Here is a 72,089-nt window from a genome sequence, read left to right as displayed (position 1 = left end):
TTTCCTCTAGGTCTTCATGATGATTATGTCAGCAGGTGCAGAGCTTCATCTGCTCACGGTGATGAGCCTTGACCATTATGCTGCCATCTGCCACCCCCTGCTCTATGAGGTCCTCATGAGCAGGGAGAGGTGTGTGCAGCTGACAGCTGTGTCCTGGCTTGGTGGGGGTCTCCATGCTGTGATACACACAGCTGGAACCTTCTCCTTGTCCTACTGCAGGTCCAACGTGGTCCACCAGTTCTTCTGTGACATCCCACAGTTACTGGCTATTTCCTGCTCAGGAAATCTAATGAATGAACTTGTCCCCATTCTCATTAGTTTGGTTTTGGGTATCTGTTCTTTTAATTTCATCGTCATTTCCTATGTCCACATCTTCTCTGCTGTCAGGAAGATCCCATCCACAGAAGGGAAGGACAAAGTCTACTCCACCTGCCTTCCCCACCTGCTGGTTGTGGTGCTGTTTGTCTCCACTGCATTTTTTGCTTATCTGAAGCCAACCTCAGGGACCCCATCTATGTCTGACCTGGTCATTTCTATATTCTACACGGTGGTGCCCGCCACCTTTAATCCCATCATATACAATCTGAGGAACCAAGCCATGAAGATGGCTTTGGGAAGACTGATGAAGGGGAGACTGACCAAAATGTAATAGAGAAGATGACTCCATGACTCCATTGCAAGACATTTATTTTAATTTTTTTCAACATGCTTTATATTCTTATATTTATGTTTAAATCCATTTTATAATTAAAAAAAATATATAAGCTTATTTGAAAATTATATTTAAGACAATTTTATATATTCCTATAGCTTATATTTTACTCTTTTGAGCACTGAATGTTCTCTGGTATTCTGTGTCTACTGGGGTGATTGGACCTCAGCATCTTTCTGCTGTTCTCCATTCTGTGCTCCCGGCCGAGGGAGGCAATGGTTGGGTTTCATCTCAGTCGTCAGCAGTTCTCTCTGGGACATCTGATAGGACAGGGGCTCCTTTACTTAGTGAGTGAGACCTTCACAGAATAAATAAGGCCTTGGGATATGTAGTAGAATCTGAGCAGTCATGACTTTCTCTCAATAAGGACCACATGTGATGTGGTGGAGACCCTTCTGGAAGCTTTGGGGTTGTTGTTGTCGGCATTTACGGTAAACACACTCAGCATACAGTGGACACCAGAAATAAGACAGTGAGTGAAAGCAGTTAATTTCATGTGCAGTATAATCACTAAACAATTACTAATCTATAATGGTTAGTGTTTTTCAAGAATCAATAAAGGAACTTAGGAATGGCACTTGCAATATCATGCTGCACTTTACACGTGTGTTTATCCACATTTATTTAATTATCAAAAACGCCTGGGAATTCGAGGGCAATATCTTTTTGGGCACATTATTATGGGGTGTCAGAGTGTATCAGTTTGTATATGGAGTTGTTCAAATGAGAAAACTCATCAGATTTACATATCATAAATAAAACTATCATTTAGTGTAGACATAAGGACATAAAGAATTTGAAGATTTAAAATTGGGAAGTGAAATGCCCTGCGGGTGTGGCTGCTGTCTGGCCTCAGCTCCTCTCCACTAGACTGCATCGACCTTTGCTGTCCCGTCTGTGACATGCCATGTCTGAAAATTTCACACTAAAATATTTCATGATAAAATGTAGCTCCCATTGGATATCAGACATTTAACTCATTCTCAAGCATTCACCCTCTGAGGGTGCTAATCAGGCTGATCAGGCATGTCCCATGTGGGCACAATATCAGTTTGGAGGCAGCCAGAAATAGTTAAAAGATTGCAAAATCTCAATATTCAAATTTCTAGGTTGACAACTTGCTACTGTTATTTAAATCATTGGCATTTATTGATTTACTGATAAATAACAGTCTTAATATTAATATTAATCCACACCCTGAATTTTGTGTCCCAGTTCTCAGTTTCGAAGCCCTCAGATACAGGCCGCGTGAGCAGGTGAAACTTTGCAGTTGGTGAAATAACAAGCACAACGACCTGGACGACACAGACTGGGACGGAGATGGAGCTGCTGTACCTCAGAGATTTGGCAATGGACTTGGGGACCGTGGTTGTGATGAGGCAGAGGTCCGTGAGGGACAGACTCCTCAGGAAGAAATACATGGGGGTGTGGAGGTGCCAGTCCAGGGAGGTGATGAGGATGATGAACCTGTTCCCCAGCAGGGCACACAGGTAGACCAGGGAGAAAAGCAGCGGGTGCAAGAAGCCCATGGTCCCCTGGGTGGGGAACCCCAGCAGGATGAATTCTGTCACAGCCGTGAGATTGGTCACCCCTGGAGCCGTCACTGCATGGAAGTCTAAAGGAATAAAACACAAGGACCATCCGCAATGCGTGTCCCAGGGTGTCTCTCTGCAGGTGACCAGCGCTGTCCTTCTCCACTGACCTCTCTCCTTGCCCTGACTAGCGACCCCTGGCAGGGATCTCAGCTCCTGCTCTGCTAGGCCTCTCAAGCTTCAGTGACCCGCAGGTGCCGCCACTGTCCACGCCTCCTGTGGGAGATGCTGAAGGGCAGAAAGTTCAACTGACCTCTCAGCCCCCTGAGCAGTCTCCTCCCGTTTCACCTCATCCTGTGCATGGGCACCCCTGAAACCCTGAGCCCGGTCCCTCCTCTGTCATCCCCAGGCCCCAGTACATGCACCTTTCAGGAGCAGGACCCCAAAGAACCCTCAGGAACACGAACTGTCAAGTATGCCCCAAATCTAGCCTGTGGGGTCTCAGCCCCCAGTCCCTACAAAACATTGGCCAGTTGCAGCTCCAGGTGCACATATTGGGACCAAGTGGACACTGATGGCCCTGATCGGTTCCTGGTCGGCACGCACGTCCTTCATCAGGGCAGTGGGTGGGGAGTCCCTGCCCCATGTTGCCATCGGATGACTTTCCGGCCCTCGCCCCTGCTCATATGCACTGAGAGGGTGACCTCCCGTCCTGTCCTCCTGGTCATTGTCCTGCCCCTCCCTCCCCCGAGGAGCTGAGGTGGTTTCTCCTGTAGCTACTTCTGCAGGGCTCAGGTGTGGCCGCGGTCAGGGCACGAGGGACGGTCCACCATATGGCAACAGCCACACGCTTGGGGCTCCCAAGCCTGGGACTCTCGCCTGGTCCCCCCGATGCCCCGATAGACAGACCCGCCACGGGGTCTGCAACTTCCCCTTCCCGTGCCCTGGCCTGACGCGTCCTCATGCACTGTTCAGTGGTCTCCGCGGGCCGCTGTCCTGAAACCCTGGGCTTCTCGGCAGCCCCGGTAATGAGCCCCCCGATCAGGCGTGTCAGGGGCCCGGGAGGCCACATAGGCAGGACCTGGTCCCCCCTCAGCCCCATTTCCCCCGACCCCACGGGGACCGGGTGGCCCCAGTGTCAGAGCCAGGACGAGTTCATCCAAAGGGAGTGGGAAAGCTGCCGCCACCCTGGGGGACCCCTGGTTCTGGCAGGGCGACGGGGTGTGGAGGCGGGAGGGGGAGGGAGGAAGCGGAACCAAGAAACCCCCAGGAGCGACCTGGTCTTCTGACACGGGAATTATTTTATTGGAAAAGGCCATTTACCTCAGCGCCTGGAAAGGGAACAACATGTGAAAGGGCGTGACTGACAGAGGCGGGTGGTGACCTTACAATGGGGGTCAGTCCCGCAGTGGCGCCGTCCTGCCTGTCCTCGCGGTGGGTGTGCCTCGGGCTCTTACACCGCAGAGTGGGGGGCCCTCTCCCGGGTGTGGTCTCCCTGAGTCCTCACAGTCCCCCCAAGTCAGGGTCACAGACAACAAACAAGCTCGTGGGCAGGCACGCTGGGACCCTCCCCTGCACGTGCAGGAGGGAAGGCAGAGGCCAGAGCTAGCGTGAGGGACCCGCCCTGACGAGCAGTCCCAGAAGCTGCAGCCCCAGAAACTGATGGTGATTCTGGAGTTTCTTGCACACAATGAGGGGAGGGCCTCTCCCCCACGGGCCTTTCAATGAAGTGGATGCCCCCGCCCCTCTGTTCCGGCAGGCGCATGGCCCCGCCAGGGATGTGGGTCCACTGGTCCCAGTCCTGTTCGGGCCCTGGTGTCCTGCACCTCAGGGATACAGGTGACGTCCCATCACATGGGCCCGTGGGCTGTGGCTGGCAACACCCAGGGGTCCACGGGCATGGGCAGAGGACAGGGAGGGGTCAGCACGGGGAAACCCAGGGATCAAGATCAAATCCGTATGTCCCAGGGAGGTAGCCTGCATGGGCAAAGCCCACAGCAATAGTCCGCAGACCAGGCTGGACAGCACCAGAAGCCGGGCCAGACATGGCTGGGCAATCGAGAGTTCTCAAAGAGGCCAGACACAGGCGCCAGCCCCCAGGGAGCAGGCAGGTGAGCACTCGGCCCCGTGGGAGATGCCAGCAACACCAGTGTTCCAGCTCTTGGGGTGTTGGCGCCCGCCACCTGCAAACAGCTAGCAGAGACCAGCCTGAGGCCCAAGCGCTCTTTGCAGGAGATGCCAGAGGCAGGGCCTGAGGCAGGTACAGCAGCGGGGCTTCTGCGGAGGTGTCCGGGCGTCTTCAAGTCTATGGAGGTACTGAAGCCGTGACGACTCTGTCTGGGGAGGGTGTGCAGCCATCAGCTCATACTTCTCTTCTGAGGCTGCCACATGCATCCTCTCCTGAATCCAATTTTTCTGTCTGGGCTGGCTCCTGCCTTCAAGCCTGATGGGTGGTTTCCAGTGCTCGCTGTTTGTTGTTGTCGGCGAAGCTCCCATTGGATGCTCCATGTTCAGAGCTCAGGGATTCCAGCCCTGCCTGCAGCTGGTGAGAGCTCAGCCCTGTCAGTTCTGGAGGGCAACGCCCGTGTGGTTCATTGACGACCCTGGCGCCTTGTTCCCAAGTGAAACAGCAGCACCTGCCCAGACCCAAACTGCCCTGAGCGCGGGGCAGGTTCTTGGGCTGTTTGCTCAGGGGAGGCGTGGCCAGAGCCGGCTCCGGTGGACCTGATGTTGCCTGCCCTGAGCACTTCAGGGTATCTGGGCCGGGATGCAGGCACCTCACTGCTGAGCTGAGACGTGGGTCCAGCAGCTGCATCTGGGCTCGCAGCCTCCATGATGACAGGGAGTGCCCTGGGCCTGCTCTCCTGTGGCTCATGCCAGGCTGGGTACACTTGGCACGTCAACCCAGGGCTCGTGCCCAACCAAGCTGCCATGCCCCGGGCTGCACCTGTGGGCAGGGCCCCTGGAACACCGAGACTGGGCAGAAGGACATGAGGACTCACGGAGGCTGAGAAGACTCCAGTCACTCAAGGCCAGCCCTGAGGTCAGTTGGTGGCGTGACCTCGGGGGATGCCCTCCAGCAGCAGGAGGCCCAGAGCTTTGCCCTTGGTCTCTGCCAGATCCGCTTCCTCCCGCTTCTGCCCATGGGGCTGACCTGAGGTGCAGGTCACTGTCCTGCCCGTGTCTGGGAGTCCACCTGCCCCCGCCAAGGTGTCGTCACTTTCTCTTCCTCGGCCCTCAGTGTGGAACGGGCAGTGTCCCCCTCGCTGGGCATCCCGGTGGGCACGGGTGCATCATTCTCCCTGCCTCCTCCGCAGAGGCCGCTTGTTTTGAGTCCTTTTCCTGAGGACACCACCCGCCACCCCCTCTGCCGCGACCTTGACCGGGCAACCGGCCCTGAGAGTGGGTGCCGTGGGGACTGCACTGGCGATCGGGGACGGCGCCCTCTGCGGCTCCTCTCCCTTCCCAGCTGAGGTTTGGTCTGAGGATGGTCACTGTGGCATCTCCCTCCTTCCGGGCTCCTGGTGTGTCTGTCTTCACTTTTCCCACGTGCTGCGTGCTCTGAGGCATGGGCATCAGCTGGCCCCGCCTGGGACAAGCACATGGACTCCTGGTGCGGTGCCGGGACACGTCCCTTCGCCCTGGCCAGCACACCTTGGGCTCCAGGTGCCGGATACCTGGCCCCAGGCTCAGCCCAGCTGCAGTCTCAGGCCCCGGGGCCAGGCCTGAGCCGGCAGCCATCCAGGGAGAGTGCCCGGGCCCTGTGAACTTGGGAGGAGGAGAATGTCAATGTTGTCTGTTTGCATGTGAGCAGGTTTCTCCCTGATGGACGAGAGTTTGAGGGAGATGCAGTTTAGTGTCCTGCATGTTCTTCCTTTGAAGTCATCTCCTTTTTCTTGTAAATACACCCCATGGTCTCTTTTCATCCACGATAAAGGAAACATCTTCCATTTTGTCTCATGTGTCCTTTGTGTGACAGAGGAACGATCCGCCAGCTGCTCTGAGGAGACAAGGGTCAGGACGAGCACCCCCGGGTCTATGCAGGCCGCGCTGCGGGGCTGTGGGTGGGGTCCCTCGCTTCCCAGACACACGTGGGTGCCGTGAGCTTGGTGTGGGGTGGGACCTGGGGCCAGGGGTCGGGGGCAGTGGGCGCACTGGCTAGCTGGCAGACCGTGCCAGCGCCTAGAGGCCGGCAGGGGCGTCGCCTCCGAGCTCGTAGAGTGGGTGGGCAGCCTGCAGCCCCCAAGGCTCTCCTGTGTCCCCCCGGGGCATCGCGGTTTTGAGCACCACGCAGTAAGCGGTTTCTCAAGTCACCTTTGATCAGTGACTGTCCACACTGACTGACGGTGGCCACGGACGCCTCCCGGAGCCGGGCCCCCTGCGAGAGGACACCCTCTTACATCCTGCTCAGCAGGCTGCACGGTCAGGAGGGCAGGTGGGGTGAGCGCCCGGGCGGGGTGTCCTTTAGGGGTTCAGGGAGAAGGTACAGGGTCAGGGTCTGAGGAGCTGCTCGTGAGGTTTACTGGGAACCTGCGTGGTCACCAAGACTGTTGTCGTGTCTTGGCCAATGAGGGAATGTCCGTCCTTCCTGCCCATCCTTGCTGAGCAGCGTCCAGCCCCGGCTGCCCACAAGTGAGCCGCAGAAAGCAGACTCAGGTGCTCTGTATCCTGGGAGGCCTCTGTGGGGAGACAGCGGGAAAGCGAGTGGACGGATGAAGAGGATCAATTTGCAACAGTCAGACGCCGCAGGAAATCACCCGACAGAACTAATTCAGGAGACTCAGATTCGATCCAATATTAAAATCTAAAGCAAGTATCAGGAATGCAGGAGACTTTATGCAGCACGAGCCGGACCCTGTGACTATCGAGGCACGTTCATGTCCTGCAGGTGTGAGGCAGTTGGACGCTCTCAGGAGCCGAGAAGTTTTCAACCTGAATAAAAGGTGTGAGAGACTGCGGGCTCCTGAACTCCCCCAGGAAAATATCTCTGGGGGTCTGAGGCCATGTTGGATTGGGGTGTCTCTTTCTGTTGCTGGGATTGTAGGTTTTGTGTACTTTGGACACTTGCCCTTGTCAGGTGTGTGATGTGCACACTTTTCTCCCAGTGCAGGGGCCTATTTTGGGGATGACTTTTCTGAGGCACAGAAGCTCTCTAGTGTGGGGAGGTCACTTGTTCCTACCTGTTCTTCTTCTCTGGTCCTTGGCGTGTGTCCCCAAGCTCATCAGTGGTGTGAGTGTGCAGTGGGCAGCCCCTGTGTGTTCCTTCTGTTATTTTAAGGGTTTGTCTAATGCAATTTTTTAACCCCTTCCTAATTGTTCTAATGATAAGGAAAATAGAAATTCAAACTGTTGTCATTTGTGAGAAGGGACCAATCCAGAGACTGGATAGAGCAAAAAGGTGAGGGAGGGGGAGAAAAGGCCTTTCACCTCTCCTGGGAATGGCGTGGAGATGTCTTCAGACACTGACAACAGGACACCCACAGGATGGAGCAACCTCATCCGGGTATTTGTCCCAGATTTGCAGACTCTACAGTGCAGACCACGCACACCTGTGTTCCCAGCAGCACTGTCCACTGTAGCCAGCTGTGGCCCCAACCCAAGTGCCGTGGACAGAGGAGAGAATATAAAATGTGCATGCACACTCCATGGAATACCTCACGGCTATTAAAGAGGTGAACTAGTGTCCTTCGGGACCAAAGTGGTGGTGGAGAGCGTATGCTAGTGAGATAAGTCAATAAGTGAAAGACATTGGCTGGTCTCACCCATCTGTGGAGTAAAATATAAAAGACAACAATTAAAAAATTATAGTGGCAAACAGCAAAAGGAAATGTTGAAGTGAGTGCAAAAATTTGCTCATTACCAGACAGAACCGGGGAGGAGAGTAGGAGTGTGGATGGAGGGGCCGGGCACTGAAGGGCGTTTAGTAGATTCTGAGTGGACACTGGTGCATGGGGTGGAGTAAAAAGTGACCCACGGTGAAAACAGTAAAAAGTGAAAATGAATGTCCTCCTTGATAAGAACAAATAACAAGTTAACATGATGTTGTGATGAAACACTCATGGAAAGATCCTCACAGACACTCACTGGATTTGTTCAAGGAATAACTGAAAATGCATCAACAGGAATCTGACCACATAATGATGTCATATACCAAGTGGATCAGACTGTGATCTCATGTGTACTTTTTAAGATTTATTTATTTATACAATAGTCAGAGGCGTGGGTGGGTGAGAGAATTCACCAGAGACAGAGTAGGGAGCAGAACAGGCAGATGGACTGAAGACACTGCTGAGGGGAGCAGTGGGAGACCTGAGAGGTCTGCAGCACCATGTGTGTTTCTCCCTGGCCGACCAGGAATCAAACCCGCACCTCAGAGGCTGCACACAGCTTCACAGGGCAGCACTCAACCAAATGCACCACCAGGGAGGCTGTGTGCTCTCATGCTATCACTGAAACAAATATTACTGTGAGTGATTTTCTAACTCAGGTTTCATTCTGAACTTTGAATGGACGAGTCATGTCTTGTGATTAACTACATTTTATTATCACAAATAGTTTCATGGACAAAATGTGCTCATCGGTCAGGAGAGTTTGGAGACACAGTGACTTGCTCTGAGAGGAGCAATGTCACCCCAGCTCACGTTCTCAGTGTTAGGGGAACAATATGAGAACCTCCGGCATGAAGTGCAGATGTGTAGTATTATAAAAAAAATTGCAACTATGCCATAATTTAGTTTGCATAAATTTTTACATAATAAAAAATAATATTGTTCCCAAGTGGAAAAAAAACGAACCTAAGTGTAATCTACAAGAAGGTGGAGAAGACCTGGTAGAGTATCAAGATACAATCTTGAAAAGTAAGGGAACCTAAAAATCAACACAATGACAAGTTACATGTTATAAACTTTTAAGTTGAAACGTAGCTCTTCAAAGATAATTCATATAAGTTTACTTTTGAAAACACCACATCGAGGGGTGCAGTCACGTTGGCATCCAAACAGGCATCACATAAATTAACATCCCATCCACTCCAGGTTTCACTCATAGATTCCTACTAACCAAGGAAGTGTCCATCCTTCCACCTCTGGCAGAGTCAGGTGTGATTTCCCTTTGTCCTTTGAACAGGAACAGGAACTTCTCCTAGAGGATGATGCCCCATGAGGAATCCTGAGGGATCGGGTTCTACTCAAACTCTCCCCTGCTATCACGAGGACAGGGCCCACGGTGGAGACACACACAAGCGGTGGGAACCGAGCCCCAGGACTGGGGTCCCGTGGCCATGTGGTCCTGAGGACAGACCCTTTTACCACTGCTCACATTATGTAAATGTTGGTGAATGTGAGTTCTAGAACATTCTTTCTATACCAAATACAAGTTTTTAACCATGAGCTGGATTCAGTTTATGAATATCACACAGGGAGGGCTTGGGGGAAGGATGCAGCAATTTAGGAAACTAGAATATAGTGAGGATTATGAGAATATGAATTTGTGACAAGGGAATAATCCTAATGCAAGAAATAAATGCTTATAAATGATGACATGTAAGAGTTAGGGGGGAAAGCTGAATTAATGAAGGTTTATAATTGTAGATTGTGATATCTCACATCTTGGAGTATAGGCCCTTCATCAGTCTCCCCACCGCCGACTTCATGGCTTGGTTCCTCAGACTGTATATGATGGGATTAAAGGTGGGGGGCACCACTGTGTAGAACATAGATATGACCAGGTCAGACATGGATGGGGTCCCTGAGGTCGGCTTCAGATAATCAAAGAATCCAGTGGAGAGAAACAGCAACACAACCAGCAGGTGGGGAAAGCAGGTGGAGTAGGCCTTTGCCTTACCTTCTGTGGATGGGATCTTCCTGACAGCAGAGAAGATGTGCACATAGGAAATGATGATGAAAATAAAACAGCAGATACACCAGACCACACTAATGAGAATGGGGACAAGTTTGCTCATTAAATCTCCTGAGCAGGAAATAGCCATTAACTGGGGGATGTCACAGAGGAACTGGTGGACCAGGTTGGACCCACAGTAGGACAAGGTGAAGGTTCCAGCTGTGTAAATCACAGCATTGAGACTCCCCAACCATCCAGGGCACAGCTGTCAGCTGCACACACCTATCCCTGCTCATGATGACTTCATAGTGCAGGGGGTGACAGATGGCAGCATAGCGGTCAAGACTCATAATTGTGAGTAGACACAGCTCTGTAGCTGCTGACATAACCATCATGAAGACCTGGAGGACACAGCCCGGGAAGGAGATGGAGCTGCTGTGCCTCAGAGAGTTGGCAATGGACTTGGGGACCGTGGCTGAGATGAGGCAGAAGTCCGTGAATGACAGACTCCTCAGGAAGAAGTACATGGGGCTGTGGAGGTGCCGGTCCAGGGTGGTGATGAGGACGATGAGCCCGTTCCCCAGCAGGGCACACAGGTAGACCAGGGAGAAGAGCAGCAGGTGCAGGAAGCCCATGTTCCCCTGGCTGGGGAACCCCAGGAGGACGAATTCTGTCACTGCCATGAGATTGATCACCCCTGGAGCCATCACTGCATGAAAGTCTAGAGGAATAAAACACCATGATTGTTCGCCAATGCTGGACCCGCAGTGTCTCTCTGCATAGGACCAGCGTTGTCCTTCCCCACTGACCTCTCTCCCTGTCCATTCCAGCATCAACCCACAGGGATCTCAGCTCCTGCTCTGCTAGCCTTGTCCAGCTTGTGACCCGCAGGTGCCGCCTCTGTCCTTGCCACCTGTGGGAGATGCCAAAGGGCAGAGAGTTCAACCGACCTCACCTCCCTGAGCAGTCTCCTCCCTTCTCAGCACATCCCGTGCATGGGCACCCCTGAAGCCCTGACCCTGACCCCTCCTCTACCATCCCCAAGCCCCAGTCAGCGCACCTCCCAAGAGCGGGAAAACCCCCCAACCAGCCTCAAGAATAGGAATGGTCAGGGATGCCCAAAATAGCCTGTGGGGGTGTCAGACACCAGTCCCTGAAATCATTGGCCAGTTGCAGCTACAGGGGCAATTTTAGGATCGTGCCCTGTGTTGCTCTCAGACCATGGAGTTCCCCTCGCCCCTGTGTCATATGTGCTGAGAGGGTGACCTCCTGCTCCTGCCCATCCCGGTTATTGTCCTTCCCCTTCCCTCACCCAAGGCCCGAAAGTGATTTCTCCTGTAGCCTCTTACCATGGTCACACCCACATGTCCCTTCTGCAGGATGGGCTCGTCCACCCCCGGGTCCCTCCCGGCCCCTCTGTCCCCCTCAGATTCATGCACATCTGTGCAGGAATGAGGCCGCTCCGGGGCTGAGCCGGATGGTCTGTGCATGTGGCTGTCCCTGCCGTTCCCAGGGCCCTGGGACCCTGGGTGCGGGTTTGTTCCTCCCCCCAGGCCCGTGTGTGAGAGGGGATGCCTGGACATGGGGCAGCCCTGCCCACTCCCCTCCCCCTCCCCAATCTCACCCTCTCCTTCTTCTGTGGGATGACGGATGGGAGGACCTGGGGAGGCAGGATTTTTATGAGAATATAGTAATATAAAACAATTGCAACACATTGGTGGGAATAAATCCGAAAATTTAATAAAAATCAAGGAAATACATTAGGGTACTTGGTTGTTAATAATGTTGACATCTGTTGAGTGATTTATATACAAAATTAAAATGATAAAACAACATTTGACATCTATCTCCTCCAGGCGCTGTTTAAATATTGTGACTTTATTTTACAATATTACCAACAATCCCAGAGTATGGAGTTGGGGAAAATCCCAAGTTCCTGTCTATAAATAGTCAGAGGTCCGTGCCATCCTCACGTTTGTGTCATAGCCATTAAGTGATCAACATGTTGCTATAAACTTTACTGAGTTTCTACTTGACTCATATCTGTCACGTTTAAGACAGAAATGCTTAACATTCTGAATTTAACAATAAGTATTAGTTTTAAATTTTTGTTAGAATTTCTTCCTTACAGTCTAATTCCATTAATTGTTGTGATTTTGTTTAGTATCCAAAATACATTCATTGTGCTGATGCTGAAATCCTAGGTATGAACATTAATCTTCACACATCCCATCATTCAAAATCTTCTAATATGATCAATGTATTAAAAGTCAATAACTTTGAACACATTAAATTAAATGAGAGTATGTTTTCTCTCATTGTGTCTCATCCCAGGCTGATATGGCAGTGAGACTCTGAGTGACTTGGGCACCTTCAGGAACTTTGTTGTCATGAATGACAAAATGAACAGTTTAACTACGGCACATTCTCAAGTCTAAAATTAAGCTTGACATCAGAAAACTTTCATTGTGAATAATTCTCCTCTGTAAACAGCTGGGGCAGATACCTTTAATCTCGGGAGAAAGATCCAGCTGTCCTTTGAGTCTCTCTCCTGAGGTTGTCCCCATGGAAAGACAGAGGGTGTCCCGGCCTCTCACTCCATGGTCGGAGCTTGGGGAGCATCTGAGCACTCACAGGATGTTTCACCCCATCCTACGCCGCCTCATGGGCAGAGAAGGGTCTCAGGGCTGGACTATTTGAGCTGTGGAGCTGGTGTCCGCGTGTTGGACACTGTCCAGATTCTAGCCTTCAGGGACCTTCCTCCAGAGGGAAAGTGTGTGTTTACCTGACTGTGTTAATTGGCGCGTCCTCCAATGTGTCTCAGCGAGTAATTATCACACTCAGTGTGTAGATGTGATTTTGTGTCTGGCTCAAGCCTGTATGGACGTGAATAGACAAATCCTCATGTCCAGGTTCCAATCCCCACCTGTCGTGTCTGCCATGGTGGGCACCATCAGTCATAACAGTGTCCTGAGTCCCTGTCTAGACAGCTGGACAGTCGCCCGTCACCCCCTGTGTGCCCTTCAGGGAGATGGACTTGAGGGGGATGTGGAAAGGCCTGAGGTGGGAGGGAAGGGACATGGAAAGAGGCAGGAGGGAGCCCAGGGAGGGGGAGTGGGGCGGAAAGACAATGGATGTCCAGCAGAAGTGAGTGACCACGGGGGTCACCAGCCCTGTGGGAAGAGAAACTTTACTTGTCTCTGAAGTTGGGTATCCTGTGGTTCTTTTCCACCCCAGCACCTGTCACTGCACTTACATTAGAATTGTCCTTTTATTGGGATAATTTTACTTTCAACCTTAACAAAATGGAGTAGAATATTAGGATTTCTGCTCATGGTGTCATATCCTTAGGTTTGCTGCCTGACGATGGTGATGTCACACATGGAAACAGGTGTTTATCTGCTTGAGTTTACTCTTCTGTAGGGGGTGGGGCAGGACCTGCTTCACTCTGCTGCGTGTGTCTGTCTGCTTCTCCCAGCACCATCTCCCCACTTTCCTGCTCCAGTGCCTGCTCTGGCACCTCTTTCATAGGGTCACTGTCCATCCTGATGAGGGTGGGTTCCTGGGCCCTCGTTATATTCCAGGGGCCTGTGTCTGTTTTTGTCCCAGTGCCATGCTGCCTTAAGTATTATAGCTTTATTGTATAGACTTAAGTATGGAAGAGTGCTATCTCCGTTCTTCCTCAGGGTTGTTTTGTGTTCTGGGTCTTTTGTGGTTCCATATATATTTCAGTAATATTTGTTTCACATCTTGGAAGAATACCATTGAATTATTCATTTGGTAATCGTTAAATGTGTAAATTGCTGTGGTTCTTATGGATATTTTGTAATGCTGATTCTTCAATTCATGAGGAGGGTTTATCTTTCGATTTTTGGACATTTCCTATTTGTTTTAACAATGTCTTACAATTTTCTATCTTTTAGGTTTACTCCTAGGTACTTAATTTTGTGATTATATAAAGGACTGTCTTCTCACCTTCTCTGCTTCATATTTTGCATATAGGAAGGGAATCAGTTTTCATGTGTTCATTTTGTAAACTTCCAAGTATACAGAAGTGGTTTATTTAATTTAATTTGGGTTTCTTTTGGAGTCTCTAGAGTTCTCCATGTATAATAACATGTTGTCCAACAATTTTAAATGTCTAAATTCCAACAAACTTGAGGTGTTTAATGTTTCATTCACTTACATATTTTAATTATGCTATGAAATGACTATGAATAGTCTCAGTGAATGTTTATAATGCTCTGATTCAGGTTCTTAATTCAATACATATATTGGGTTCTTATTGTATCCCAAAACTTTATACCTGTAAAGTATAACAGTACCAAGAATTAATATGAAGAAAGTCATTTATTGGCAGAAAAATAAAATTGCCTATCACTTAAAAGAAGAGTATGAAGTTGTCATCCCAGACTTTCAAAGATGGAGTTGTTGGCATTTTCTAACCATTCCTGGCTGCCTCCTTATTTACTTTGTGCCCACATGGGTCTCACCTGGGCTGGAGGAAAGGTAGGCCTGACTAGCGGCCTCACAAGGTGAAGTCTGTGAGAATGACTTAAATGTCTGACATCAAATTGGAACTACATTCTCATCATAAAATATTTTGGTGTGAAATTTTCAAATGTAGGACATCACAGATGGGAAAGCAAAGGTGGATGCAGTCAGCAGAGAGGACCTGAGGCCAGAGAGCAAGTAACAATCATGAGGGCATTCCGCTTCCCAAATTGAAATCTCCTTCAAATTCTTTGTTATCTTTATGTGTACACTGAATGATAACATTATTTTATTGTACGTCAATCTGATGAGTTTTTTCATTTCAACACGTTCATAAAAAAATGCAGACATTCTAGGTACAATTCCTCTTGATGACCTGCCCAGCCAGGGCATTGTCCTGCCATGCCCGCCCACTCTAGTGATTAAATAAATGGGGATAACACTCCTGTAAAGTGTGGGGTGAGGTCATGGATGGCATCCCTAACAGATTTCTGGAAATATTAGATATTAGGTTGGCTACTAGCTATCAATTTGTTAAGAGCATCATAACTTTTTTTTTTTTTTTTTTTTTTTTTTAGTAATTACAGTGCACATGAACTGAACTTTCTTATTTCTGGTGTCCACCATGTGCTGAGTGTGTTTATGATAAATGCCAGCAGCACCCACCCACACCAGATCTTCCAGGAGTGTCTCTACCACATCACATATGTGGGTCTTTATCCACAGAAGGTCATGACTACTCAGATACTAACTTGGACCAAATGCCTTATTTATGCTGTGAAGGCCCCACTCACCAAGTAAAGGGGCCTCTATCCTCCCCGAGGTCCCTGACCACGTGACTGAGAATGTCAGTGATTGAAAGGGGAAGCCGCCTTAGAGACTGGAGATGCTGCCCTGTGAGAGAACTTCTGCTGACCCATGAGATGAAACCCAACCACAGCCTCTCGCAGCCGGGAGCACAGAAATGGAGACCAGCAAAGTGTGTCTGGAAGTCCCCTCCAATATACACGGAATATCACAGTGCACCTAAGTGTTAAAAAGAGGAACAATCAATGCTAATAGAGTATATGAGCAGCAGACTGTATGAATCATCATAAATGTAATTTAAAAATGAACATATATTATTAAATTTTACAAAGAAATTATATGAACTTAGAAAAACATAAAGGCCAGTATTATGTGAAATTTTAAAATATGTGTCTCATAATGGAGTCATGAAGTCATCTTCCCGATTACATTCAGGTGCGTCTCCCCTTCATCAGTCTCCCAACAGCCAACTTTATGGCTTGGATCCTCAGAGTGTATATGACGGGGTTAAAGGTTGGGGGCACCACCGTATAGAACATAGAAATGACCAGGTCAGACATGGACGGGGTCTCTGAGGTAGGCTTCAGATAATCAAAGAATGCAGTGGAGAGAAACAGCACACCACAACCAGCAGGTGGGGAAGGCAGGCGGAGTAGGCTTTGGCCTTGCCTTCTGGGGAGCTGTTGCAGGGGTCTTGGTGGAACCTGTGTAGTCACCAAGACTATTGTCGTGTCTCAGCCAACAAGGGAATGTCCATCCTTCCCGCCTGTCCTGGCTGAGCAGCGTCCAGCCCCGGGTGCCCACGAGTGAGTTGCAGAAAACAGACTCAGGTGGTCTGTCTGCCCTGGATGCCTCTAAGTGGGGAAAGCGGTACAGCGAATGGGATGGATGAAAAGGATCAATTTGAAATAGTCAGATACCGCAGGAAATCACCTGACAATATTAATATTAATGTAGGTTACTTAGATTATATCAATAATGAAATCAAAAGGATGCATCAAGAATCCAGGAGATCTTATGCAACACGTGCCGGTATCTATGACTCTCTCAGGGATGTTCAAGTGGCTTCAGTTGTGAGGCAGGTGGATGGGCTCAGTCGCACGTATGGTTTCAACCTGAATAAAAAGTGTGAGAGGCTGCGGGATCCTCACCTACCTGAGGGAAATGTCTCTGGGGGTCTGAGGCCTTGTTGGATTGGGGTGTCTCTTTCTGTTGCTGGGTTTGTAGGTTTTGCGCACTATGGGCACTCCCCTTGTCAGATATGTCATGTGCACAATTTTCTCCCAGTGCAGGGGCCCATTTTGGGGATGGATTTTCTGAAGCACAGAAGCTATCTAGTGTGGGGGGGGCACTTGTTCCTACGTGCTCTCTGCCCTGGTCCTTGGCTTGTGTCCCCAAGCTCATCTGTGGGGTGAGTGTGCAATGGGCAGCACCTGTGTGTTCCTGCTGGTATTTTAAGGGTTTGTCTAATGCAAATTTTTAACACATTCCAAATTGTTCTAATAATAAGGAAAATAGAAATCCAAACTGTTGTCACCTGTGAGAAGGGACCAATCAAGAGACTGGACAGAGCAAAAAGGTGAGGGAGGGATAGAAAAGGCCTCTCACCTGTCCTGGGAATGGCGTGATGTCTTCAGACACTAACAATGGGACAACCACAGGATGGAGCAATCTCATTCGGGTATTTGTCCCAGATGCACAGACTCTACAGTGCAGACCACATATACCTGTGTTTACAGCAGCACCATCCACCGATGCCGGTCGTGGCCCCAACCAAAGTACCATGGACAGAATAGTGAATAAAGAATGTGGATCCACACTCGATGGAATACTATACAACTATTAAAAAGGTGAACTAGTGTCCTTAATGACCAAAAGTGCACCTTGTGGTGTGTGTGCTAGAGACATAAGTCAAAAAGTGAAAGATATTGGCTGGTCTCACCCATCTGTGGAATTTAATATAAAATTGAATAATTAAAAAATTATAGTGGCAAACAGCAAAAGGAATTGTTCGACTGAGTACAAAAATTTCTCTTTACCAGACAGAACAGGGGAGGAGAGTAGGAGTGTGGACGGAGGGGGCAAGAGCCACAGGGCATTTAGTAGATTCTGAGTGGACACAGGTGCATGTGGGGGAGTGAAAAGTGACCCACGGTGAAAACAGTAAAACGTCTAAATGAGTGTCCTCCTTGATGAGAACAAATAACAAATTAACGTGATGTTTGGATGAAACATTCATGGTAAAACCCCTTCTCAACACACACTCACTGGATTTATTCAAGGAAAAATAGAAAATACATCCACAGGAATCTGACCAGGGAATGACATCATATCCCGAGGGGATGGGGACTGTGACCTCATACTATCACTGAAATGAGTATTTGAGTGATTTTCTAGCTCAGGTTTCATTCTGAAATTTGAATGGACAAGTCATGTCTGGTGATTAACTACATTTTATTATCATAAATAGCTTCATGGACAAAATGTGGAGACACAGGAGACTTTGGAGAGTTTGGTCAGGAGAGTTTGGAGACACAGTGACCTGCTCCCAGAGAGGAGGCACATCACCCCTGCTCACGTTCTCAGTGTTAGGAAAACAAGAGTGATATCTTCCGAAGTGCAGTGCAGATGTGTAGAATTGCATTAAAATTGAAAATATGCCATGCTTTAGTTTGCATAACAAAATAATAACACAGTTCCCAAGTGGAAGGAAAGTGAACTTAAGTGTAATCTACAAGAAGGTGGAGAAGACCTGGTAGAGGATCAAGATACAATCTGGAAAATTAAGGGAACCTAAAAAGCAACACAGTGACAAGTTACAGATTATAAACTTTTAAGTAGAAACATAGCTCTTCAAAGATAATTCATATAACTTTACTTTCAAAAACACCATATCGATGGGTGCAGTCATGTTGGCATCCAAACAGGCATCACAGAAATTAACATTCCATCCATTCCAGATTTCACTCATAGATTCCTACTAACCAAGGAAGTGTCCATCCTTCCACTAGTGGCAGAGTCAGGTGTGGTTTCCCTTTGTCCTTTGAGCAGCAAGAGGAACTTCTCCTAGAGGAAGACACCCCGTGAGGAATCGTGAGCAACAGGGGGCCTCACTCTCTGTCTCCCCTGCCATCAACAAGGACAAGGCCCTTGGTGGAGACACACGCAGGCTGTGGGAACCAAGCCCTAGGACTGGGGTCCCGTGGCCATGTGGCCCTGAGGACAGACCCCTTTACCACTGCTCAATGTTGTGTAAATGTTGGTGAATGTGAGTTCTAGAACATTCTTTCTACACCAAATACAAGGTTTTAACCATGACCTGGATTCAGTTTATGAACATCACACAGGGAGTGCTTAGGGGAAGGATTACAGCAATTTAGGAAACAGGAGTATAGTGAGGATTATGAGAATATGAATTTGTGACAAGGGAATAACCCTAATGCAAGTAATTGATGCTTATAAATGATGACATTTAAGAGTTTGGGGAAAAAGCTGAATTAATGAGGGGCTATAATTGTAGATTTGTGATATCTCACATCTTGGAGTAATGGCCATTTATCAGTCTCCCCAAAGTTAACTTCATGGCTTGGTCCCTCCGACTATATATGATGGGATTAAAGATGGGGGGCACCACCGTGTAGAACATAGAAATGACCAGGTCAGACATGGATGGGGTCCCTGAGGTTGGCTTTATGTAAGCACAACATCCAGTGAAGAGATACAGCATGACAACCAGCAGGTGGGGAAGGAAGGTGGTGTAGGCCTTTGCCTTACCTTCTGTGGATGGGATCTTCCTGACAGCAGAGAAGATGTGGACATAGGAAATGATGACGAAAATAAAACAGCAGATACCCCAGACCACACTAATGAGAATGGGGACAAATTTGCTCATTACATTTTCTGAGCAGGAAATAGCCAATAACTGGGTGTCGTCACAGAAGAACTGGTGGACCACATTGGACCCGCAGTAGGACAAGGAGAAGGTTCCAGCTGTGCAGATCACAGCATAGAGACCCCCACCCAGCCAGGACACAGCTGTCAGCTGCACACACCTATACCTGATCATGATGCCCTCAGCATAGCTGTCAAGGCTCATCACTGTGAGCAGGTTCAGCTCTGCACCTGCTGAAAAAATCATCATGAAGACCTGGAGGACACAGCCCAGGAAGGAGATGGAACTGCTGTGCCTCAGAGAGTTGGCAATGGACTTGGGGACCATGGCTGAGATGAGGCAGAGGTCTGAGAAGGACAGACCCTTCAGGAATAAGTACATGGGGGTGTGGAGGTGCCAGTCCAGGGTGGTGATGAGGACGATGACCCCGTTCCCCAGCAGGGCGCACTGGTAGACCATGGAGAAGAGCAGTGGGTGCAGGAAGCTCATGGTCCCCTGGGTGGGGAACCCCAGGAGGACAAATTCTGTCACAGCCTTGAGATTGTCCACGGTCACCCCTGGAGTCATTTTCTGTATTGAAAAAAATATAAAGAACAATAAAATATTGTCATATTGTCAATATTGTCATACAATGAGTTATCAGCATAAGATAATGATTCAGTTTACTCACCGGGTAATCACTCCTTATTGGTCCTACAGAGTCTAGTACCCTCATGTGCGCATGCTGCTGTGTTCAACCTTTCATTTCCATCTCCTGTGAGGGGACATGATCACACTGTCCAAACAAGTCCTGAAAATTGTTGAAGGCTTGAAGATTTCCACTGACTCAGGAGAACTTTAAGAATTACAATTTCAAACCTCTCAACATACCTGACTGACTGTGCCTCCCAAGTGCCCCAGTCCTGCAGCTCCCCCTCCTGCCCAGGCCAAGGGTCTCCGCCCAGCACACCTCCCAGAGGTTGTCCAGGGCACAGCCCCAAAGGACATGTGACCATGACCAGCCCCTCCCCACCCTGAAGAGCCCATCCCAGCTCCTCCAGCACAGCCCTGGTCTGGGGAGGCCCCACAGGGACGGGTGTGCAAGGAGATGGTTTGTACTGGTCCCTGTTTTCCTGCTCCCCAGAACCCGACACTGTCCTGGAACTGAATGATCTGGGCTTTGCATCCCCTTGCAGCATGTCCTGACACCTCCTCTGTCAGATTCCTGTCCCTGTGGCCTCACTGCTGCCTCGTGGTCCATCCCCCTGTCTCCTCATCTCCCTGCCCCTGACTCCCCACATCTGAGGTCCCAGAGACCACATTTCCCGCAGACTCTCCTCCTGGGTCACACCCACACGTCCCTCCTGCAGGATGGGCTCATCTACCCTGGGTCCCTCCCGGCCCCTCTGTCCCCCTCAGACTCATGCACGTCTGTGCAGGGAGGAGGCCGCTCTGGGGCTGAGCCGGACGGTCTGTGCGTGTGGCTGTCCCTGCCGGCCCCTGGGCCCCGGGTCCCCCTGGTGCGGGTTTGTTCCTCTCCCCAGGCCCGTATGTGAGTGGGGACGTCTGGACACGTGGCAGCCCTGCCCTCTCTCCTCCTCCCCATTCTCACCCTCTCCCCGCTCTGTGGGTGACAGAGGGTCAGGCCCTGCAGAGGGAAATACAGTGGTGGACAGAAATTTAAAAATTCAGTAGAAACTAGAAGATAAATGAAAATACCAGGTGGTCATAGGTGGAGACATCTCTTGAGTGGTTTAGAATAATATTTGTAATGATGAAATCATTTTTTTCCAGTTAAGGTAGGATTTTTAGAAGAATGTGTTGATATGAATGTATAGTAAGATATTAGAGAAGCAATTCCATCTGTTTTAATGAAAACAACAATAAATAAGTTTTGAACCTGTTGTATCCTATGAAAAACTTATTCAGTGATTTATAATACATATTTATATTTATATTATATAAAATCAGATTTTCTGTTGCTGTGGAGTTAAAATAAAAACAATATCACGTCCACAATAGACCACTTTCCAGATGTTCTATCATTATATTGTGAAGGAAATAGAAAGATCAACATAGATCCCGGGAAAAGGTCATGAATTTCTGTCTGACTCACCTACTTTTCATAATAGTTTAGGGATGAATGTGTGTAGCTTTCCCTTTTTAAATAATCTGTATTATTTTAAATTTCCTCGGAGTCTCTACTACTTCTTAAATAATTCCACTGAATGTGATTTAAAAAAAATCAATTTATTTTTGCTTACAAGAGCTGGGGTGCAGGCTAGAGGTGTGTGGGTGTGATAGGACTCACCAGAGACAGAGCGGGGAGCAGAGCAGGCAGATTGACTGAAACCCAGTGCTGAGGGGAGCAGCGGGGAGACAGGAGAGGTCTGCTGCTCCCTGTGGGTAGCTCCCTGGCCAGGCATCGAACTCTTGCTGCAGAGGCTGCGGATAGTTTCACAGTGCTGAGACTTAACCCCTTGCACCACCAGGGAGGCCCCCATCAAATGTGATTTTATCAAACACTAAACACTTTCAACTCAGAGTTCTAAATGCTGAAATATCATAGCATTGATGCAACGATTCTCAAATATACCACCTGTAAATAAAAAATGTATTTTCTCTCTTAGAATCTCTCCCAGAACGACATGGCACTCTGGAATGGAACTCTCTGTACACCTTAGAATTTATTAATTATAATTTATAAGATGAACTCTTGCTGCAGAGGCTGCGGATAGTTTCACAGTGCTGAGACTTAACCCCTTGCACCACCAGGGAGGCCCCCATCAAATGTGATTTTATCAAACACTAAACACTTTCAACTCAGAGTTCTAAATGCTGAAATATCATAGCATTGATGCAACGATTCTCAAATATACCACCTGTAAATAAAAAATGTATTTTCTCTCTTAGAATCTCTCCCAGAACGACATGGCACTCTGGAATGGAACTCTCTGTACACCTTAGAATTTATTAATTATAATTTATAAGATGAATATTTCAACTGCTGTTATTCTGAAATACAGAATGCATTGGGAAGTGACACCGGGTTGTAAAACACGTTACCTCAAAAGAGAACAAATAACATTCCCTCTGGTAGGACAACAAGAATAAGGTCCGCTGTTCCCAGGCACAGGCTGATCCTGTGATAGGCAGCTCAGTGGGACAGACACTGACACTCAGCAGAGAACTTGGATCACCCGGGAGCGCCCCCGCCTGACCCGACCCGCACGTCCAGGCTGGCGGCGCCCTAGCCCAGCAGAGGAGCCCACGAAGCTCGCCCTCCGGAGCCGGGAGGAGACGCGAACCCCCGATGGCCGGTCCCGCTGCCCCAGAAGCGCTGCCTCCGCTGTCTGCTCCGGCCTAGGCTCCCGACCCGCAGCGGGCAGGGTGCTCAGTGTCCGTGGCCCCAGGGCCCTGACATGTCTGCGCCCTCCACGGGGGCCTCGCCGGGGCCCCGGAGTCCTCGTCCCCGTGGACTTCTCGGCGGTGCCCCGGTAGTGAGCCTCCCGGGAGAGCGGTGCCATCGGGGGTCCTTGGGGACCCCGCGAGCAGGACCCGCCCCCTCAGCCCCATCAGTGACCCATCACCGCCGTGGGGCCGGGTGTGGCCCCCCCAGAGCCACAGACGAGCCCTGTCCACAGGGGGCTGGAAAGTCACTGCCACCCCCCGTGCATCCCCCTGGGGTCCTGGGGCAGGAGGAGGGAACAGACAGGAGGAGGGAGCGCAGGAGGAGCGGGGAGAGACAGGAGGGCAGCAGGACCGCAGGGCAGCCGGCTGGAACCAGGCCAGATGGGGATGTTCCTGTCCCTGCAGAACCCCGCGTCCCCCCGGAGCCGAGCTGTGCCGGGGTGTGGCTCCCCTTGGCCAGGCGGCCTGTGTGCGCCCACGGGTGGCCTCGGCGGGGCTCTCTGCGGGCTGGTCAGGCATCTGGGCCGCAGGCATCTGGACAGGGCTTCCTTGTGGCCCCGCGGGAGGCACGCCCAGGAGTTGTCCGGACTCTGGAGACACTTGCTGGCCGAGTGGGGACAGGCCCCGGGTGGGGTCATGGCCATCGACACTGCATCCTGTGTGGTCGCTGAGGGATGGTGGACGTAAGAGAGGACCTTGTCGGGATGGCTCCTGAACCCCAGTGAGCCCTGAGCCGCAGTGACCCCTGCAGCCCCAAACTCTGAACCCCAGTGACCCCTGCACTCCAATGACCCCTGGATTCCAGTGACCCGTGGACCCCAGTGGCCCCAGACAGCCCAATCAGGCCCTCCTCTCCCCTCCCCCCATGTCCCCCTCCCACGGGCTCCTCACCAAGGTCCCCTTGCCAGGGTGAGGCGACAGGACCAAGGCGGGTCAACAGCAGAACCGGGCCCAGTGGTCTGAGCACAGAGCCTGCACCCCAGCCCTGCCCCATCACCTCCTTCTCCAGACTTGGCCTCCGGGATGCCCCTGGGGGGCGCCACCATGACACAGTTGAGGGTGGCCCCACAACCAGCAAACTGGTGGGAATTTTTTCTCGACATCCTAGCCAACATTTGTTGTTGCTAGTTTTTTAATATGTGCCATTCTCACTGTTGTAAGATGGTATCTCATGGTAGTTTTGATTTGCATTTCCCTGGTTACAAGTGATGTTGAACATTGTTTCATATGCCTGTTGGCCATTTGCATTTCCTCTTCGGAGAAGTTTCTTTTTAGCTATTCTGCCCATTTTTTTTTTTTATTTTTCTAGAGGCATGTTTTATTTATTTATTTATTTGTTTGTTTGTTTTGTTTATACATGCACTGGGTAGAGTCAGAAGCGCGGGAGGTTAAGAGAATTCACCAGAGCCAGAGCGGGGAGCAGAACAGGCAGAAGGACCAAAGTACACTGCTGAGGGGAGCAGCGGGTGGCAGAAGAGGTCTGCATGCCATGTGGGACCCTCCTCCAGTGGCTGGGGAGCAGCCGGGGATCGAACTGGAGCCACAGAGGCCGCAGGCAGCTTTGCAAAACAGCGCTCAACTGCTGTGCCACAGGGGAGGCCCTCTTCTGCCCATTTTTTGACTGCATTATTTTCTTTGTTTTTGTTGAGTCTCTTCAGCTCTTTGTAGAATTTTGTGATCAGTCCTTTATCATTAGTGTTTTGTGCAAAAATGGTCTCCCAGTGGGTGGGGTTTCTCTTTGTTTTGGTTATTGTCTCTTTTGCTGTGCAGAAGCTCTTTAATTTGATGTAGTCCCAGCTGTTGATCTTTGCCTTCACTATCGCTGCCTTGGGTGATGAGTCCTTAAAGATGTTGCTGAGGTGCATGTCATGCAGTGTTTCGCCTATATTTCCTTCTATGTATTTTATGGTTTCAGGTCTTATGTCTAGTTCTTTAATCCATTTTGAGTTGATTTTTGTGTATGATGTGAGGTGGTAGTTCAAGCTTCATTCTTTTGCATGTAGTGACCCAGTTTTCTCAGCACCATTTATTGAACAAACTTTCTTTGCTCCAATTCATAGTCTTTGGTCCTTTGTCAAAGATTAGTTGACCATAATTCTGTGGGTTTATTTCTGGATTTTCTTTTTGATTCCATTCGTCTGTGTGTCTGTTCTTCTTCCAATACCATGCAGTTTTGATGATTAGGGCTTTGTAGTATAGTTTGGAGTCTAGGAGTGCGATGCGTCCATTCTCTTCTTTTTCTTTTTTCTTTTTTTCAGGAGAGCTTTGGCTATTCGGGGTTTTGGGTGATTCCATATGAATTTCATCAATATTTTTTCTATTTCTTTGAAGAATGACACTGAGATTTTAATTGGAATTGCATTGAATCTGTAGATTGCTTTTGTAGGATGACCATTTTAATAATGTTTATTCTTCCAATCCATGAGCAGGGGATGTCTTTCCATTTCTTTGTGTCTTCTTCTATTTCTTTTAACAGTGCATTATAGTTTTATTTGTATAGGTCCTTTACCTCTTTTGTTAGATTTATTCCCAAGAATTTGACTTTTTTTTTGTTTTGATAATTAAAGGGATTTTTTTTTTATTTCTTCTTCAGATTTATTGTTTGTGTATAGGAAGGCTACTGACTTTTGCATGTTGATTTTGTATCCTGCCACTTTAATAAACTGATTGATTAGTTGAATTAGTTTTTCTGTGGAGTTTTTGGGGTTCTCTAGTATATTATCATATCATCTGTAAATGGTGATATTTTGACTTCTTCTTTTCCTATTTGGATTCCTTGTATGTCTTTCTCTTGTCTTATTGCTCTGGCTAGGACTTCCAGTATTATATTGAAAAGCAGTGGTGAGAGTGGACATCCTTGTCTTGTTCCAGGTCTTAATGGAAATGCTTTCAGCTTTTCACCATTGAGAATGATACTGGCTGTTGGCTTGTCATAGATGGCCTTTATGATGTTGAGTTTTGTTCCTTGTATCCCAAGAATTTCAATGGCTTTTATCATGAATGGGTGTTGCACTTTGTTGAAAGCTTTGTCAGCATCTATTGATATTATCATATGGTTTTTATATTGCTTTTTTGATGTGTTGGATAACTTTGATTGATTTTTGGATGCTGAACCATCTGTGTGTCCCTGGAATGAATCCTACTTGGTCGTGGTGAATTATCTTATGGATACATTGTTGGATTCTGATAGCTAAAATTTTATTGAGGATTTTTGCATCAGTGTTCATTAGGGAGATTGGCCTGTAGTTTTCCTTTTTTGTGTTGTACTTGCTCGGTTTTGGTATTAGTGTAATGTTGGCTTCATAGAACGTGTTTGGTATTATCCCTTCCTTCTCAATTTTTTGGAAGAGTTTGTGAAGGATAGGCACTAATTAATCTCTGAATGTTTGGTAGATGTTTGTAAATCCATCAGGTCCTGGGCTTTTGTTTTGGGAAGGATTTTGATTATCATTTCAATTTTGCTGCTTGTAATTGGTCTGTTTAGGTGTCTATTTCTTCTTTATCTGGCTTTGGGTGATTGTAGAGTTGTAGGAATCTGTCCATCTCCTCTAGATTGTTGAACTTGTTTCCATAAATTTGTTCATAGTAGTTACTGATTATTCTTTTGATTTCTGTGGTGTCCGTTGTGATTTCTCCTCTTTCGTTTATGATCCTGTTTATTTGTGCCTTCTCCCTTTTTTCCTTTGTGAGCCTAGCTAGGGATTTATCTATTTTATTTATTTTTCTGAAGAACCAGCTCTTGGTTTCATTGATCTTTTGGATTTTTTTTTTTTTGTGTGTGTGTGTGTGTGTGTGTGTGTGTGTTTGTTTGTTTCAATTTCATTTATTTCTGCTTTGTTTTTTATTCTTTTTTTTCTTCTACTTTTTTTTTTTTTGTTGTTGTTGTTGTTGTTCTTTTTCTAGATCTTTGAGCTTCGAGATTAGGTTGTTTCTTTGAGTTCTTTCTTGTTTCTTGATGTGAGCCTCTATTGCTATATATTTTCCTCTTATTACTGCTTTTGATGCATATAGCAAATTGGTGTCCTCCTTGTCATTCAATTCAAAGATTTTTTTTTTTAATTTCTTCTTTGATCTCCTTGTTTTTCCCTGATCTTCCAGTAATGTGGATTTCAATCTCCAAGAGGCAGGAGAGTTCCTTGTCTTCTTTTTATGGTTTATTTCTATTCTGATGCCTTCATGGTCAGAAAAGATGGTTGGTATGATTTCAATCTTGGTGTATCTTTTTTTTTTTTTAAAGATTTATTTTATTTATTTATACAAGCACTGGGTACAGTCAGAAGCACGGGAGGGTGAGAGAATTCACCAGAGCCAGAGCGGGGAGCAGAGCAGGCAGAAGGACCTAAGTACACTGCTGAGGGGAGCAGCGGGCGGCAGGAGAGGTCTGCGCGCCATGTGGGACCCTCCTCCGGTGGCCGGGGAGCAGCCGGGGATCGAACTGGCGCCGCAGAGGCAGCGGGCAGCTTCGCAACCCAGCGTTCAACCGCTGCGCCACCGGGGAGGCCCTTGGTGTATCTTTTGATGTTTGTCTTGTGCCCCAGTATGTGATCGATCCTGGAGAATGAAACGTGTGTGCTTGAGAAAAATGTGTACTCCGTTTTTTTTTTTTTTTTGGGGGGGGTTTACTGTTCTATAGATGTCTGTTAAGCCCAAGCACTCTAGATCCTTATTTAGAGCTTTAGTATCTTTACTTATTTTTTGTCTCGTTGATCTATCCATTTTTGACGGTGGTGTGTTGATGTCTCCCACTATGTATGTGTTTTCTCTGATGTCTGTTTTCAGAGATGACAATAGTTGTCTGATATATTTTGGTGCTCCTTTGTTGAATATATAGTTAATGAGTGTTATTTCTTCTTGAAGTATTGTCCCCTTGATCATAATGTAGTGACCGTTGGGGTCTCTTTTTATCTTTTTGAGTTTGAAATCTGTTTTATCTGATATAAATACAGATGTTCCTGCTTTCTTTTTTGGTCCATTTGCTTGTAGGATTGTTTTCCATCCTTTAACTTTGAGTCTATTTTTATCTTTTGTAGCTAAATGTGTTTCTTGGAGACAGCAAAAGGTTGGGTTTTGTTTCTTAATCCAGGCTGCAACTCTGTGTCTTTTTATTGAAAGTTTAGTCCATTAACATTTAGAGTTAATATTGATATGTTAGCAACTGTGTTTGTCATTGTTTGACTTTCCTTTGATTTTATTTATTTATTCTTTTGATAACTTTTTTTTGGCCTTCTTTCATTGTTATTCGTCCCTCTGAGGTTCTGGTTTTAGGACTCCTTGTAGTATTTTTTGGAGTGGGTGTTTAGTCGTAATGAAATTCCAGAGTTTCTGTTTGTCTGGGAAGGTCTTTATTCTTTCTTCATAGAGGAAGGAGAGCTTTGCGTGATAGAGTATTCTTGGTTGGCATCTGTTTTCTTGGAGTCTGTTGACTATGTCCCTCCACTCTCTCCTTGCCTGTAGTGTTTCTTCAGAGAAGTCTGATGTCAGCCTGATTGGTTTTCCTTTGAATGTTATCTGTTTCTTCTTTCTTGTCAGCTTCATTATTTTTTCCTTGTCCTGGATTCTTGGGAGCTTTACTATTATGTGTCTTGCTGTATTTTTCCTTTCGTCGTGGAAGTTTGGTGTTCTTCTTGCTTCTTGTATATCAATTTTCAGCTCCTTCTTCACGTTTGGGAAGTTCTCTTCTATTATCTCCTTGAGTATTTTTTCTGTTCCGAAATCTCTCTCTTCCCCTTCTGGTATTCTTATAACTCTCATATTTCCTTTCCTCATGGAGTCAGATAGTTCCCGAAGTCTTTCTTTGGTCTTTTTCCTTCATACTTCTCTTTCCTTTTCTGTTTTGGTTCTTTTTATTTCTGTGTCTTCAAGAGTACTTATTTGTTCTTCTATCTCATCTATTCTGCTTTCATTGCTTTTCACAGAGTTCTTTAGCACCTCAACTAATTCTTTGATCTCCTGCATTTCTTTTTCTTCCCTCTTTAGGGACTCCATTTCATCCTTCTGATCGTTGATTATTTTTCCCTTATCATTGTTTTCCTTTATGACTTCTGTCAGTTTTTAATCATGGCAATTTTAAATTCTCTTTCTGGAAGGCTCAGAAGTTCTTCCAAGTTACTGTTGTTGCAATCTGGGGGGTGGTTTTCTTTTTCTGGTGTGCTTTTTTCCTGAGGAGTTGCTAGGTTTTGTGTGGTTCTTCCACGCCCTACTGTCTGTTTTTTTAATTTGCCTTATGCATTGGGACACTGTGTTGCTGGGACTGACCGACATCTTGAGTGAACTTCTCCACACCCTTCTGGCTCCACCGGGAGCCATCTGTTGGTTTCAAGCAGTCTTTATTGAAGAAAGGTTCCTGTTCTAAAATGCCAATGTGGGGACACGCTCCCCTGCGTGCCTGGTCTGCCCCAGTGGTGGGTTCCCACTACCCCTCTGGGCTCGGATTACAGGCCAGAAGGGACCTGGCGTGGGTGAACTTCCAAGCTCACCTTTGGCTCCTCCGGGAGCCTTCTGCTGGTTTCAGTCAGTCTTTACTGAAGAAATGTCCCTGTTCTACAATGGTGATGCGGGATGCACTCCCTGAGTGTCCTGTCTGCCCTGGCGGTGGGTTCCCGCTCCCCCTCTGGACTGGGACTGCAGGCCAGAAGTGACCTGGCATGGGTGAACTTCCCAGTTCACCACTGGCTCCTCTGGGAGCCCTCTGCTTGTTTCAAGCAGTCTTTACTGAAGAAAGGTCCCAATTCTATGGGGTGTTGGTGATTATTTTTCTGTTCACTAAGTGGCACCAGAGATCTCTCCTAGTGTCCTTGGGGAGCTCTTTTTTTCGCTCCATGGGACGTGGAACAGAGTAGGAGTGGTGGGGAAAGCCTCAACGGGTTTTAAGGTGCTGTGTCTGCCTTGTGCCCCACCGTCATGGGGAACCCACACCCCGAATTTCATGCCCCGGGTCTCTGTTCCAAAGCCCTCAGGTCCAGGACACGGGCTGTAGCCAGGTTCAGTGTCCGCAGAAATGGCGCCTTTTGCACACCGCTCCTGTGTCTGGGCGCCTGGTTTGTGATTACTCAGTGAGGGAGGTTCACCTCTGTGAGGGCCCCTGCGTGTCTCCCCGCAAACCTAGGTCGCAGGCGTGGGGACCTGGGCAGCCGCGATCTGCGTTTGCTTTTCAAGCGCACCGCTTTTCGGCACTAGCTTACTGGCTGGCGTGGGGCTGTGTGTAGGTCTCCGGGCGTCTTTGTTTTTCTCTAATGGCGCCTGGAGCCATTCCCTTACCTCTGTGGCGAATACTGCAGGGTTCTCCATAGCTCCAGTTCCCAGGGTGTGGTGGCTGAAATAGTTTGTTTCCGCTCACAGTCCCACTTGATGCGTAGTTTGTTCTTGTTGGTTGTTTAGTTTTTTTCTTTTGCTTTTGTTTTTTCCTCCTTTCTGTTGGTTGGAGAGTGCCGACTTTGTGGGTGGGGGAGGGTAGCAGGGTTCTGAGTTTTCCTCCCTTCTAGTCCTCTTTTATGGCAACTTTGTTCTTCAGGTAGTTTGCTGGAGTTGTCCATTTATCTTCCGTGTCCCAGTTCTCCCTGGGACCTGCAGTTTTTCCTCCTTATTAACTTTTTTTTTTAACAGGAGATCTTACTCGCAGCGTTTCCTCGCTGCCATGTTGATCTGCCATCCCCCCCTTTTTTTTTGAAAGATTTATTTATTTATACAAGCATTGGGGTAGAGGCCAGAGGCACGGGAGGGTGAGAGAACCCACCAGAGACAGAGCAGGGAGCAGAACAGGCAGACTGACTGAAATACACTGTTGAGGGGAGCAGCGGGCAAGCCTGGAGAGGTCTGCTGTGCCATGTGGGTATCTCCCTGGCTGGCAGGGAATATAACTGCCACCGCCAAGGCTACAGAGAGATTCACAGTGCAGTGTTCAACCTGCTGCGCCACCTGGGAGACCCATCACATCTCTTAAAAATGAATTTATTATAGATTTACAACAATCCTCATGCCATCAGTCTTCAAATATTCTTTCAGGAAGGGAATTGACAGAGTAGAGAGGGTGCTGGCTTTGAACAGCGAACATCTTTCTTCCATAAAACGAACTGCTGACTCCACCCCAAAATTAGGAAATTGTACCTCATTGAGAATTACATGAAATGAGACCATCAGTTCTTATATGAGTTATTGTCTTCTTATGCAATGTTAGTGAACACGCCGGTTCCAGTCCAACTAAATAGCTTATCTGAGTCAACACACACAACATCTAAGTATTTTCTGCTGATGGGAACAGTGGGCAAATCAGGAAAGGTCTGCTCTGCCATGTGGGTTCCTCCCTCTGGCTGGGGGATCGAACTTGTGCTACAGTGGCTGCGTACAGCTTCATTGGTTGTGTCTTAACCCCTTGTGCCACTAGGGAGGCACCCCTGACCCATCTTTCACATCTTCTTATCCTCCATTCCTTCCAAATAATTGTATCACAATTCAGACTAGGTGAAGAGACATGAGTATTTATAACAAAGTAAACAGTATTCAGAGCTGATTGAAGAAGTAAGCCAAGGTGCTTCTCTTCAGTTGAAACTTTTCATTTTACTTCCCACACATCAGGAGCCCTGGTGTTACTGAGGTCTTCTGTCTCCTCAAACATGGTGGGATTGTGTGCAGGTTGGTTGCACCAGTCCCCACGTGCCATTCCTTTATTTCTCTTCTCAGGGCACACCTTCATCTCCCTTCCACATTGAACTTCTTGTTTTGACATATGTGCCTTTACACTTTCCTTTTTCTAGTCACCCATTTGCTTTGGTGCAGTACATCCTTCAACAACTTCTTGACATGGTTGTATATGTTTTCAGGCCATGCATGACTACAAATGCCTTCCTTCTATTCTCAAACTGTGAGGGATAGTTGAGCTGGTTACAGAATCTTAGCCAGAAAATCTCTCAAAAGAACACCTCTATCTTAGGAGGGAGTTTCTGAAGTTGGGGAAAAATTGAGGTCTGTGTCCTGGGTGAAAGTGTGTGTCTGAGTGAATATTAATTTTATATGTATATTAACTGTGGTCAGTTATTTGGAAAAAAACATTTGAAAGCAATACTAAAACATTAAAAAAAGCACTTTTATTTTATTTCCCACTTGGAGAAGTCTTGGGTGTGGTCATCTTAATCTTCAGTAGATCAAAATTGCTGTGTAATGTGCAAATTAGTTTTTTCTTTAAACCATAGGAGAATCTGTCTGTCAGGTTAAACTCAAACACTGTATCTGGAGAGACAAATAAGAAGCATTGGAGCAGCCATCCACTTGTGTCAACATGATCCTTTCCTGCTTCATCTATGTTGCTGAAAATGGCATGAGTTTGTCTTTTTTGATTGCTGAGTAACATTCCATTGTGTAAATATACCTAAACTTTTTGATCTATTCATGTATTTTGGAGCATTTGGGTTGTTTCCATATATGGGTATTGTAAATAGTGCTACAATAAACACAGGAGTGCAAGTTTCCTTTTGAATTAGTGTTTTTTTATGTCCTTTGGGTAGATTCCTAGGAGAGGAATCACTGGATCACATGGTAGATCCATTTTGTAATGTCTGAGGAGCCTCCACCCAGCTTTCCATAGAGACTGTACCATGCTACATTCCCAGCAGAGGGTGTGTAGGAGGATTCCTTTATATCGACATTCTCTCAGCATTTGTTTCCATTTTTTTTTAAATGTGATACATTCTCACTGGTGTTAGGTGGTATCTCACTGTGGCTTTGATTTGCATTTCCCTGATAACTAGTGATGTTGCAAATTTTTTTCATATGCCTGTTGGCCATTTGCCGTTCTTTGGAGAAGTGTCTTTTTAAAAAATATTTTATTTTATTTTATTTTATATAATTCTTAAATCATTTTCATTTTTGCACAGTGTATGCATTTTCATTTTGTTATTTTCCCCATACAGTTCCCACACCCCTTATTTTGGCCCTGATCCCTCCTCATCTCACACCCCCCACCCCCATTAGAGTGTCTCTGGTTTATAGTTGCTTGTTGATTTTGATTTTTCTTTATTATAATTTATTATATTATTATAACCCCCCCTTATTTAGGTTTTCTAAATTCCTGCAATGAGTGAGATCATCCGATATTTTTTCTTTTTTCTTTTGGGCTTATTTTGCTGAGCATTATCCCTTCCAGCTCCATCCATGTTGCCGCAAATGGCAAGAATTTATCTTTTTGATTGCTAAGTAATATTCCATGGTGTATATGTACCACATTTTCTTGATCCAGTCATCTATTTTTGGGCATTTGGGTTGTTTCCAAAGCTTAGCCATTGTAAATAGTGCTGCTATAAATGTAGCAGTGCAGGTGCCCTTTTGAATTAATGTTTCTGTGTCCTTTGGGTAAATAGCTAGGAGTGGAATTGCTGGATCATATGGAAGCTCCATCTTTAGTAGGTTGAGGAATCTCCACACAGCTCTCCATAGTGGGGTTGGACCAGTTTGCACTCCCACCAGCAGTGCAGGAGAATTTCTTTTTCCCCACATTCTCATCAACATTTTTTGTAGCTAGTTTTTTTTTTTTTAATATGTGCCATTCACACTGGTGTGAGATGGTATCTCACTGTAGTTTTTGCTTTGCATTTCCCTGATTACAAGTGATGTTGAACATTTTTTCATGTGCCTGTTGGCCATTTACATTTCCTCTTTGGAGAAGTTTCTTTTGAGCTCTTCTGCTCATTATTTGACTGGATGATTTACTTTGTTTTTGTTGAGTCGCATCAGCACTTTGCAGATTTTTGTGATCAGTCCTTTATCATTAGTGTGTGTGCAAAAAGTTTGTCCCAATCGGTGGGGTATCTCTTTGTTTTGGTTATTGTCTCTTGCTGTGCAGAAGCCCTTTGATTTGATGTAGTTCCAGCTGTTTATCTTTGCCTTCGCTGTCACTGCTTTGGGTGATGTGCCTGTAAAGATGTCTTTGAGGTCCTTGTCACGTAGTGTTTCACCTATATTACCTTCTATGTATTTTATGGTTTCAGGTCTTATGTCTAGTTCTTTAATCCATTTTGAGTTTTTTTTTTTTTGTGCATGGTGTGAGGTATCAGTCAAGCTTCATTCTTTTGCATGTAGCGACCCAGTTTTCCCAGCACCATTTATTGAACAAACTTTCTTTGCTCCAGTGCATATTCTTTGCTCATTGGTCAAAGATTAGTTGACCATAAATCCGTGGGTTTATTTCTGGATTTTCTATTTGGTTCCATTGGTCCTTGTGTCTGTTCTTGTTCCAATACTATGTAGTTTTGATTATTATGGTTTTGTGGTATAGTTTGAAGTCTGGGAGTGTGATGCATCCATTCTCTTCTTTTTTTTTTTTTTTCAGGAGAGCTTTGGCTATTTGGGGTTTTTGGAGGCTCCATATTAATTTCATCAATATTTGTTATATTTCTTTGAAGAATGTCATTGAAATTTTTATTGGAATAGCATTGAATTTGTAAATTGCTTTTTGGTAGGATGGCCAAAAGTTAATTCTTCCAATCCATGAGCAGGGGATGTCTTTCCATTTCTTTGTGTCTTCATCTATTTCTTTTAACAGTGTTTTATAGTTTTCTTACAGTTATTCTTTTGAATCAATCTTTGGGTATTTCCCTAGGAGTGGAATTGCTGTGTCATATGGTAGCTCCATTATTAGTAGACTGAAGAATCTCCATATAGCTTTCTATAGTGTTTTGACCAGTTTTCACTCCCACCCACAATATAGGAGATTTCCTGTATCACCACATCCTTGCCAATATATGTTATTGCTAGTTTATTTATTTTTTTTCATACGTGCCTCTCTTACTGGTATAAGGTGGTATCTCATTTTGTTTTTGATTTTCATTTTTATGATTATAAGGGGTGTTGAACATTTTTTCATATGTCTGTTGGCCATGTGCATTTCCTCTTTGGAGAAATGTCTTTTAAGTTCTTCTGTCCATTTCTTTTTTTTTAAGATTTATTTATTTATTTATACAAGCACTGTGTACCGTCAGAAGTGCAGGAGGGTGAGAGAATTCACCAGAGCCAGAGTGGGGAACAGAACAGGCTGACTGATGAAATACACTGCTGAGGGGAGCAGCGGGCATGGCAGGAGAAGTCTGCCCACCCTGTGGGACCCTCACGGGTGGGCGGAGATCGAACTGGTTCTGTAGATGCTGCAGGCAGCTTTGCAGCACAGCACTCAACCACTGCACCACCAGGGGAGGCCTTAAAATTTTATCTTTTGACACTGATTTCTAACTTAATACTTGTGTTCAGAGAACGGGGTCGGCATGAGGCCAAATCTGCAATTTTTTTTTTAAAGATTTATTTATTTATACAAGCACTGGGTACAGCCAGAAGCACAGGAGAGTGAGAGAATTCACCATAGCTAGAGCGGGGAGCAATACATGCAGACTGACGAAGTACACTGCTGAGGGAAGCAGCAGGAGTGGCAGGCGAGGTCTGGGTGCCATGTGGGACCCTCGCTGATGGCTGGGGATCAATCTGGTGCTGCATAGGCTGCGGGCAGCTTCACAACCCAGTGCTCAAACGCTGCGCCACCAGGAGAGGCCCTCTTCTGTCCATTTCTTGACTGGCTTGCTTACTTTGTTTTTATTGATCTGTGCCCAACTCTCTTTCCAGAATGCGACTATTGTATGGAAACTTTAAAAATCGAGCTCCACGCTTCATTTCCCTTTTCACCCCTCTTTGTCTGGCCCACCTTCTCTTAGAACGCGAGGGTTCTTTTGGAATCCCTGGCGTCCAACTATCAGGTATTTGGTGATTTTGTTCTGACCACTGGTGGCCTCAGAGATCTTTCCTAGAATCCTTCCAGAACTGCTTTTTCCCGTATGTCTCTAGGGAATGGGGGAAGGGGCGGGAGGCTGTGGTAGAGTGGAGTGCCTCAATGGCGTGAGGGTACCTTGTCTACCATGTGCCCCATTGTTGTGGGGATCCCATGCCTCACCTCCAATTTTGTGCCCAGGTTCTCAGTTCCGAAGCCCTCAGATCTGGAACATGGGTGATAGCACAGTACAGTGCCTGCATATATGGTGCCTTTTGCACGCCAATCCTGTGCCTGGGCACCTGGTTTTTGATTACCCAATGAGGGTCATTTACCTCTGTGAGGGCTTCCTTGCGTCTTCCCTCAATAGCAGGTGTGGGAACCTGGTCAGCCTCCATCTGCATATGCTTTTTGAGCACAAGCTATTTGTGCACAAGCTTACCAGCTGGCCTTTGTCTATTTGCAGGTTTCTTCGTGGAGTCCCTATCTTCTTCTAATGACACCGAGTTTTTGATTCCCCATTGCCATTTGCTCACCTTCGTGGCGGTTCCTGCACATGTCCCCACATTACCTGTTCACGGGGTGTAGTGTGTGCAGTAGTTCCTTTTCGCTCACTATCCTGCTTGATCTCTAATTTGTTCTTGTTTTTTTTTCTCCTTTCTGTTTGTCGAAGTGTGCCTGCTTTGTGGGTGGAGGAGGGTAGCAGGGTTCTGATCTCATTGAGATTTTATTGGAATTGCATTGAATCTGTAAATTGGTTTTGGTAGTATGACCATTTTTATGATATTACTTCTTCCAATTCATGAGGAGAGAGTATCTTTCCATTTCTTTGTGTCTTCTATTTCTTTTACCAGTGTTTTGTAGTTTTCCTTGTATACATCTTTCACCTCCTTTGTTAGCTTTATTTCTAGGTATTTAATTTGTGTGGGTACATTGTAAATGGGATGATTTTCTTAATTTATTCATCTTGAGATTGATTGTTTGCATACAGGAAGGCTACTAATTTTTCTATATTGATTTTGTAATTTGGTACTTTACTAAACACATATGTTGTTTTAGTTTTTCTGTGGACGTTTAAAGGACTTTCTCTCTATAATATCATATTACCTGCATATGATGATAGTTTCACTTCTTTTCCCATTTGGATTCCTTTCATGTCTCTCTCTTGCCTGATTGCCTTTGATATCATCCCATACTTCCTGACTCTTAATTAAATTCCCCAATCACCCCTTTTTTGCTCTGTTTGGGAAATCTTGTATGGACAAATATAAATGGTGGTTGATTATTTCCACAGTTGTTGAGTTGACTGATTATCCCATCAAAGTCTTCTTTATTTCTATTATTTTTTTCAAATAAAAATTTTATGTCTCCTTCTCTTCATAGTGTACATTTTATTCCTCTTACTAGTGACAATGGTTTATTTCATCTTTGTTCAGCTGTGTATTATAATACTTTTCAGTTGAAGCATTTTTTTAAAAAGTGGAGCTCATGTTGATTTACATCTTTCATCTGTTTACTTGCAGTGATATCGTGCTTTTATTGTGTAATATATCAATTGGATTCATGAACATAATATTTGTGGTTGCTTTAATAACTTCTGTGATAATTGTAAATCTGTATACTCTCTGCCTCTGCGTCTATTGCTAATGACCACCTTTGTAATTTTCTGTTAAATGAGAGACATGATTTGTTGGTAATAGAGACTGAGCTAAGACTTGTATTGTGATATATTGTGTAATCTGCAAGAAGTTCAGCTGGGTTTTAAGTTTCCGTAGTTCTTGCTGCCCCCAAGTTCAAACACATGTAATGCCCACACATGTGTCCCTGCTTCTCTTTGTGTTTCTATAGGAACTCGTCCTTAGATATCTTCCTTGTTTGGCATATAATACACTGTTATATACTAGAGCTCTATAGCTGTAGTGATGTGGTACATATGTGGAGTTGAGCCTATGATTTAGGTATAATGTTAGTCATGCATGGGTCGTGTGTCCCCAAGAGTGACCTTCAAAATTGCATTGTAGCCTTCCCTGTTTCTGAGCTGAATGAGCAAAGTGTGTGGAGCAGTTGTTGGGGAAATACCCTTCTGTCGTCTGGGCAAAGGCTCAGGGAAAGACTATTCCCCCAAAGTGTTTGCCTTTGCTTCAGTGAGAATGCTATGGGTCATTTCACACAGCCAGGAGGGAACCTTTCATCCCTCTTCATATTGAGGACCTGGTGTAGACCCTGGTTCTAATCCATATGAATGTGGTTCACACCACCAGCCAAGCACCTTCATCCCAAAGACTGCCATCACAGGAGTTTTCACTTTCAAAACCTTCAACTTGCAGCATTTCAAACCTAGCTTGTGTGAATGGCCAAAAATCATAAAAAAAAAATCCCTACAACATAACAAGTTAAGGAGTGATTAAAAGTGATTTTAATTAGTTAGTGGTGTTTATAAGTAGTTTGTTTTTCACACATCCAGCAAGTATTTAATGTATCTTTGCTTTGAAATTGATATTTGCTATAAGTTTTGAACACACATCACTTCAGCAAAGTGTATTTCCTGAGGGAGAGACTGCACATACTTGTGAGATAGTTGTAACTATTTCTTCAGGGCCATAAAGGACAGGGAGATAATTGCTACAGGCTTTGCCTGAGGGACCAAGCTGCAGCTGGGGACAGTCACTTTGAGGGATGTTTGTGCAACAGTCAATTGACCCTGGCCTCTTGAAGCAATGGTTTCAAGGTACTTAATCTGTGTGTTCAGGTGGACTGTATGTCTCGCACTGGAAGAATCAAGACATGTATGGGCAGCACTGCATAAACAATGTTCATTTTGTTCCTATGAGTAAGTAGGAATGTGTTTCTCTGGAAGAGAAGTTTGTTATGTTTCCTTAAGTTGCCTAATATGTGATGCTGTTCCCTAGCATATAATGGAACAACTAAGACAATCCCATCCATTTAAAATTAATGGCACCTCTATCAAATATCAATAATAGCAAGTTTTATTCCATCCAAGTAAGCAGTTTAGTTATGTTGGAACTGACATTTATGTACTAGTACCACATGAAAGGCAATTTCTGATTCTGAGTTGATAATTATGTTTCCTTTTATTTTCAAATAGGTGCAATATGTTACTCTCAGTCTTCAGGGCAGTGGTTAGTTCCATGCAAGAAAGAGGGGTGAAGTGTAGAAATACCAGATGCCTCTCCTCTCTGGTGTTCAGTCTTTCCTGAAAGACTTTTGAAAACTAGAGGGAATGAATTTGTTGCAAATGGGTAATTAAGTTCTTTTTTCAGATATATGAGCAGTCACTTAAGTAAAATTGTATGATATTTCCCTTGGTCTACTCTCAATAGACACCGTTGGTTGATTTCAGTTGTTCATGTCCTTTATTCTAAAGGGATGGAATTCTCAGTTTGGAAGTCAGCTACAAATTATTTTTTTCCTTTGTGTTTTTATGTACTTTTGCATATATATACATAGAATGTTTTCTGGGTTTCTCTAAGCACCCCAATTGAAATACAAATACAAATACTGGTCATGAAATTATCTTTGACCATTTTGCATTGTTGGCATTGATGCATGACACTCAGGAAAGCTATGAGGAGCACCTGTTATGCAATTTTTGGAGCCATCAAAAAGTATTTAGGAAAAAGTTTAATGTTAAATTCCTTGTAAAAATTTATTTTATTTCAATAATCCCATAAAAAATATTATTTGAAATAGAACCATTGTTTAGCTCTCTCTGGAATTGAGAATTAAGTGACAGCTCTGTTTTCTTAGAGATAAGGAGCATGTAAAACACCATGAATGTCTTCTCTGTGAACCACCAGCTCGCATGGCCCTCCTTGTGAAGCATACTGTGCTGTTACATTTGCCTTAGAATTTAGGGCTGAGGAACAGAAAATTTTGTATACAGTGCAGTAGTGAGGACCCTAGACCTATCGCTTTGTCTGGTACATTGGCTATGAAAACGATACTTGAGTTTTTGAAGCCTCCATGTGCTATTTTACATATAATCATATTGAATCCATGAACTTCAGCACAGGGACTGTTGTGTGTTCATGTAAGGATCCCCCCATATTCAACCTTTGCCCCACACCAGGCCCCACTGAGCTCCATATCATCTCTCTGTAGGACTGATGTAAGGGCAAGGATGGCAGATCCTTGTCCCTGTGTGTCAGAGATGCTTGTGGCAGGCACCTGACAGCAGGATTCAAGTGTTGTCAGCAGAACTGACTGCACTCGATAGCTGCTCTTGCTATTAGTTAATACAATGACATTTTAATATGAATAATTTTTTTGTCTTATTATTACTTTAGTTCATGAAAGTTCTTCATTTACATCCTATCCAAGATAAAAGTAGCTTAGATGAATGTAAAAATATGAACATTTTTCATTCAGCATGGAACTGATGCCCAAAATAATCTCAAAAAGTGTGCTTTCCACTGTCCTTGTCACTGCAGATGTTACTTTAAGTTCATGTTAGAAGAAGAACAAGAAGGAAAGAAAAGAGGAAAAGGGATATCCCTGGGGATCTTATAGTCCTGAGTTTGCTGCTGCTCCCCCTTCTGAAGGGCAGTGATTACACTTTGCTTCGCTCACAGAAGTGCATTTCCACATGTGTCTGCTCCCTCCAGGCAGGACTCTGTGCCAACTGCTGCCCTTGGACCCTCTTCCTTTCCAGAGTCACTGTGTCCAGGTCTGCACGCTTGAGTCCTCCGTACTCTCCTCCTCAGGCAGCTTGCTTGATTGACTGGATCCCCAGACTCAGTATAACTGTGCAGCTTCTTGCAAAAGTCCTGTTTAATTCCATGTATGTTTAATGAATTCCCAGAGAAAAATTATTTCCTTTTTACAACATGGGAGTTGTGGAGTTAATTGGAAATTATTGTGAAAAGATTTAATTGATGAAAGCTTTATTGTGACCTTGAAATTTTCTTTGTCTTTTCCACACATGCTTTATCCCCCTGATGACTAAGGAACTGAATCAAATATTGACTTGTGCATTTCAGTGTATATTTAGTGTAGAGGCAGCTTGATTGTAATTTCTTGACAATTTCAATTTCTGGAAAACTTTTCATAAGAAAGATGTCCTGAAACTATCTATTACTAAACTATGAAGAGTAGGGACATAAATGGACATGAGATATCAGAAATCTAGTCATGATTTAATTTGGTAAAATTTTTATGGACTATGAACGTAGTATTTCTGAATAAATCTCCAAAGTTACAAGTTAGGAACACAAGCATGTCATGGCTGAGCAACCAGACGTCAGGCAGTGATTTCATCCTCCTGGATCTGTTCCACAGCACCCAAGTGCCTTGGGTCCTCTTCACACTCACCCTGCTCGATTTCCTGGTGGCCCTGTTTGGCAACACCATAATAATCATCCTCATCTGGGCCGACCCTCTTCTCCACACCCCCATGTACATTCTGCTCAGCCAACTGTCCCTCTTGGATGTCCTCTGTATCTCCACATTAGTACCCAAAATGGCGGTGGACTTCCTGTCCGGGGATCACCGCATCTCCTTCGTTGGGTGTGGCTTCCAGATGGTCCTCTTCTATCTCCTTGCTGGCTCAGAGTGTCTGCTGCTGGCGGTCATGGCTTATGACCGCTATGTGGCCATCTGCCAGCCTCTGCGCTATCCTATCCTCATGCGCCCCAAGGTCTGTGTGCTCCTGGTGCTTGTGACCTGGCTGGGTCCTCTGATCAATGCCTTGATGCAAGTGGCCTATAGTTTGTCACTTCCTTACTGTGCCTCCAAGGAAATCCATCATTTCTTCTGTGAGATGCCAGCGCTCCTGAAGGTGGCCTGTGCTGACACTTCCCAATATGAAAAGGGTGTTTATGTCACTGCTGTGATTTTTTACATCCCTCCCATCTCTGCGATTGTGGGCTCCTATGGAAGGATACTGTCCACTGTTCTGGGCATGGGGTCAGGCCAGGGACTCAGGAAAACTTTGTCTACTTGCTCGTCCCACATGACTGTGGTGTTGCTCTTCTATGGGGCTGCCACTGCCAAGTATATTGTGCCAAAATCCTACCACTCCCCTGAGCAGGAAGAAGTGGTCTCTGTGTTCTACACCATCATAACACCCATGCTCAACCCCCTCATCTACAGCCTGCAGAATAAGGACGTTGCTAGAGCTTTTCGAAAGGTTTTCAGAGTGTGAGGCATTGGAGTTTGTTTGTGTCTACTGTAAACCGATAATAGCATTGCCATTTGCTGTAAATGTGAATAGAATATGTATTTATACCTTACTTACATTTAGTATGGAAAACAATTATGTTGAGAAATTGAGTTCAAAAACACATAATTCTGTACTGAATAAAATGTAATATTTAAAAAAAACATATCATGTATATGTTCTGTAGTCAATGATGACATATATTGGAATCTTCATTATTCATTGGCAGTTACAATATATTTCTTCTTTGTAATTGTCTTATTTATTGTATTTTCAAAATGTGTGTGCTCAGAAACATGAACCATGATGCCTTTAAGCAGTTGCCTTTACTGACTGTGTAGATGTATCGTCACAGTGATGGATATTCTAATGCATTTATTCTTTCTAGATTTATAGACATTTACTCAAATGATGCTTTCTCTCAAACCTGGCTTGGAAATTTAGAGTGAAACTGTTGCTCTATTATATGTGTTGGTGTACATTGTTTAGTGTCTGCAATGTTTATTTTCCAGACCTAAACTCTTCGAGCAATAAACTGACATAAAATATCACATGACTTTAGGATGTCATGTAGACACTCAACTACATGTTGAAACAACCACAGTGCAGTCACCATCCCACCCATGCAGACTTAACTGTTAGAATGTAGCCTCTTGACCAAATCTATTTCACACTCCTCAACCCCCACTTCCATCTGGTTACCCCCCTTTTTTCTCTCTGTCTACTTTTGTTTTCTTTTCAATTTCCTTTAAATGAAATCATGGGTATTTGTCTTTTCCTGCTTACCCATTTCCTTGGCATTTTTCTTTCCAGGCTCACCCATGCTGTGGCATATGATGACACTCAGCTTTTTTAATAAAATGTTTGAAGGTTTTCCACTATATTGCTACCATCCTACCTACACACACACACGCGCGCGTGCACACACACACACACACACACACACACACTCACCCCATCCCCTGTCCATTCATGCATCACTGGAATCTTAGTCCAGTCCCCGTGTGGTGATGGTGTCATTGTTTCTGGAACCAGCCACGTCATTGGCGGGAGCAGCATCAGTGGGGCTGTTCTCTCCTCCTGCTGCTCCAGCACAAGTCAGTCCTGGCCATGGCTCCTCAGGCCCATCAACTGCCCTTTTGTGGGTATTTACTGGCTTGTGGTGTGGGCCAGTCAGGTGTGAGCTGTGAGCTGACTGGTGCTAAATGGTCTAGTAGCCACAGGATCGAAAAATGGTCCAATCAGACTTGTGGGTGGTGCCCCCTGAGAGAGGACAGAAGCAGGGTTGGTGGGGGCTGTAGTGTGATGGTTCTAGGCTGAGGAAAGGAGGACCAGGAGCTGCAGAGGAGAGAACAGAAGAATCCAGCAGGGACCTTGGAGGAGGGAAGAGAAGCCAAAGACCTTTACAGAGATGGGGCCTTGGGCCTGTGTCTCCAAGGCCTGAAGGGATCACCAAAGGCCCGGGCAGGACTGGTGTGTCAATGAGCTGCTTGTTGTTGGCATCGTCCAAGCTCTCACAGAGAACTGTGGACACTGGGTGTCTCTGACACCGCCTCTGGGACAGTAGTGACCATCACTGCTGGTCAGCACCATCCATCCCTCCTGTTGGCCAGTGGTGACCATCCCTGTTGACCAGTGTGGTCCAGCTCTGTTTCCATGTACCGGAAACTATGCCTGTACTTCTGGAAGGTGCTGTGTTCCGGAGGAGGTGCCACTATGGACACAACAAGCTCTTTGTTCCCCTGTTTGTAAGAGAAACCCTGTGGTGATGGTTCCCAGAGCCTGAGGTCTCTTGGAATCATGTGCACAGGTGAGAACCCACAGTGGCCTGTGCTCTTGGTACACTGCCCTCGATCGGCTCTAGCCAACAGGCCCCTGTTTTTGGGTGTGTGTTGCTCTTGCCCTTGGTTTTGGCATTTTGGGGCTCTTTGGTCTCCCTTGTCGGGACGCTGGGCGGGTGGGTGGCAGTTCTGGCCCTTCTGGGCTGTCCCATGCGCCTGCCCTGTGTGTCCCTGTGTGTTGGGGGAATGGGTATCCTCATGGCTTATGAATGGGTGCTTTCTCTCTGCCGGATCAATGCCCGAAGGTGGAACTGCTGATACGTAGTGGGTTTCCTCAGTGTTGAGGGGCCTCCATAGGCTTTGTAGTCCCTGCATTCCCAGTCTCAGTGCTGGGCCAGGCCCTTCTCTTCACATCTTGCCAACACGTGTTTCACGTCTGTTTGAATCTGTACCCCCTTATCCACTGTTGTACACCAGGGGGTGCTTGACACACAGATGGCACAAAAGCTACACAGACTGTATTTTCTTGTACACATGCATGGCTGTGTTAATATTACTTTATAAATTAGTACATTATGGCCTCCCTGGTGGTGCAAGTTGTTCAGCACTGCACTATGAAGCAATCCCCAGCCTCTGCATCATGAGTTCGGTCCCCGGCCGGTCAGGGAGGAACCCATATGGCGAGCAGACCTCTCCTGTTGCACCCGCTGCTCCCCGCAGCAGTGTATGTCACTCAGTCTGCCTGTTCTGTTCCCCACTCTGTCTCTGCTGGATCCTCTGACCCCCCCTGCATCTCTGGCCTGTACCCCGTCTCTTGAATGCATAAATAAATAAATCTTTAAAAATAAATTAGTACTTTATAAATGAGTAAGAGTTAAATCTTAATGAAATTGAGCAATCGCAACTATATAGTGTAGCCTCAGCTCATGACAAAGTGTCTTCCTCCAGGTAATAATTCCATTGTGTGATTAGCCTTCACCTGACAACTGAATATTCCAGCATTGCTGTCTGTGCCTGTGGTCTTCCTGCATGTCTTCCTCTGAGAGGCTGCTTATCTCTTTTCTTGTCTTGATTGACTTGTCTTTTTTTCATGTGGTTGTGTGAGCTCTTCATTGAGCGGGATGTTAGCCCCCTGTCAGATGTGTGATGTGGAAGTCCTTTTTCCCCTTTGGTAGGGGGCCTTTCATTTTATCGATAGTTTCTTTTCTTCTCCCATCCAGAGCATTTTAGTAGATGTGATCCCTTTTTAATTTTTGCTTTTGTTGCCCTGCCCTTTGGATTTGAGCCCCGAAACACACCTCTAAGGCCTATGACAAAGAGCACATCATAGAGGCATTTTTTGGTTTTTCGTCTTCCAACAATCTTTAATCCATTTGAATTTGTGTCTGTTTGTTAGGTAGCTGTCTGTGTCATGTCATGATTTTGCATGTGGCTGTGCCTTTTCCCAGAACCATTTTTGAAGAGGCTCTTCTGCTCCCTTGTTTGCTTTTGACTCTCTGGTCATCAGTTTTCCTTCCCCTGTGGGTTTTTTTCTGGTCTATCAACTCTCTTCTGTTTGTCTGTTTAGCAACTGCATTATATGTAATATCTGAAAACTGGAAAAAAAGTCAAGTATACGTGGACAAAACATATTACAGTCTTAAAATTGGATGTTATTCAACTGTAAAGGAGAATGGGCCCCAGCTACAGCCAGCTATATTTATGTGAGAAATGTCAAGTAGCTCAAATTATTTCTGAGAATGATGGACTATAGTAAGATGGATTTTATAAAGTTTAAACAGTAAATGCAAGTAGCTGATAATTTTGTATGATTATATTTGGAGATCTTATAAACATTCCCAGAGAATAATATATCAAAATTTGAAATTAATGGAGAGATTGGGGCTAGATATGAAGTGGTTCTAAAGAGACAAAGTTTGGGAATCCCTGGTGGCACAGCAGTTGAGTGCTGGGCTGCGAAGCTGCGCGCAGCCTCAGCAGCACAGGTTCGATCCCCAGCCACTGGGCTAGGGTCCCACATGGTGCGCAGACCTCTCCTGTCTAGCCCGCTGCTCCCCTCAGCAGTGTATTTCGTCAGTCTGCCTGTTCTGTTCCCTGCTCTGGCTCTGGTGTATTCCCTCACCCACCTGTGCTTCTGACTGTACCCAGTGCTTAAATAAATAAATAAATAAGCCAGAAAGAAAAAGAAAAATACCAGATGGTCTCACTCATAGCAGGAATCTAGAAAACTTAAATAAGGGACCAGGCAAATGAATAACTATAAGAAAGTGAAAATCAAAATCAACAAAAAACTATGAACCAGAGACACTCTATGGGAAGTAGGGGGCCGGAGGGGAGGGATTGGGGTCAAAATAAGGGGGTTGAAATTGTATGGGGAATATAAAAATACAATTTATCATTTAAAAAAAATTAAAGAAACAAGTTTTTTTTTAAAGATTTATTTATTTATGCATAAAAGAGGTGGGGTGTAGGCTACAGGTGTGGGGGATGGAGATGATCCACCAGAGACAGAGTGGGGAGCAGAACAGACCATTTGACTGACATACACTGCTGAGGGGAGCAGCAGGCAGGTGAACCAGGAGAGGTCTGCTCTCCCATGTGGGTAGCTTCCTGGCCAGGGATGGAACTCGTGCTGCAGGGACTGCAGACAGCTTCGTAGTGCTGAGACTTAACCCCTGCACCATCAGGGAGGCCCAGAGACATGATTTTTATTGCATTGGTTCTTGGTGTGGCTGGTTTTCTTGGTAGTTCACATTACATTATAAACCAGTCAGCTAAGTCAAGTAAGACATTTGTGGAAAAATACATGTACTTGGGTTCAACCAAGAATGACATTTTAGATGCTATAATAAATTGTTATTAAAGCTGTTGACATTCATTGCAAAGATATCAAAAAACCTTTGAAAGGTTTCACAGAACATATATTATTCCTCCCTCTATCATGGTCTATTCACAGTGGTACACCAGAATTGGTTATTAGCTGACAGATTATATTCAATTTTAAGTTTCACATCTGATATTTTAACAAGATGTTTAGTAAGTGCTGAGACTTAACCCCTGCACCACCAGGAAGGCCCCTAATTCCAAGTCTCACTGTGATTATGTTGTAGTTCATGTCTGGGTCCAGTCCATCTGTTCCTTGCCGGCAGCCCACACACTTACCCCTTGGTCTTCTTTGACTTTTCCCGGCACCTCCCTCAGCAGGATGTTCTCATCACTTCTTCCCAGAACACTCATCACCACAGTTCCATTGACTTAATTTTTCATTCCCTTTAGCCTTTTACCAAATCCCACCTCTTAGCCTTTTCCAGACAATTTTATATAAAATTGCAAATTCTCTATCACAAATCCTGCCTTATTATTACTGCAGTTATTACTTTTTTTATATACTGTTAACTTTGCTTATTTCTGAATATCTCCCCTTGTAGAAGTGTAAAGCTCCAGAGATCAGAAATTTTAGTCAGTTTTTATATTTGACTTCTCTAATATCAGAAGTGTCGGTAAAAAGGTTACACACATAGTTAACACATTAGAAAACTTGGTGAGTAATGAAATGGTGGATTGTTGCTTTTCTCTGCATTACTTTTTGTTCATGTGTGGATTCTCATAGTGTTATGCATGTGCATGAACTGTATTACTTCTCCATGGTGTGTCAGATTCTGAAAAGCACTTCAAATCATTTATGATATGGGAATGTTGAGTGGACTGGGTTGGATTCTTTTGTTTCAGTGATTGAACAAGTTTGACAATCATATTGTTCCTCTCTTTTCTATATGGAAAATCTATCTAGTTCTAACAATGATACCTTAGTTACTTCTGAAGTCAGGAGGATTCAAAGGCTTGCCAATTTATTTAATAAGCATGTATTAGCATTTCTATCAGAATTCTAGGCACAGCTTTCATGTTGTTCAGCCTCAGTGAGGGAGGGTTCTAAAGGTCATATTTTATGTGCAAACACACATTTTCCTAACTGTCTCCTCATGGCCCCCATCACCTCTTTATTGCTTAGACTGTAAATAAATGGGTTGAGAAGTGGGGTGATGATGGTGTAAAACACAGCCACCATTTTGTTCTGCTTGGGGAACCGCAGAGAGTGTGGCCTCGTGTAAGTGGAGAGAGAGGTCGTGTAGAATAGGCTTACCACAATCAGGTGTGAGGAGCAAGTGGAGACAGTTTTCTTCTGCCCTTGACCGGAGCTCATTCAGAACACCACAATAAGCACATGGGCATAGGAAGCCAGAATGGCCAAGAATGGTATCAGCAGGATAACAAGCCCACTGAGGAGGACTGTGTACTCATACCAGGCCATGTCTTGACACACCAGTGGTAACAGAGATGGGACTTCACAGAAAATATGGTTAATGAGTCGAGAGCTACAGAATGGAAGTTTAAACACATAGAGCATGTGTATGAAACCATTGATAGAACTGCTAGTCCACGCACATGAGACCATGAGCCAGCAGATCCTCCTGGTCATGAGAACAGGGTAATGCAGAAGGTGGCAGATGGCTAAATACTGCTCATAAGACATGAGACCAAGAAGTAGGGCCTCAGTTCCGCCAATAGCCAAGAACACAAATGTTTGAATCTCACAGCCTAAAAAAGTAATGTTCATACTCTTGGTCAGGAAATTGACTGCCATCTTGGGCACCATGGTGGAGATGCACAGCATGTCGATGCAGGAGAGCTGGCTGAGCAGGAAGTACATAGGGGTGTGGAGCCCGCTGTCCAGCTGGGTGAGGAGGATCAATACAATATTGGATGTCAGAGCCGCTGTAAAGAGAACAGCAATGGCAGCAAAAAAGAAAGTGTCCATCCGGCCATGCTGGAAAAGACCGAGGAGTAGAAAATCCATCCCAATGCTTAGATTTTCTGCCTTCATGACTTAACACGGAATATCAAGGTTGATAATATCTACAGGTCCATGAAACAGCTCTGATGGCCTCCTAAAGAAAACCAAATGATGATTATAAATGATGTAATAATCTTAGGTGAATATAGTTCCCTCCATTTAACACACTCAATCCTAACAATCCTATCTGTTGAACAATAGATACTTGAGAAATGATGACATTAAAATAAATATTATTACTGACCGTGGGATTAAGTTATACTTTGAAAAGGAAAAACAGACATTCAGATGATTTTATACAAATATTTTTTTCCCTTCAAAATATCTTCCAAGTGTTCGATTGGGGCTGTGTTCTCCCAAGAAAAATGTTCTCCTGCATACTTCACTCACGTGAACAGTACAAATTTGCTTAACAGATTTGGTGGAATATCTTATAAATTTGATATGTTTCTTCATGTATTTGTCTATTTTGACTTTATATTGCCTACAAATTGGCAAAAGTTATATTAATTACAGAGAAGGAATATTCCAGATCGTATGGCTTCATTAGCATTGTTCTTTTCTGTGCATGTACAAGGGATACAGTGAATTGAAATAAAGAAGCATGGCGATGTTAGGGAAAGCTGGAGGATGAATCATTAAAAGATAAATGGAATCTTGCTAATTAAGCTGACCCGGGAGTCTATTTAGTGCTTGTCCATGCTGGGAAATTAATATTTCCCCTTTTTGGACACAGATTTGGCCTCTGCATATTTCCAGAACAAATAACATCTTACTAACTAAAAATGTTTCATGAAATGGTGTGAAAGTGTATTCAGTCCTCTCAGATTTGCTGCGTGTCTCTTGTGGACACAGCACAGTGTTGGTTCCGAAATTCCAAGGAGGAAGCACACGGGTCTTGTCCTGAGACGGGCAGGACTCACTCCGTGTACCTGCACTTGGGCAGTCACCAGGGACAGAGGCCGCGGCCCAGGCGCGGGGAGCCAGCATGCCTGCCGCCGCCCCCGGGCCGCGCCCGCAGCATGCCCTTCCTCCCCGCGGGGCAGGGCATCGTTGCCGCGCCCCTGTGACACCCCTACTCGGTGAGCTGGGCGCGCCTGTCAGGTCCCCCCACCCGGTGAGCTGGGGCAGCTCCTGCCAGCAGGTCCCCCCACCCAATGAGTTGGGGCAGCTCCTACCAGGTCCCCCCACCCAGTGAGCTGGGGCAGCTCCTGCCAGATCCCCCCACCCGGTGAGCTGGGGCAGCTCCTGTCAGGTCCCCCCACCAGGTGAGCTGGGGCAGCTCCTGCCAGGTCCCCCCCATCCGGTGAGCTGGGGCAGCTCCTGTCAGGTCCCCCACCAGGTGAGCTGGACGCACCTGTCAGGTCCCCCACCAGGTGAGCTGGACGCACCTGTTAGGTCCCCCACCCGGTGAGCTGGGGCAGCTCCTGTCAGGTCCCCCACTCGGTGAGCTGGGCAAGCCCGTCAAGTCCCCCCACCCGGTGAGCTGGGCGCGCCTGTCAGGTCCCCCACCGGGTGAGCTGGGGCAGCTTCTGCGCCATATTCCCCTGTGCGCGTGGTGGAGACACGAGGCCGCGGCCGGGGCGGAAGCCAGGGTGCTTGGGCCTGGGGCTGGGAACCGCGCCGGCCGCAATGCAGTGGCTGTCTCTTCTCCGAGACGACCCGGGTCCCGTCGCTTCCCCGGAAAAATCTGGGGAAATGGAATTGAGCATGCGCGGTCGTGCCCGCCATGTGCAGCACCCCAGATTCTGCAGGAGGCAGCGGCCGCCGCCTCGTGGAGCCCCATCGCACGAGGTGCGCACCTGAGGGGAAGTTGCTCTCAGTCCCAGCTGGGCGCCCGCTGCACTGCGCAGGACACCTGCTTGGAGCTGCTGTCCGTGCGCGGGGAGAAGACAGGTCTGGGCCAGAAGAGAGCCCTCTTTGGGCCATCTGGCTGACCGGCCGCCAAATCGATTATCTCCTCTTTCTCCTTGGGTGCCTCTCCTCCGTGCTGCCCCTGGGCCCGCGGGACCCTCGAGCATGTCACAGGCAGAGTGTGTAACTGTCCCAGGGGCTGCAGGCCGCAGGTGTCTTCTGTGTTACGCCTGCGTTTTGGGTGAAACATTCTTCAGCACGTCCAGGAGGCGTGGTGTGGGAAACGCGGGTCTCTGAAGTGCCCTGGGTGCAGCGCAGATATGATTTGCAGTAAGAGTGTGTTGTGCATGAGCTCCTAGAGAGGAATTTCAGACATTACAACACTCTCAGTCTCGTTCTATTGCAAGGAGGTGCGTTTGTCTAGGGAAATTAAAGTCTGTTTAAATTTTAGCCTGTCAAACTCTTCATTTTAGGAGCTGGTGTTTGGCAACTCCTGTGCATAGATTTTTTTTAATATTTATTTATTTATGCATACCAGAACTGGGGTACAGGCCAGAGGTGCATGAGGGTGAGAGGATTCCCGAGAGACATAGCGGGGAGCAGAACAGGCAGATGACTGAAATCCACTGCTGAGGGGACCAGCGGGCGAGGCAGGAGAGGTCTGCTGCGCCATGTGGGTCAGCTCCCTGGCCAGGGATTGAACTCGTGCTGCAGAGGCTGTGGATTGCTTCATAGTGCTGTGTTTTTAGTCCTTGCACCTCCAGGGAGGCCCCCATCATGTGCGGAGATTTGGGGAAAGAAAGAAATTTCAATAGCATGAGAGTGGAGATGGTGCAGTCGGAGACATCACAGGAAAGATGCAGAGGCCACTAACTCTCAGCTTTCTTGACATATATAACAGATCAGGACATTCCTATTGTAGATGATACTTGTATTTGATCTTCATTCACTCAAATTACATAATGTGCAATTTTTATTGCAAAAATATATATTTTTTTCTTTCTGTAAAGCACCTGAAAGAATTTCTCCAGAACGCCAGTTATGATTCATTGAATTTTGGCTGCAGGAGTAAAATACAGAATTTTGGAATCCATCCTAGATTTGAAATGAAGATTAGTGTCACACAATCGGCCAGCCCTTCCTTCAAGTGTCATCACTAATGGAAAGAGTGCCAGGGATTAGGGGACAGTCTCCCCACGTGTGCAGTTTTGGGTGCGTTCCTTAAGCAAGGAAGGAAGAAAACAAACACAGATTCGAGGCTGGCCTCGGAAGGGGCTGAGTACATGAGAGACCCAGCCCTTGTTTATTTAGCTTCAGGGTAAATCTGTCTCCTGATCTAGATCTAAAACTTTCCAGTCCTGGTTATCATCACGGTTCTGTTATTTTTCCTGGGCATCATGTGAGAAAGACATTTAGGGTGTGTTATGGATTGACAACAGGAGAGGACATTTGTTGTGGTAACAAGTGATCCAAGAAGATGAGGTGCCTGTGCACCAAGCTCCTGAGATTCCGTGTGGCCTGAGTCAGAACAGGAGGAGTGAACAGGCCACTGTGAACAAGGAGGGTGAAACAGTCATCACTGAACAGTCTCCCGCCAAACAGGAGCCAGGACCCAAAGGCTCGACAAGTGAGCTCCCGCGAACCTGCGGAGATGAGGTAATACTTTCATCTCTCACACATTTTGAAAACCGAGGAGGAGCGAGTGCTCCCAGACCGGTTTTGTGAGGCCCACATTACTCGGAGACCAGAAGCAGACAAGGACGTCACAAAGAGCACTCTGGGCCTTCCCTGAGGAGACAGAAGTGATAAACCCTCCACAAAGCCATGGCAAACTGACTTCAAGGGTCATGGCCACCCCCCGGTGGGCTTTTTCGGGGGGCAGGCTCTGGCCACAGCTCATATCACCCAGGGGACTGAACCCTTCTCGGAGAGGAAAGACAGAAATCCTCTAACCCCTTGGCGGGTGCAGAGGAGGCTCTGGCAAGACGCAAGGTGCATTTGTAGTGAAGATGCTTGGTGCCAAGGGGAGAAGGAGAGCACCTCAGTGTGAGACAGGCAGAAACCCGCCCCGCAGGCAGCACCGGGCTCTGGTGAGGAGCTGGACGCCTCCTTAGGGCCAAGGCTCCGCTCCCTCGCTTCGGCCCCGCCACCCCTCACGCCCGGCGTGGCGCAGCGCGGAGGGGCACACACAGGACCCCCGGGGCCAAGCCTGACAGCAGTGCTGCGAGGCTGGGGGCCTGGGAGAGGCCAGGCACCTGCTCGGAGGGTCACGTCCCGGCGCCCTCCCGGCGGGCGGTCAGGGCGGCCGAGCCGGGTACAGCCTGGAGGGAACGCGGGGGTGTGGCCGACCCGCGACTGGACACGCTTCCCGCGCGGAGGGCCGAAGCCGCTGGTGACACGGACGGGCTGGAGGGCCGGGGACGCTGCCAAGTGAAGGACACAGTGGAGAAGGACGGAGCTGGGTCCTCCCGCACCCGAGGGGCAGAGAAGGAAGGGCCGGAACCCCGACCTAGCAGCCCAGGGGCGCTACCCACATGCGGCCCAAGCTGGCCCGGGGGTGGGCGGGCGGGTGCGCAGATGTCCTTCCGGGAGGGGAGGCCTCTGCGGGTACCGCCCAGCCGCGCCTCGGGAGTGGAGGAGGCCAAAGAGTAGGGAGACACCAAGCCCATGCACGCCGACGTGCGGGATGGGCGCGGGCAGGCAGGTGACGGGGGCGGGACCCGCATGCGCGTGGGGTGGAAGCACCTGTGAAGAGGGGCGGCCCTCGAGGCGTGGAACCGGTGTGATCTCAGGTAAATACTTAGAGTTTTAAAGTGAAAGACAAATGGCCTGTTTCAGAAGTCCTCCATATTTGGTGCTTCCAGAGCAAGGTGACGCATTTAATGTGTTGACAGAACACGGGCAGTACATCTTCAATTCCAGAAATGGGCGCAGGATTGACAATTCCTAGTGCTTGTGTTTAAGTCACAAAATGGTCATTGATTTTAATTCTCTACAAAGAAACACAATCATGCATTTCCCATTTTGAACTGAACAATGTTCGTATTTTTCCGTCTACAATAGTATTAAGCTCCAAGAGTGAGACCCCACTAGGGAGAATGTGGCGTAACAGCCATGAAGAGTAATAAAAGACAGCTGTTTAGGACGGGCAGTTACATCAACGAGTCTAGCTAAAGAAACTGGTAGAAAGCATGCCAGTAATTGTGTCAGAATGTGTCTGTCAAGTTTATAAATTTATCAGCAGTTTAAGTTTTCTATGATTTATAATAATCTGAATGAGTGTGAGATTGTATTGAAGTCATTATGTAGAAATACTAAGCTTCACCCATTAGAGAGGTTTTTAGTAGATATCTTTAAAGTTGAGTTTGCAAGCTGACACAAACTATGGAGCACATGTCAGCATTTTAGTGATTAAATTTTATGGTGAAGAAAACAGCAAAGGATCCAAATAGACCTTTGCCAAGGAAGCCATAAAGGTGGCACTCAGGTGCATGAGAGGGCGCTCAGTGTCCCAACTGGTGAGGGCGCTCAGTCTCCCCACTCAAAGCCATGTGAGCTGCCCCATCACTCCCGAGGACTGGCTGTGACTTCTGCTATGGTCAGCAGCACTGGAGAGGGCTCCTTGGAGGAACTCTAAATTACTCTCCTACAGTAAGATATTTTTAGAGATCAATAGTTATACAACAATCTTTTCTAAATTTACTAATTATGAATGTCTTACTTTGCCTAATTTGTACATTAATCTTTCACACAGCTGAGTATGTTTAGGAAAAATAGTTGCTGTCCAGTTTGGTATGATCTGATTTTTAGGCTTCCACTTGGGGACCTTGGAATGATTGGCCTGGATAAGGGGGAGTACTGTGGTGATGAAGACAAGGGACAGCAAGTGTGAGCAAAGGTGTGGGGATAGGGGACCCCCATGCACTGTGGGGGAACAGTATATTAAAATACGTATTCCTCAGAAATTACAGCAAAACTCATATGATCCAGCAATTACACTTCTGGGTATTTATCCAAAGGAAAAGAAAGAAACTAATTCCAAAATGCATATGCTCACCTATGTTCCTCACACCACCACACACGGGAACCAACGGAGGTTCCAACGATGGGTGGGTAGGGAAGTGGGGTGGTGTGTGTGTGTGTGTGTTTGTGTGTGTGTGCATGTGTGTGTATGGGGAGACCCTCACACAATTGTTTAAAAAGATGAAATGTCACCATATGTGACACCATGCATGTCCTGGGGGGGAGTGAGTCAGAGGAAGAGACAAATGCCCTGTGGGTTCACTCACGTGGAAATCTAAAAGCGAACTAGACACAGAGCAGTGGGATGATGCTACATAAAATACGTCAGATGGGAAGGACAGATACCAGATGGGCCAGTAATATGCAGAATCTAGAGATGCCAAACTGAGAGTCAGAGAAAGACCAACATAAAAACTAACGGTAGATGCCTGACTGCAGAGCTGAGCATCCAAGGGTGGGTACAGGTGGGGGCCGGCCCCTGGGCTGTTGTGGGGGTGTGGGTGATTGGTGGCAGGTGCACCAAGGTAGTCTGACACTTGACTGGAAGGCTCCTAGTGTCCCCACAGTTAAGAGAATAGATGATCACTAATAAAAGGTGGCTACCAGATGAAAGTGGGCGTGGGGTGTGGGTGGCGAATGAAGTGAGGCAAGAGGATGAACCCTCACATTTACTTTGTGTGGTGTGTGGGGTAACAAGATGTGTGGTGAGCACGTCACAGGGAAATCACCATGCTGTACTCTGAAAACCCAAACTACTATTGCATATTAATTATTTCTCAGTGTGAAAACCCAAAATGCTAAAAAATGTGTATTAGTATATATATAATAGAGAAATAAATTTTCATTCAGAAATTCCATGTTACTGAATTATAGCAAGTAGTATTTTAAGAGATATTTCAAAATATATAAAAACAATGTATACTTTAAAATATACATCATTATATATTTACAATGGTAGTTTTAGAATATATCTAAAATTTAAAGACAAAATTTTCAAGATAACAAGACTCCTCTCCCTTATGAACCATACTTTTTTGAAAATTGACAGATAGGAAAATTACATAGGAACAAAAATATATTTTACGTATTGTGTTAATAACCAGATCTTCACTGATGGTGACATTGGCTGCAAAAGAATATAAAAACAGGTACTGTTCCATTTCAAAGCATACACCATCACTGTTCTGGATTTTCATTGGGTACCAGGAAACCTTATATTGTCATATTCTGAAAATCTTCCTAAAAGCTTGATTGACGTCCTTGTTCCGAAGGCTATAGATGAGGGGTTTGAGCATGGGTGAAATGATGGTGTAGATCACAGAGACCACTTCTTCCTGCTCGGGGGAGTGGTAGGGCTTTGGCACAGGTACTTAGTGATTGCAGCTCCATAGAAGAGCAACACCACAATCATGTGAGAAGAGCAAGTAGCCAAGATTTTCCGGAGAGCCTGGCCTGATCCCATGCCCAGAACAGTGGACAGTATGCTTCCATAGGAGCACAGAATAGTTGAGACGGGAGGAATAAAAAAAATCACAGCACTAAAATAAATCCCCTTTTCGTATTGTGAAGTGTCAGCACAGGCCACTTTGAGGAGCGCTGGGATCTCACAGAAGAAATGGTGGATTTCCCTGGAGGCGCAGTAAGGAAATGTCAGAGTATAGACCACATGGATCAAGGAATTGAGCAGGGCACCCAGCCAGGTCACAAGCACCAGGAGCACGCAGACCTTGGGGCACATGAGGATGGGGTAGCGCAGAGGGTGGTAGATGGTCACAAAGTGGTCATAAGCCATGACTGCCAGCAGCAGGAACTCTGAGCTAGCAAGTGTGGTGAAGAGGAACATCTAGAAGCTACACCCAATGAAGGAGATGTGGTGGTCCCCAGACAGAAAGACCAGGGCCATTTTGGGGACAAATGTGCAGATATACACAAGATACATGAGGGACAGCTGTCTGAGCAGAAAGTACATGGGGATGTGGAGAAGAGGGTCGGCCCAGATGAGGATGATTATTATGGTGTTGCCTAACAGGGCCACCAGGAGATCGAGCAGGGTGAGTGTGAAGAGGACCCAGGGCACTGGGGTGCTGTGGAATAGATCCAAGAGGATGAAATCACGGCCTGAGGTCTGGTTGCTCAGCCATGCCATGCTCGTGTTTTGAATTTGTAAACTTGGAGAGTTTTTTCACAAGCATAATGTTCATTGTCCCAATGAACATAATGTTCATTGTCCTACAAGATTTTCAAAAATAAAGTAATGTGCCACTTTTAATATTGCAAGTCTATTTTACTCCCTGCACTTCACACTTCAGCTTTATTAGTTAAGAAATATATTTAACTTTCACTGGACTTTACTAAGGTATCTTAAGTTACCATCTAGGATTCTTGCCACACTGAGAAAAGACAATATTGGCTAGCTTTAAAATGTTATTTTGAAATATTTTTGTCATTAAAATTTTTAGAAATTGCACTCCTCAAGTAATTACTATTAAGTTATGCTTTAAGTAGCATACATAAATAAATGCATTAATTAATGAACACCTGCATCATTATTATGCACTTCAATAATGTGGAGTATCAGGGCCTTCCTGGTAGTGCAGGGGGTTAAGACACACACTATGAAGCTCTCCACTGCCACTGCAGCACAATTTCTATCCTGGGCCAGGGAGCTACACACAACGTGCAGCAGACCTTTCCTGACACCCCCGCTGCTCCCTTCAGCAGTGTATTTCAGTCAATCTGCCTGTTCTGTTCCCCACTCTGTCTCTGGTGGATCCTTCTGCCCCCACACCTCTCGGCTGTACCCTGTTCTTGTAAGCATAAATAAATAAATCTTTAAAAAAATGGGTAATATCAGTAGTTCAGGGCTATATGTGCTGTGTGGACAGAGCTGCAAGGTCAGGATCAAGGCAGCCTTTAATTCTTTTCCACAATGACTTCCAATTAACCTGGAAATCTCACCTGTTGCATAATGGAAATACCTTTCTTCTCTAAGGAGCTATTTATAAACATGTCATTAAGGAGGTATAAGGAGGTATTGTTTGTGAGCTTTGGACAGGACAAGGGTCCAGTGGGCAGCAGGCGGCATAGAGACCTGCCTGGCAGGAGCGGACTGCATGGGGAACGTGCTTCTGCATGGGAAGCCAGGTGGACTCACTTCCCTACAGGTGGAGGCACAGCAGCAACCTCAGGGCTCGAAAATCCCCAGGGATTTCCTTCTGTCTTAGTGTCTTTGCTCTGTAGCAAAGTGAAATTAAGGTCATTTGTGAAGTGATGGAGGGAGTAGGACTCTCGCTTCATGACATTATTCCGAGAATCAGTGTTTTGTTGAATGTGAAGAGCTGGCACTTGTGTTTTGACTTGCAGCACTTTCTCTTGGGGAGGATGTATAATAAAGGACTTTCATAGACTTTAAGTGGACATGAGACTTAAATTACAAACGTGTTTAATAAATGTCATTGGGTAAGTGCGCAGTTACAGCAGCTGTGGTAGACACAGTTTTTTTAGTACCAGTGGAAGTCCCTGTGAGGTGGCTCGGCACTGAGTTCCTAGCTGTCTGCCCCGGTGACAGGAGCATCGGCTGCCCATGTCCTCACCACCTCGTGCCACAGAGGGATGACATGGGGTTTGTAGAATGTGTGGAATGTAGGGTTGGTCATATGGGGAAATCTAGATGCAAACACTCTCCAATCCCTATGCTGAATTTGGTGCTTAAAATGTCATACACATAAAAGCATGTTAAGTCTGAAAACATTGACTTTTAAAACATTAAATATGACAAAAAATTTATGGGTCTGCTACTTTCTTCCACTTCCCTCTCTATATAAAACTTCCCTGTTTCTATCAACCCTTTAACTCTAGCAAATAAAGCAGCGTGGCATTATGTGCTAGAAGGAGAATCCCACAATCTAATAATTTGAATTACAATAGTCTTCATGTCTGGGAGTACATAAAATTCATTTATTTCCCAGCTTCCAGAGAGCCAATGAATGAAATAGTGTGGTACAGTAAATAGTTACTTTTTCATCAAAATACTTTGTTTTCCTAAGAAATTTGACATTCCACTTTCTCAATACCTTTTGATGGTTTCCAGTATTGCCTAATAGATATTTTCCTAAATGTTTACTAATTAATGTATGTGAATGCCCTCAATCCAAAAACAGTCCACTGTAATTTGGTAAGTGGATGTTTGTATTTGGAGATTTACTTAATTTATGTTGCTATGAGACTCCCAGAGGACATGAAATCATGTGCATATCTTATATATGTATGTAATATATTTATTTAATATATATAAAACTACCAAAAATATAATGGCAGGAAAAAATGAATTTGAAGTCAATTTTCTTTCATGTTAACTTAAAACATATCTTTTACCTCATTGACATGAATTAGAAGGAAATCAACCAACAGTGTGTGTTGAGAGTAGATCCTGTGTAAATGTCTTATGGTTTTACTTATGCCACTGCTCATGTCTCTTAAAAATGAATTTATTATAGATTTACAACAATCCTCCTGCCCTCAGCCTTCAAATAGTCTTTCAGGAAGGGCATTGACACTGTAGAGAGGGTGCTGGCTTTGAACAGTGAACATCTTTCTTCCATAAAACTAACCGCTGACTCCACCCCAAAATTAGGAAATTGTACCTCATTGAGAATTACATGAAACCAGACCATCAGTATTGCCATGAGCTATTGTCTTCTTATGCAATGTTAGTGCACATGCCAGTTCCAGTTCAACTAAACATCTTATTTGAGTCAACACACACAACATCTAAGTATTTTCAGTATTTAAATGTATTAATATCTTATAGATACATATCTTAAATAGAGGGGATTATTGAGATTGTCTATTATATGTTCAAGGTCAGAGCATTATATATTAGGCAGCTTAGGAAATCATAACAGACTTCAACATGTATCCTGAGAACAACCCTCCAACTTACTTGTAAGAACAGAATCAGTGCTGCTTCTAGAGTGTTATCAATGCATTTCTTAGTTCTTCCAGCCTCAGAAGCCCACAGTCCTCCTGAACAAAGGTTAAATACCTTGACACCATTGCCTCCATAATCCACACCAATTTACTGTTCCACTGTCAATCCTCAGAGGGACTGTCCCCAACTGCATCCAGTCCCTGAGGCAACGTGTGCAGCAGTTACCTCCACATCCTCCATGACCCAGAAGAAATGGTTACAGCTATCTCACAAGGACATGCAGCCTCCACCTCAGGGATACTTCTTGTCAAGTGGTTCACCTTCAAATATTTGGGTGAAGACTAATTTTTTCCTCACGGAAACTATTTGTTTTTCCATTTCATTACTTGACCATCCATGTTTTCCACAATAACAAACAGAATACAGACAATTTCATGCTTTTCAGTAGTATCAGGGATATGTTCCATGTTTACCTAATCAAAGTTTTTAACTATGTTGTATATATTGTTTTTAAGAGGCAGGTAGTCCTTCAAGGGTTACCATGAAAAAGTGGTTCCCCATGCCCCTTTCTCCCCTGGTTTTCATTTCCTGTAGTCAATCTTTGGTGTGGGGTCGACCTCCTCCACTGTACTAATTAACAGGTGTATTATTGCTATTTGTCTTGGTTGTTCATCTTAGAGATCTGCTATTAATTTTTCTCCTGTGGAAGGTGCTGGAGCTGTTTTTCAGCTCTGACCCATCTTTCACATCTTCTTCTCCTCCATTCCTTCCAAATTATTGTATCACAATTTAGGTTAGATGAAGAGACAAGAGTAGAGTATTATAGCAAAGTAAAAAGTATTCACAGCTGATTCAGGAAGTAAGCCATGGTGCTTCTCTTCACTTGAGACTTAATTTTCCTTCCCACACTTCTTCATTTTCCTGAAGACCTCTGTCTCCTCAAAAGTGGTGGGATTGTGTGCAGGTCTGTTGCATGAGTCTCTGCATGCCTTTCCTTTATTTCTCTTCTCAGGAAACACCTTCATCTCTGTTCCGCATTGAACTTCTTGTTTTTATGTATGTGCCTTTGCACCTTCCTTTTTCTAGTCACCCCTTTTTCTTCAGTGCAGTACATCCTTCAACAACTTCTTGACAGGTTGTGAATTGAATGCATATGTTTTCAGGCCATGCATGACTACAAATCTCTTCCTTCTACTCTCAAAGCTTGAGGGATAATTGAGTTGGGTACAAAATCCTTTCCAGAACATAGTCTTCCCTCAAAACACACCTCTGTCTTGTGTACTGGAGGGAGTTTCTGGAGCTGGGTAAAAGCTCAGATCTGTGTCCTGGGTGAAAGGGTGTGTCTGAGTAAATATTAATTTTATATGTATATTAACTGTAGTGAATTGTTTGAAAAAAACTATCTGAAAACAATACTAAAAATTAAAAAGCACTTTCATTTTTAACTCTTAGAAGTGGTCTTAGAAGTCTTAGAAGTGGTCATCTCTGTCTTTAGTAGATAAAAAGTTCTGAGTAAATAGCAAATTAGATTTTTCTTTCAACTTTAGGAGAATGTGGCTGTCAGGTCGAATTCAAGTCTTGTATCTAGGAGACAAACAAATAAGAAGCATCATAGCAGCCATCCACTTGTATCAGGTGAAGCTCCTGGAGCAATAAATTTGGACTATACTGTTGGAGCTGCCCACCACTGCTAATCCCTGTGACTCAGAGCAACTGGATCCCCTAAGCCCTCCTCCCTTATCCCCTTTTCCAATGCTTTAATACAGTGGGGGTTAAGTACTTTTCCAAAGTGGAACCCATGCTGGTCTTCCTCACTCCCCTCACAGTTGTGCAGTAAACATCTAGGGATAAAGAAGTGGGAAGGAGGAATTTAGAATAGTGTTGTAAGTAGTCTGCATTGCACATGGAGTGGTATGAAGAGATAAGAGGTGAAATCATATATCACAACACTTAAATATATATGAAGCAAAAATTAACCACATTTAATCGAGCATTGCACAGGGACACAATAATAGGAGGGGAATTCAATACCCTACCATCAACAATAGAGTGACCTTGCAGGAAGATTAGCAATAAGGTTAAGAGACATAAGTGATATGTTGGAGGATCTAAAAGACATATACAGAACATTCCATATAATATCCATCAAATGCACATTCTATACAATATTGAATGCGTATTATTTCCAAGTGCACATGTTAAATCCTTCATAATATATAATGCTAGAAAGCAAATTTTTAGGAATCTAAGAAGATTAAAATAAAATTTGGCAACTTTGCAACAAAGCAATAGGAAATTAGAAGTCAATTAAAAGGGAAAACTTTGAAATTCCCACAGTTTTTTTTTTTTTTTCATTCTCTCATCTGTATTGTACACTTAGGCTGGTTCCATAAATTGGATTTTGTGGATAATGCTAGTCCATCCTGGAAATTGATGCCCTCCTTGTCATTCAATTCAAAATATATTTTCATTTCTTCTTTGATCTCTTCATTAGTCCAGTGGTCTTCCAGTAGTGTGGATTTCAATATCCATGAAGTGGGAGGGTTCCTTGCTTTCTTTTCATGACTCGTTTCTAGTTTGATGCCTTTATGATCAGAGGAGATAGTTGGAATGATTTTGATCTTAATGTATCTGTTGATGTTTGTCTTGTGGCCCTGTATGCTATTGATTCAGGCGAAGGATTTTGTGTGCTTGAGAAAAATGTGTACTCAGAGTTTTTCGGGTGCAGTGTCCTGAAGATGTCTGTTAAGACCATGAGTTCTATGTTTTTATGTAGGGCTCTAGTGTCTTTGTTTATTCTTCATCTCGTAGATGTATCCATTGGTTTGAGTGGGGTGTTGAAGTCCCCTACTGTATATGCATTTTCTTTAATGTCTGTTTTCAGAGCTGATAATAATGCCTAATATATTTTGGCATGCCTTCATTTGGTGTGTATATGTAGATGAGTCTTATATCTTCCTGATGTATTTTCCTCTTGATCATAATATAGTGTCTGTCTATGTCTCTTTTTACCTTTTTTAATTTAAAGTCTATTTCCTCTGTTATAAGTATAGCTGCTCCTGCCTTCTTTTTTGGTCCATTTTACTTTTAGTCTATATTTATCTTTTGCAGTTAAATATGTTTCCTGGATACAGCAGAAGGTTGTATTTTGTTTTTTTTTTTTGTTTGTTTGTTTGTTTTTTTAAGTTTTTTTTTTTTAAATAGAGGCATGTTTATTTATTTATTTATTTATTTATTTGTTTGGTTGGTTGGTTTTTGTTTATACATGCACTGGGCACAGTCAGAAGCGCAGGAGGGTGAGAGGATTCACCAGAGCCAGAGCTGGGAGCAGAGCAGGCAGAAGGACCAAAGTACACTGCTGAGGGGAGCAGCGGGCCGCAGGAGAGGTCTGCGGGCCATGTGGGACCCTCCTCCGGTGGCCGGGGAGCAGCCGGGCATCGAACCAGTGCCGCAGAGGCTGCGGGCAGCTTCGCAACCCAGCGCTCAACCGCTGCGCCACCGGGGAGGCCCTGTATTTTGTTTTTTAATCCAGCCTGCTACTCTGTTTTTTTTTTTTTATTGATGAGTTTAGTCCATTTACATTTAGAGTCAATATTGATACATTGGCATCTGTATTTGCCATTTTGTTTGTCTTTTTGTGATTTTATTCCTTGTTTTGTATTGCTATTCTTATTGATTCCTCTGTTGGTTTTGGCTTTAGGACTTCTTGTAGATTTTTTTTGGAGTGGGAATTTAGTTGTAATGAATTTCTGGAGTTTCTGTTTGCCTACACCATCCTTATTTTTTCTTCATAGAGGAAGGAGAGCTTTGCAGGGTAAGTATTCTTGGTTGGCATTGTTGTCTTGAAGTTTGCTGAATATGTCACTCTGTTCTCTTCTTGCCCATAGTGTTTCTTTGGAGAGGTCTGAAGTTAACCTGATTGGTTTTCCCTTGTAAGTTATCTGCTTCTATCATTGCCAGTTTCACATTTTTTTCCTTGTTTTAGACCCTTGCAAGCTTTACTATTATGTGTCTTGCTGTACTTTTCTTTTTGTTGTGGCAATCAGGTGTTCTCCCTTCTTGTGTGTCTGTATTCATCTCTTTTTTTTTTGGGAAGTTTTATAATCTCCTTGAATAATTTGTCATATCTGTTGTCTCATTGCTCACCTTCTGGAATGCATATAACTCTTATATTTTTTTTTCTTCCTGGATTCTGATAACTGTCGAAAAATTTCCTCATTCTTTTTCTTTTTTTTAATAATAAATTTTATTTTTATATTCCCCATACAATTGCAGCCCCCCCCATTCTAACCCCAATCCCTCCCCTCCCGCTCCTGCCCCCCAAAAATGTCTCTGGTTCATAGTTTTTTGTTGATTTTGAATTTCTCTTTCTTATAGTTATTCATTTTCCTGGTCCCTTATTTAAGTTTTATAGATTCCTGCTATGAGTGAGACCATCCAGTATTTTTCTTTTTCTTTCTGGCTTATTTTGCTGAGCATGATCCCTTCCAGCGCCATCCATGTTGCTGCAAATTGCATGTGTTTTATCTTTTTTGAATGCTGAGTAATATTCCATAGTATATATGTACCACATCTTCTTGATCCAGTCATCTATTTTTGGGCATTTGGGCTGTTTCCAAAGCTTAGCTATTGTAAACAGTGCTGCTATAAACATAGGGGTGCAGGTGCTCTTTGGAATTGATGTTTCTGTGTCCTTTGGGTAAATACCTAGGAGTGGAATTGCTGGATCCTATGGAAGCTCTATGTTTAGTAGGTCCAGAAATCTCCACACAGCTCTCCACAGTGGTTGGACCAGTTTGCACTCCCACCAACAGTGCAGAAGAGTTCCTTTTTCTCCACACCCTCGCCAACATTTGTTGTTGCTAGTTTTTTTTTTTGTAATATGTGCCATTCTCACTGGTGTAAGATGGTATCTCATGGTAGTTTTGATTTGCATTTCCCTGATGACAAGTGATGTTGAACATTTTTTCATATGCCTGTTGGCCATTTGTATTTCCTCTTCAGAGAAGTTTCTTTTTAGCTCTTCTGCCCATTTTTTGACTGGATTATTTTCTTTGTTGTTGTTGAGTCTCATCAGCTCTTTGCAGATTTTTGTGATCAGCCCTTTATCATTAGTGTTGGGTGCAAAAAATGTTCTCCCAGTTGGTGGGGTTTCTCTTTGTTTTTGTTATTGTCTCTTTTGCTGTGCAGAAGCTCTTTAATTTGATGTAGCCCCTGCTGTTTATCTTTGCCTTCACTATCACTGCTTTGGGTGATGTGTCTGTAAAGATGTCTTTGATGTGCAAATCACGTAGTTTTTCGCCTATATTTCCTTCTATATATTTTATGGTTTCAGGTCTTATGTCTAGTTCTTTAATCCATTTTGTGTTGATTTTTGTGTATGGTGTGAGGTAGTGGTCAAGCTTCATTCTTTTGCATGTAGCGACCCAGTTTTCCCAGCACCATTTATTGAACAAACTTTCTTTGCTCTAATCCATAGTCTTTGCTCCTTTGTCAAAGATTAGTTGACCAATGTGGGTTTATTTCTGGATTTTCTATTTGATTCCATTGGTCTGTATGTCTGTTCTTGTTCCAATACCATGCAGTTTTGATGATTATGGCTTTGTAGTATAGTTTGAAGTCTTGGAGTGTGATGCCTCCATTTCCTTCTTTTTTTTTTTCAGTAGAGCTTTGGCTATTCGGGGTTTTTGGTGATTCCATATGAATTTCATCAGAAATTGTTCTATTTCTTTGAAGAATTACATTGAAATTTTGATTGGAATAACATTGAATAGGTATATTGCTTTTGGTAGGATGACCATTTTAATAATGTTTATTCTTCCAATCCATGAGCAGGGGATGTCTTTCCATTTCTTTGTGTCTTCTTCTATTTCCTTTAACAGTGTTTTATAATTTTCTTTGTATAGGTCCTTTACCTCTTTTGTTAGATTTATTCCCAAATATTTGATTTTTTTTGTTTCGATAATAAAAGGGATTTTTTTTTTATTTCTTCTTCTTCAGATTTATTGTTTGTGTATAGGAAGGCTACTGACTTTTGCATGTTGATTTTGTATCCTGCCACTTTACTGAATTGATTGATAAGTTGAATTAGTTTTTCTGTGGAGTTTTTGGGGTTCTCTATGTATATTATCATATCATCTGCAAATATTGATAGTTTGACTTCTTCTTTTCCTATTTGGATTCCTTGTATGTCTTTCTCTTGTCTTATTGCTCTGGCTAGGACTTCCAGTATAATATTGAAAAGCAGTGGTGAGAGTGGACATCCTTGTCTTGTTCCAGATCTTAATGGAATTGGTTTCTGCTTTTCACCATTGAGGATGATACTGGCTGTTGGCTTGTCATAGATGGCCTTTATGATGTTGAGGTATGTTCCTTGTATCCCAAGAATTTCAAGGGCTTTTATCATGAATGGGTGTTGCACTTTGTTGAAAGCTTTCTCAGCATCTATTGATATTATCATATGGTTTTTATATTTCTTTTTGTTGATGTGTTGGATAACGTTGATTGATTTTTGGATACTGAAACATCTGTGTGTCCCTGGAATGAATCCTACTTGGTCGTGGTGAATTATCTTATGGATACATTGTTGGATTCTGATAGCTAAAATTTTATTGAGTATTTTTGCATCAGTGTTCATTAGGGAGATTGGCCTGTAGTTTTCCTTTTTTGTGTTGTCCTTATTCGGTTTTGTTATTAGTGTAATGTTGGCTTCATAGAACGTGTTTGGTATTGTCCCTTCCTTCTCAATTTTTTGGAAGAGTTTGTGAAGGATAGGCACTAATTCGTCTCTGAATCTTTGGTAGAATTCATTTGTAAATCCATCAGGTCCTGGTCTTTTGTTTTTGGGAAGGTTTTTGATTACCATTTCAATTTTGCTACTTGTAATTGGTCTTTTTTGGTGTTCTATTTCTTCTTTATCTAGCTTTGGGTGATTGCATAGTTGTAGGAATTTGTCCATCTCCTCTAGATTGTTGAACTTGTTTCCATATAACTGTTCATAGTAGTTACTGATTATTCTTTTGATTTCTGCTGTGTCCATGGTGATTTCTCCTCTTTCATTTATGATCCTGTTTATTTGTGCTTTCTCCCTTTTTTCCTTTGTGAGCCTGGCTAGGGGTTTGTCTATTTTATTGATTTTTTCAAAGAACCAGCTCTTGGTTTCATTGATCTTTTGGATTTTTTTTTTTAGTTTCAATTTCATTTATTTCTGCTTTGGTTTTTATTATTTCTTTTCTTCTACTGGTTTTGGGGTTTTTTTGTTGTTCTTTTTCTAGATCTCTGAGCTTCGAGATTAGGTTGTTTCTTTGAGTTCTTTCTTGTTTTTTGATGTGAGCTTCTATTGCTATATATTTTCCTCTTATCAGTGCTTTTGCTGCATCCCATACATTTAGGATATTAGTGTCCTCCTTGTCATTCAATTCAAAGAATTTTTTAATTTCTTCTTTGATCTCCTCGTTAGTCCAGTGGTCTTCCAGTAATGTGGTTTTTAATCTTCATGAGGTAGGATAGTTCCTTGCCTTCTTTTTATGGTTTATTTCTAGTTTGATGCCTTCATGGTCAGAAAAAATGGTTGGTATGATTTCAATCTTGGTGTATCTGTTGATGTTTGTCTTGTGGCCCAGTATGTGATCGATCCTGGAGAATTATCCATGTGCGCTTGAGAAAAATGTGAACTCCGTTTTTTTTGGGTTTAGTGTTCTATAGATGTCTGTTAAGCCCAAACGCTCTAGGTCCTTATTTAGAGCTTTAGTTTCTTTACTTATTTGTTGTCTTGTTGATCTATCCATTGTTGATAGTGGTGTGTTGAAGTCTCCCACTACGTATGTGTTTTCTCTGATGACTATTTTCAGAGAGGACAACAGTTGTCTGATATATTTTGGTGCTCCTTCGTTTGGTGAGTATATGTTAATGAGTGTTATTTCTTCTTGAAGTATTGTCCCCTTGATCATAATGTAGTGACCACTGGGTTCTCTTTTTATTTTTTTGAGTTTGAAGTCTGTTTTATCTGATATAAGTATAGCTGTTCCTGCTTTCTTTTTTGGTCCATTTGCTTGTAGGATTGTTTTCCATCCTTTAACTTTAAGCCTATTTTTATCTTTTGTAGCTAAATGTGTTTCCTGGAGACAGCAAAAGGTTGGGTTTTGTTTCTTAATCCAGGCTGCAACTCTGTGTCTTTTTATTGAAGAGTTTAGTCCATTTACATTTAGAGTTAATATTGATATATTAGCATCTGTATTTGCCATTTTGTTTGTCTTTCCTTTGATTTTATTTATTTATTTTTTTAATAACTTTTTTTTTTTTGGTCTTATTTCGTTGTTATTCATCCCTTTGAGGTTCTCGCTTTAGGATTCCTTGTAGTATTTTTTTGGAGTGGGGGTTTAGTCGTGATGAAATTCCGGAGTTTCTCTTTTTCTGGGAAGGTCCATATTCTTTCTTCAAAGAGGAAGGAGAGCTTTGCGGGACCGAGTATTCTTGGTTGGTATCTGTTTTCTTGGAGTCTGTTGACTATGTCCCTCCACTCTCTCCTTGCCCGTAGTGTTTCTTCGGAGAAGTCTGATGTCAGCCTGATTGGTTTTCCTTTGAATGTTATCTGTTTCTTCCCTCTTGTCAGCTTCATTATTTTTTCCTTGTACTGGATTCTTGGGAGCTTTACTATTATGTGTCTTGCTGTGTTTTTCCTTTCATTGTGGAAGTTTGGTGTTCTTCTTGCTTCTTGTATATCAATTTTCAGCTCCTTCTTCGCATTTGGGACTTCTCTTCAATTATCTCCTGGAATATTTTCTCTGTTCCTACATCTCTCTCCTCTCCTTCTGGAATTCCTATAACTCTTATATTTCCTTTCCTCATGGAGTCAGATAGTTCCCAAAGTCTTTCTTTGTTCTTTTTCCTTCGTACTTCTCTTTCCTTTTCTGTTTTGGTTCTTTTTATTTCTGTGTCTTCAAGAGTACTTATTTGTTCTTCCATTTCATCTATTCTGCTTTCATTGCTTTTCCCAGAGTTCTTTAGTTCCTCCATTAATTCTGTGATCTCTTGCATTTCTTTTACTTCCCTCTTTAGGGACTCATTTTCATTCTTCTGACCATTGTTTTCCCTTTTTAGGGACTCAATTTCATTCTTCTGACCATTGTTTTCCCTCTTTAGGTACTCAATTTCCTTCTTCTGATCATTGTTTTCCTTTATGACTTATGCCACTTTTTTAATCAGGGCAATTTTAAATTCTCTTTATGGAAGGCTCAGAAGTTCTTCCAAGTTACTGTTGTTGCAATCTGGAGTGTGGTTTTCTTTTTGTGGTGTGCTTCTTTCCTGAGGCTTTGTTAGGTTGCGTGTGGTTCTTCTACTCCCTACTGTCTGTTTTCTAATTTGTCGTATGCATTGGGACACTGTGTTGCTCGGACTGGCCGTCATCTTGGGTGAACTTCTCTGCTCCCCTCTGGCTCCTCCAGGAACCATCTCTGGCTTCTGGGGGGGCTTTCTGCTGGTTTCAGGAATTCTTTACTGAAGAAATGTCCCTTTTCTAAACTGGCGAAGCGGGACGCAATCCCTGCACATCCGGTCTCAGGCACACACTTCTGCGTGCCCGGTCTGCCCCGGACGTGGGTGCATGCTCCCTCTGTGGGCTTAGACTGCTGGTTGGAAGGGGCCTGGCGTGGGCTAACTTCCCAGCTGGCCACTGGGTCCTCCAGAAGCCTTCTGCTCTTTTCAAGAAGTCTTAAGAAATTTCCCTGTTCTATGGGGTGTTAGTGACTTTTTTTTTCTGGTCGCTAGGTGGCACCAGAGATCTCTCCTATTGTCCTTGGGGGGCTGTTTTTCAACCCCCCCACCCCCGTGAGACAGGGAACAGAGAGCGAGAATGGTAGGGTAAACCTCAACGGCTTTGGGGTTCTGTGTCTGCCTTGTGCCCCACCGTCGTGGAGAACCCACGCCCAGAATTTCGTGCCCCGGGTCTCAGTTCAAAGCCCTCAGGTCCAGGACGCGGGCTGTAGCCCAGTTCAGTGGCGCGGGAATGGCGCCTTTTGCACCTGGCTCCCGTGCCTGGGCGCCTGGTTCCTGCTTACTCAGGGAGGGGTTTTCACCCCCGTGAGGGTCTCCGCGCGTCTCCCCGCAAGCCTAGGTCGCAGGCGCGGAGACCTGGGCAGCCGCGATCCCGGTCTGCGTTTGCTTTTCAAGCGCGCCAAGTGCGCCGCTTTTCCACGCAGGCTTACCGGCAGCCGGGCTGTGTGCGCGTCTCCCGCAAGCTTACCGGCAGCCCTGGCTGTGTGCGCGTCTCCCGCGTCTCCGGGGTCTTTGTTCTTCTCTAATGGCGCCCGGAGCCATTCGCTCACCACTGCGGCGAATCCTGCAGGGTTCTCCACAGCTCCCGTTCACGGGGTGTGGTGGCTGAAATAGTTCCTTTCCACTCACAGTCCCGCTTGCTTTGTCTTTTGTTCTTGTTGGTCGTTTTAGTTTGTTGTTTTACTCCTCTCTGCGGGTCGGGTCGGAGAGTGCCGCCTCTGTGGGGGGGGGAGGGGAGCAGGGTTCTGTGCTTCCCTCCCTTCTAGTCCTCTTTTATGGCAACTTTCTTCTTCGGGCAGTTTGCTGGCGTCACCCGTTTATCTTCCGTGTCCCACTTCTCACTGGGACCTGCTGCTTTTCCTCCCTATTAACTTTTTTTAATGGGAGATCTTACTTGCAGCGTCTCCTCGCCGCCATGTTCTCCTCATTCTTTTTCCTTTGTATTTATCTCTCTTCTTTTTTTGGTTCTTTTTATTTCTGTATCTTGGAGAATACTGATCTGTTCTTCCATTTCTTTCTTTTTTTTTAAGATTTATTTTATTTTATAGAAGAACTGGGGCACAGGCCAAATGCACGGGAGGGTGAGAGGATTCACCAGAGCTAGAGCAGAAAACCGAACAGGCAGACTGACTGAAATACACTGCTGAGTGGAGCAGCGGGCAAGACAGGAGAGGTCTGCTCGCCATGTGGGTTGCTCCGAGGCCAGCGTGGAATCAACCAGCACTGCAGAGGCTGAAGACAACTTCATGGCACTGCACTCAACCACTTGTGCCACCAGGGAGGCCCTTTTCTTTCATTTCATCGATTCTGTTTTCATTGCTTTCCCCAGAGTTCTTCATCTCCTCCAGTAATTTATTTTTTAAAGATTTATTTTATTTATTCATACAAGCACTAGGTAGAGTCAGAAGTGTGGGGTGGGGGGGTTGAGAGAATTCACCAGAGACAGAGCAGAGAGCAGAACAGGCAGGATTGACAAAGTACACTGCTGAGGGGAGCAGCGGGCGGCATGAGAGGTCTGTGTGCCATGTGGGACCCTTGCCTGGTGGCCGGGGATCGAACCAGTGCTGCAGAGGCTGCAGACAGCTTTGCAACCCAGTGCTTAACTGTTGCGCCACCGGGTAGGCCCTCCTTCAGTAATCTTTAATGTCCTGCATTTCTTTTATTTCCTTTCTTAAGGTCTCATTTTTGTTTTTCTGTTCATTGATTATTTGTCTCATATCATTTTTTTTTCTTTTTGTTTTCTTTATGCTTTTTAATCATGATGATTCTAAATTCTCTATCTGACAGGCAGAGAGGTTCTTTCATGTCATTGTTGAGTTCTGGTGACTGATTTTCTTTTTGTGGTGTGTCCTCCTGTGGGCTTGCTTTGTTGTTTGTATTTTTCCTTCTTCTTGCTGTTTGTTTTCTAATTAGTGCTATGCATTGGGATGTTGTGCCACTTGTGTTGGTGGGCATCTCTTTGGGATGCTCCTTCAGGAGTGTCAGAAGCTGTTTACCAGACTGAGTCCATTGCGGTTAGGCCAAAACTCCACCAGGGGTTGAGTCTGTAGCCGTTTTTCTTGGCACAGCCTCTTATAGTTCCCTCTCTCTGTATTTCTCAGTTCCAGAAGGGAGACTTGGAGTCCCTTCCTTCCAACTATCATCACCTAGTTGGTGATCTTGTTCTGGTCAGTAGGTGGCACGAGAGACCTGTTCTTCCCAACCTGTGCTTTTCCCCAGTAGTTCTCTAGGAAATGAGGGGAGGAGGTGACCACCTCAACACAAGGGCTATTGCTCACACGGGGTGATGTGTCTTCCCTATTTCTCAGGTCAGGGCTCTCAGATCCAAAATTCTGGCTGTCACTCTGTGCAGTGCCCACTGTTATGGCATGACTCATGGCCCAGATCCCATGCCAGGCTCTCAGTTCCAGAATTCAGGCCTCCTTTCCCTTCTCACCCCCTGTTTGGGATGCTCACCCCCAATCAGAGCCGGAGGGTAGTTTGGATTTCCTGGCTTCCAACTATCAGGTATTTGGTGATTTTGTTCCGATCACTAGGTGGCACGAGAGATCTTTCCTGGTATCCTTCCAGAACTACTTGTCCCCATAGGTCTCCAGGGAACAGAGTTGGGGGAGGTGGTGGAGTGCCTCAATGGCATGGGAGTGTTGTGTCTGCTCTGTATCCCACCATCGTGGGGATCCCACATACTGAATTTTGTGCCCCAGTTCTCAGTTCTGAAATTCTCAGATACAATGTGGGCTGTAGCCCAGTTTACTGCCCTCGACATGGTATAATTTATCCATTTGATTCATGTATTGTTTTAATTCCTTCTGTGATAACTGCAAATCTGTATGCTATCTGACTCTGCTTCTAATGCTAATGGCCACCTTTGTAATTTTCTGTTAAATGAGATACATGATGTTGTGGGAAATAGAGATTGAGCTAAGGCCTTTATTGTGATATATGATGTAATCTGCAAGAAGTTGATTTGGGTTTTGTGTCCATAGTTCTTGCTGCCCCCGAGTTCAAACAAATCTAGTGCCCGTGCAATGTTCCTGCTTCTCTTTGTGTTTCTATAGGAACTGGTCCTTAGATATTTGGCATATAATACACTGTTATATACTAGAGCTCTTTAGCTGTGTAACGTGGTATGTATGTAGAGTTGAACCTATGATCTTAGGAATAATTTTAAGCATTCATAGGGCATGTGTCCCCAAGAGTGACCTTCAAAAGTGTGATAAACTGCTGTTGGGGAAAGATCCTCCTGTTATCTGGGCTAAGGCTCAGGTAAAGAATATTTTCCCAAAGCGTTTGC

The 72,089-nt window shown here is 45.0% G+C and overlaps 2 protein-coding genes and 1 pseudogene across 3 annotated transcripts; 1 reads left to right on the top strand and 2 right to left on the bottom strand.

The window, feature by feature from the left end:
- Positions 1 to 40,641: 40,641 nt before the first annotated feature.
- Positions 40,642 to 41,568, top strand: LOC311176211 (olfactory receptor 2T27-like; the record flags this gene model as incomplete). The annotated part of the gene is made up of 1 exon (XM_084241506.1): positions 40,642 to 41,568. One exon carries the CDS (start codon positions 40,642 to 40,644, stop codon positions 41,566 to 41,568), a length of 927 nt encoding a protein of 308 aa, XP_084097632.1.
- A 5,733-nt stretch (positions 41,569 to 47,301) lies between these two features.
- LOC311176210 (olfactory receptor 2AK2-like) lies at positions 47,302 to 48,246 on the bottom strand (the record flags this gene model as incomplete). The annotated part of the gene is given in 2 exon segments (XM_084241505.1): positions 47,302 to 47,565; positions 47,569 to 48,246. Coding segments are annotated over 2 exon segments (942 nt in total).
- Positions 48,247 to 55,313: 7,067 nt separating this feature from the next.
- Positions 55,314 to 56,239, bottom strand: LOC311176209 (olfactory receptor 2T27-like; annotated as a pseudogene). The gene has a single exon. The product of its transcript is annotated as an olfactory receptor 2T27-like (transcript).
- Positions 56,240 to 72,089: the final 15,850 nt, after the last annotated feature.

This window comes from Talpa europaea (genome assembly GCF_964194135.1).
Source record: "Talpa europaea genome assembly, chromosome: 8".
Lineage (NCBI taxonomy): Eukaryota > Metazoa > Chordata > Mammalia > Eulipotyphla > Talpidae > Talpa > Talpa europaea.
The sequence above is the reverse complement of the archived record's forward strand: the minus strand, read 5'-3'. Positions and strand labels throughout refer to the sequence as shown.